Here is a 72,089-nt window from a genome sequence, read left to right on the forward strand (position 1 = left end):
TGTTTGCGTGGGCAGCGCGAGTGTGCATAAGCGAGCAGCTAATCTTGTTGGCGTGATGGTGATGTCAGCAGCGAAAAGACGATGGTAGATAAGCGCGTCGGAAGCAAGGCGCGAGGCTTTTCGTCCCGCCGGGGAGGCCAGCCCGGGGCTGCCTGCGAGCGTCACGGGACATCGGGGTGTGCACGGACGACGGAAAGAAGACCGGCGACACGAAGATGGAAGGAGTGCCTGCAGAAACTTCCTAGGCGTATTCGCGTGAGTGGCTGCCACGCGAGGAGCAATATCTGTTGTGCCGCAGCTAGTGCATTGGCCATGTCGCTCGCCCTGTTCGCGCCACAATGTGTGTTTGCCGCGGTGGAGCCCTGACCCTCTTAGGTTTTATCCTTGTCAGTGTATTGTCGTGCACGTCGACAGCATGTCTCTAGCGCAGTGGCGTTTCTTTTGTTTGATGTCCCTTTTATTGAATGTTTTTGCATTTATCCGGAAATTATACGGTGTTCTTTTAAAAGAGACTGGAATTATTCGTCACTCGTCGGGCAAGACCACGGCTCACGAACCGCTTTCTGAAGGCGAGGCCTTCAAGTTGAAAACACAAGTTCAAAACATCAACCATGTCCAAGAAGAAAGTTCACAACACGGACAGGTTGCTTCTCTTAGCAAAGCTAATGACAGATGCGGGTACCGGTGAAAAATGAGCGTTACAATTTCTTCGAAAAATCTGCTGTTTATAGAGTTTATATTGCAGCTGCTTAGGCTGAATAAATTAGCTGTACTGTGAAGAAGAAGATGACCCCTTGTTGCTGGACGCTGATGAAGACGAAGCAGTCTGTGGAATTGTGTTTGCGCAGATCATCGTGCTGGTTTGATCATCGTGCGCTTCCTTTCCGACCTCGACGCCACCCTCGACGTATAAATTAAACATTCTCTTAGAGTACATTGGAAACAAACTACAGGAGACCGTTAATTTTGTTAATGTAAGGAACTTTGACGGCGTACATTTGTTTGGGCAGAATATTGTCGTATATACAATGAATCATCTTCTATGTTAGTAAGGTAATTGCAAGAGAAGTCATGCGTTAATATTTTTACTTAGCTGTGTTCGAGGATGAAGCAGGCTCCGAGAAGATGACGGCTGAGTGTTGTGAAAACGGCGCTCATCATCAACGTTAGTTGGGCGGACACCTTTCGGACTGTGGATCTTCCACGTAACATATCTTGATGCAGGTGAATCTATTCAATCCCCTGTCACAAGCTGGATCTCCGCAGCGGCCGCCACATCGGAACTACCACAATGACTACACATGCCTCTACCTCTACAGCCACCGCCCCTGTTGTTGTCATGGCCCACCCCGGTGACCCCGGAACCTTCTGCGGGTCCGACGACGTCGACGTAGACGACTGGCTAGCCCTATACGAGTACGTGAGCAAGCACGACAGGTGGGATCCCACACTCATGCTCGCGAATGTAATCTTTTACTTGGCTGGGACCGCGCGGGTGTGGTTTGAAACCCACGAAGACGACATAACATCTTGGGATATCTGCAAACAGAAGATCCACAACCTGTTCGGAAAGCTTATTCGCCGCCACATTGCCGCCGAGAAAGCGGTCGCCTCTCGCGCCCGATCGTCTACGAAGTCTTATCTCACTTACATCCAAGACGTCCTGTCTCTATGCCGCAAAGTCGATCAAGGCATGCCTGAGGAGGATAAAGTCGGCCATATAGTAAAAGGCATTGCCGATGAGGCCTTCAACCTCCCGTTGTGCATGGATTGCTCCACCGTGGACTCTGTGCTGCAGGTGTGCCAACGCTTCGAGCAGGCGAAACAGAGGCGCATATCTCACCGTTTCGACCGGCTGCCGAACACGGCTGCTAGCTCCTCCTGTATCGATCTCCCGACTCCTCGATAGCCTGCTAACTACAGCACTTTGACACGCATTGTCCGCCAAGAGCTTGAGGCAATGACTCCCGCTGCCTCGCTGTCGTGTATACCCGACAACACCCTGGCTACTATATCACTTTTAAGGCGGTTGTTCGCCAAGAGGTTGCGAATATATGCCTCCCTTCTGCCAGCGCCACCGACACCGTGGATTCAGGACCTGCCCCTCCAGTGATTGCTGCTGCCTCATCCACGCCGGTTTCTTGCCCCGATATCGGTACCGCAACCCAAATGATTGGCGTACCCATGACAATCGCCTCATCTGTTTTACTTGTTCTCGCGTTGGCCACATTTCCCGCCACTGCCGTAGCCGCTGGTACACGCCATCTCGTCAGTTCACCTACGTCGACCGCCGCGGAGACTATGCCCCTCGCTATTCCTCACCTCGCTGCATTTATGACCCATAAAGGGTCATAAATGCAGCGCTCCCGATGGGACGCTGCATTTATGACCCGGACCGAAAAACCTCTTCTGACCCCTGCCCTACAAAATAACCGTATCGGCATCCTTGTGGATGGTGTTCCCGCTTCAACTCTAATTGATACAGGCGCCCAACTGTCCGTTCTCAACTCCTCATTTCGCCGTCGCCTCAAGAACGTCCTTACTCCAGCCGTCTCGTCCACAGTTCGCATCACCAATGGTAGCCCTGCTGCCGTGGTTGGCATGTGTACGGCGCGAGTTACAATTGCTAACCGTCATGCTCCAGTGTTGTTCACCGTCCTACATGAATGCCCCCACGACGTTATCCTTGGCGTTGGCTTTTTAACAGCCCACTCTGCCCTTATTGAGTGCTCCACCGGTCTACTTCGCTGGGACCTTCCGCTCTGCTCTGAAGACCCCTCCTGCTCCCCGCCTTCGATCAGCACAGTTTAGCCGCCTTCCTCCTGAAACTGCCGTTCACATCCCTATGTCGCTATTTTCACCCATCCCAGTGGCGACTATCTCGCTTGTCTCATTTCTGATGTCACGCTGCAGTGGCACGCATCCCTTCCTCATCTAATTGTGCACATCTCCCAGAATCGCACCACTCTCCCTGTCCTTAACTTCAGTTTTTCAACTCAAGATCTGCTCGAGGGAATTTCATTACCTGCGCTGTCCCCGATCACCGATTGAGCCATTTCAGCTCTATCTACAGATCATCCAACTGCCATCCCTGCCAACACCCCCTGGTCGTCCACATCGCGCCCTGATCCGCTTGACAGCATGATTGCAGCTGATCTCCAACCTGAATTCGCCTCTGAGTTACACAAGCTTGTTTACCTACAGTGACCTTTTTGACTTCGGTACCCGCCCACTGGGTCAAACTACAGTTGTCAACCACCGCATTGACACCGGGGACGCCAGTCCTATTCACAGGCGGCCCTATCGTGTTTCGCTTGCCGAGCGACGCGTCATTCAAACGGAAGTCAAAACGATGTTAGCGAACGACGTAATCGAGCCTTCCAGTAGCCCCTGGGCATCCCCTGTCATGTTGGTCAAGAAGGATAACAGTTGCAGATTCTGCATTGACTACCGTCATTTGAATAAGATAGCCAAAAAAGATGTATATCCTCTTCCACGAATCGACGATGCGCTTGATAGCTTGCACGAAGCCAGCTACTTTTCATCCATCGACCTTCGTTCCGGCTACTGGCAGATTTTTGTCTACGAAAGAGACCGTGAAGAAACAGCGTTCATCACCCCTGACGGCCTCTATGAATTTAAAATCATGCCTTTTGCCCTTTGCAATGCCTCAGCAACCTTCAAACGCATGATGGACTCTTTGCTCAAAGGCTTGAAGTCAACCACTTGTTTGTGTTATCTTGACGACGTAATTGGTTTCTCCCTACATTTGACAGTCATCTCATTCGCCTTTCTACAATCCTTTCGCTTTTTCGCCGCGCTGGACTTCAACTAAATTCCAAGAAGTGCAGCTTCAGTCACCAAGAAATGAAAGTTCTTGGTCACTTCGTTAATGCTTCCGGCGTTCAGCCTGACCTTGACAAGATTCGGGCTGTCAAAGATTTTCCTACTCCGCGTTCATCCAGCAATGTTCGAAGTTTTATTAGCCTATGTTCACATTTCCGGCGATTTTTCGCCGCCCTTGCTCGTCCTCTCACACACCTCCTCAAGAAAGACATTTCATTCTCTTGGCGGCCTGAACAAGTTGCAGCTTTCTCGAAGCTTATTGCTGCCCTTACTACTCCACCCATCGTGGCCCATTTCAAACCATCCGCCAATACTGAACTCCGCACCGACGCAAGTGGCCATGGCATAGGAGCTATACTCGCTCATCGACAACATGGCCGTGCAAGGGGGATTACGTATGCCAGCCGCCTCCTCTGAACAGCCGAACAAAATTATTCTATCACAGAGCGAGAGTGTCTGGCACTTGTCTGGGTTATTACAAAATCCCACCCTTATTTGTTTGGCCGCCCTTTTACTGTGATAACAGACCATCATGCCTTGTGTTGGCTTTCCTCTTTCTAAGATACTACTGGCCGTTTGGGGCGCTGGGCGCTACGATTACAAGAATATACCTTTTCCGTCGTCTACAAGTCCGGCTGGCTTCACCAAGATGCAGACTGTCCCGTCATCCCGTCGACTCCCCTAGTCCTACATACTCTGACGATGACGCATGTGTCTTGTCTGTCTCGGCCTTTTCTAACATTGCCGACGAACAGCACTTAGATCCTTCTCTGCATTCCATTATCATCCGTCTTACCTCCGACCGCCCTGATCCATATCTCGCCTTATTTGTGATCCACGAGAACACCCTATACCGACGTAACATGCGACCAGACGGCACAGACCTTTTGCTCGTCGTTCTCACACATCTGCGTTCCACCATCATTGAACAGTTCCATGATGCTCCCACGGCTGGCTACCTGGTTGTCTCTCGCACATACGACAGCCTGCGCCGACGTTTCTACTGGCTGGGGCTCTACCGCTCTGTCCAGCAGTACATTGTCGTATGTGAACTGTCAGCGTCGGAAGAAGCCCACAATTTTGCCTTCATGTAATATGCAGCTGATACCCACACAGACTGACCCGTTTTCCCCTATAGGTGATGACCGCCTTGGCCCCTTTCCAGTTTCCGCCTCGGGGAACAAATGGATCGCCGTCGCAACCGATTACGCTACTCGGTACGTTATTACCCGAGCCATCCTGACCAGCTGCGCCACAGACGTCGCTGACTTCCTTCTAGGAAACGTGATTCTTCATCATGGTGCTCCCCGTGAACTACTAACTGACCTTGGCCGCTGTTTCCTGTCGCGAGTGGTTGACGAAATTTTTCGTTCATGCTCCGTCCGCCACAATTTCACCCCCGCCTATCACCCCCAGACCAACGGCCTCACGGAACGTCTAAACCGTACCCTTACAGATATGCTGGCCATGTATGTGTCTGACGACGATCGGGGTTGGGACTTTCATCTCTCCTTTGTGACATTCGCCTACAATTCATCTGTTCATTCTACCACTGGATACTCCCCATTTTATTTATTATTTGGTCGACACTCGTTACTGACCTTCGACACCTCCCTACCCGCGGCAGACGCCACCAGTACTTACGCCAGTGATGCCGTCGCCCGCGCTCATGATGCCCGCCGGATAGCTCATGCCAGGCTCTCTGCATCCCAAGACTCCCAAAAGTTCCGGTACGACAGTCGCCACCATGATTACACTACGCTCCTCGATCTTTCGTCTTGCTGTGCCTCCCGTGCCGTCGACTGGGCTTGTGTGAAAAACTTTTGCCCCGTAACACAGGCCATTACCATGTTTTGCGTCCCGTGACCGATGTCACCTCCGAAGTTGAATCTGTGTTTCCGAAGTCCCCGTCCACAGTGCCAACCTCCGAAATAGTACATGTGTCCCGTCTGAAGCCCTATTATCAACGTTCAATTTCGCTAAAGTAGACCGCACCGGGACTGTGCTTTTCCCGCGGGGGGGGGGGGGGGGGCGTGTTATTTAGCTGCATGCGCTGTTCGTGATGAGGATGAAGAAGTGCTACAGACTCCGAGAAGACGACGACGCTGAGGGTTGTGAAATCGGTGCTCTCATCAACGTTAGTTGGGCGGACAGCTTTCGCACTGTAGATCTTCCACGTAACAATATTGCAAAACAAAAGCGTAAATTTCATTTTGTTACTTACGGTTTAACAGTACGCCATGAAGCAAAAAACGATCGTTTTTGTAGCTGCTTCTAAAAACCCACACTGCGAAGATCAAGGGGATACAACATTGCCGCGGTGATTACATTAATTGAAAACGAAAAATTATGTCGTCACATTATGGCTGAAAAAGTGGGAATTTATCTGGCGGTCGAGGAACATAATAAACTTTTTACGCATATTTAAAAAGAAAGATGGTGAACATCATTTTCAAATGTTCACTGCCTCCTTGAATCTTGCGCTAAAGCGGTTAGTAAAGAAAAACATCTTGCCCCTGCTTTTAGATGATAAACCTGGATGGTAACGATACGTCTTGAATTTTCATAACGGAGAGCCCATTCAACGAGAGAAGGAAAAATAACTGGTGTAAAATAAATATACACAGCCAAGTGAGAGTAGTTAGTGAAGAAAACATGAGTTACTCATGTCGTAAAGCAAGAATACTAAATTAATGTGGTTAGAGCATGCCATGCGAAAGGAAACTCTTCGTTGTTACCTTGAGGCAATTTAATTTAATCAGAGACAACGCAAAAGTGGCCGCGGGCGGCAGAGACTAAGCGGAGAGGGGGCAGTGATTGGGATATCATGGGGGAGATCTGGCGGCCGTGGGGATATAAGGCCTGCGTCTTGCACAACAAGGAAATTATTGGAGCTCAATCGACGAGGCATTTCTATTCCAGTAAAAGTAAGCAGGCTTATGGCGGCGAGGATGATGGTGGTGGTGATGAAAGGCGCATAATTTTGTTCTCAATTCAAAGGCACGAAAAGTGGCGCCACGCTGCGGGAACACATATCTACATCAACAGAACATATTCGCCTGACAAGTCTCCAAACTCTTCCAAGACAACGTGTGCCCCAACAGCTTATCACACCACACAAACAGGCGGGATAAAGAACAGGTTGCTGGTGTGTTGTCTCTGTGTGACAGTTTTGGGCATGAAAATCCTGAAGGTAACACTGTAGTATCGTGTGAAGGAAGTGCAGCACAGATTGTGTTCTTCTGTAACCCAGCTTTGGGCAGTTTATCGAAATGAGACATACGTTTGTCATTTAATAAATTACTGCTTTTCTTCTTTGCCAACACGACTACAGTGCCGTTTTGCGGAGCGACGTCTCCTCGGCGCTGTGCTGCTACTCAGCTGTTATGAATGGCTGAACGTGTCGCTATAGAGGTGCTTTACAATCGAGAAAAGCCTTTACTCGGGGAATACTGTCCGAGTTAGCGCTTTAAAACTAAACGACAAACAGCGTTTTTCAATGCGATTTGTCCAGTCTGACCGGGCGATTGTTCTGCCGACAACCAAAGCACTCAGTCTGCAGTCACTGACTGCACTTCTGTGCATTTTGCGGTGCAATATTTGTTTCTTTTTCACAATATTTTATTTCAAATAATCGTCCCCGGTGCAGCGTCTTGCAGGCGGCGCATGCAGGGGGCCGCTTTCGCGGCTATTGTCATCCGTCCTTTTGGCGAGGGCATGAGCAGTCAGTTGGAGCTGTTAGCGCTGCGCGTGGAAATGACTCGTCGCGCTCATTGTGCCTGTCCATTCTAAAGTGCCAAATATTTGCCCCTAAATAATTTTATGCAAATGTGCATACGGCGACCACTCACATTAGACGAAACAGCCTAATTTCGTACCCCCAATTGTGATGCAAGAAATCGTCAATATTCTTTCACTCTACTCAAAACTATATTCTTTTACAATTTTCATTGGCTGAAGCTAATAGATTTTGTTTCATTACCAGATTTGTAAACACGAAAGCGGTGCCCCCAACAATGGAAACTAAAACCTGTGAGCATTTCCTCGTCCCCTTTCATAGTCATAATAATAGTAGAGCGCAAAAAAACAACCACACAGATATTTCTGAGCGATTGTGTTGTCTGTCGGTACTGTCTCTGTGTGTTTTTTGGGGGGCGCTCTTATTTATGTACAATATGCACCAACTCGCCCAGGAAGACGTTTCACGTTCATAGTCAATTGATATATTGTAAAACTTTTATTTCTTAGCTCAGAGCAGCTTGAAGGTGAGGCGTGCTAGGTTTCCGCCAGCCCGTGGCTGGCGGCGACCTCTATGGCCCGCTGGATGGCCCGTACTTGAATCTTCGGGTCCTAGCTGATCCGCACAGCCTCCTACTGCTCAGGAGGAGGAGCTGTAATAATTTCTATGTTGGTGATGATTTGCGCAGCTCTAGTTAATGTGACAGTACATGGCTCTTTCGCCGCATTTATTGCAGTTTGGGTTTTACTGGCTAGGGTACATAGGGCGAGCACTGCCGGATTCGGAAGGAAGCGCGTTGCATTCGGCGCCAGGTGAACTGCTGCGCTTTCGTTAAGGCCTGAAGTGATGGGTGATATCATAATATAAAAGCAACCCGTCCCTCGTTAAATTTGAGTCGGAGGGTGCGCTCAGTGCCCCGCTAGACAAACCCTTGGGCTTGCGCGTGAGCCGCCTCGTTTCCCGTATTAGACGAGTGGTCAGGGATCGAGATGAATTTTACTTACCTTATTAGAAGAGGGTTGTGTTTGAGGATGCGAAGGCAGGCAGATGCAATGCGGCCTCTCGCAAAAATGCGAATTGCTGTTTTAAAACTGGTCAATATAATATCAGCTGGCGTGTTTGCTACAGCTAAGGCTATGGCCTCTTCATAAAACATCTCCGAGGAGCTGGTTTTGATCGATGCGGCCGCCAACGGGGGCCGTTCCCATCCGCCACGACCAGTGCAAATGCTTGTTTCGGGGTTTGACGATATTCTGCGGTGTCCACGTACGCTGTGTTGATGTGTCAACCGTACTTGGCATGCAGGGCGAAAGCCTTCGCCATGCGCCGACCTTCGTGAGGAGCGTGCTGCATATTCTTGGTTAAGCATTTAATAAAGCGAGCTGTCCTAATGTGTGTAGTGTGTGTAGTTACTTGTGTTTTCACGTCCCTGTATGGAAGTTGCTCGCACATGTGTAGTCTTTATAGGATGGCCCTTCTCGCGTTCGTGCGATTGAGTCGTCTGAGCAGGGAAATAAGGTGCGCGTCACACAGCTCGGAGAGCGTGTTGTGAACCCCAAGGGAAAACATCCTTTCTGTGGAGGTGCAGTGAGGGGGGCCAAGGGGTGCCTTGTAGACTTCCGGACTAGGCCCTCGACGTTGATTCTCTCCGCGAACTGCAGTTTCAGGTACGAGAGGGAGCAGCCGATCCTGCTCAGCACAAATGCCTGAACGAGTCCGACTGAGGTCTTTCTCTTTCATGCCTCGTTATTTGTGGGCAATTTGTCTGATGAGCTGTACAGTCTGAGTGACCGTGGCTGTGAGTATGCATATTGTTTGGGTGCTTTTGCGATTGCTTTCTATGTACAGGCCCAGAATGCATATGGTTTGGATCTCCGTGATCTGAAGTCCTCTCGCATATACATTAGCGGAATCGGCGTATCTGGTTTGCGTTTCTGCCGCGCGGCTTGGTCCTGAAAAAGTAACTTCAGATTACAGGAAAGCCTTTCGCATTATTAACGTTTCCTCAGCCCTGTGTGTACGTAACAATTTGAGCGAAACTTAAGCAAAGCGAGCGACTCCTGACATTGGTTAAGACAGAACAACCAATTTCCGGGATGTGGCAGGATGTGGCAACTTGCCCATCTGCCAGAGGGCAGGTTGCCCATATCTAATGGCGGGCGACAACGAATTGTTTTGTAACAGGTCGTTTTGACGCGATGCGACAAGATCACCAACACGGCGCTATTATTATGGTGGCGAAGGCCGTTGACTCACTTTTTCCAAAATGTGACACCGTCTTACGCAATACATTCGCCAACAGCTCCGTTTCTCTTTGTAGTGGAAGTCTGCGGTGATGTGATTAACAATAATTTGGAGTACGGCAAACCGATGAACAGAGGACGATATTCCTGATGCTATGAAATGATATAAAGGGACATTAAAGAAAAATAGCAAACTGAATAACATGAATTGATTATTGCTCGGAAACATCAAATTCTACCCGCGTTTTTTGTGGTTTGTTTTTGGTAAATGATGGCTGAGAAATAAACAATTGATGGTATGCTTAATTCAAGCTTTTTCTTCTTTAGTATTTATGTATATATAACTGAAGCAACATTCTTTTCTTTACTGTAATATGCTCGACTCTTTCCTTGCATTAGATAGCTGTTTCTTAAAGCATATGTTTTTGAACGAATAAACTCAAGGAATAATGTAGCTGTTTTCTTTTTTTCTTCGTAGAGCGGCAATGATGCGGCTGAACGCACGCACAAGTACCGAGCAGGCTTCCCGCTATATATATATATATATATATATATATATATATATATATATATATATATATATATATATATATATATATATATATATATATATATATATATATATATATATATATATATATATATATATTATGACCCCTCCACGGATCTTCTTTCTTTTCTAGATACCATCGTCATCATCCCGCGACGCCGGCTCCGGCACGCGCCTGGGTTCTCCATCGGATTACACGCTGACACGGCATAGTAGCCTGCCTTGCCGCCACTACTCTGCCCTCTCGACCTGGCCTTCTTTCATAATATATATATATATATATATATATATATATATATATATATATATATATATATATATATATATATATATATATATATATATATATATATAGGATGCCATAATATTTAACGTACTTGGCCGCCTAAAAATTATAGAGCGAAGTGTACACTTCATTTAAAGCAACATTTTATTGGACTCGACGTTTCGACCAGAAGCTGGCCTTCATCAGAAGTGCGAATGCATGCGATGCGGGTAAGTTTTATAGGCGAGGAGTGGAAAGAGAAACAGGTGGCGCAGAATCTCCAACCTCCTCCTCAGTGCACAATGGCATGCATGGCCCCATGGAAAGACCAACTGCGAACCTCGGATAAGACCCACCAACCCATCATGAATCACAGCACCCGAATAGCTGCCAGCTGTTTTGAGGTCACATCCCAAAACAATGAAGATGCTAGTCCACCCGCAATACCAGATTTCCCAACCATTGAGGAAGCAGAGCATCTGATCGACCGAGGACGGACATCTGGGTTGAAATGCCGCCGTACCACGCATAACCTACCACAAAGTGGTTCAGGCTACACCACACTCACGAAGACAACTACACCCCCTCGCCAAGCTCTGCTGCCAACTCCAAGATCACCACATTTCACTGCGCTCCAGCCGCCGCCAAACCATCCAGAACAACAGGATATCCCACACCGAATAACCACACCTGCTCATCATCAAACCGCCCGTCCCTACTACCGACGCCCGCGGTGCAAGGCGGTACATCCCCGGTCTCCACTTCGAGGAGGCCCCGATCACGGATGGGTCCAGTCTCAGCTGCAACACTTCGATTCCAGCAAGCTTCATCCACCATGCAGGACATCGAAAATGACGTCAGCACGCCCACTCCAAGAGACACCACAGGACACCAACAGCCTCCTCCCAATGAAAACGACCGTCCAGAGAGCGCCGCTACACCGAAACAAAGGTATGACCTCAGGCGACGCTGTGGCTCAGCCCAGCCGATTAAGCGGGACTGACGGGCTGACAGAGCTCGCCCGCCTACTGCTCCCTTCTCAGATGATGCCAAGCACTTCAAGCACTTCTTGAATGCAAGAAACATTTTAGAGAAACGAATCAGGCACCAGCTCCATGTAAAAGCCCTTAAAATGTATCTCCAGTCGAATATGGTACCGAAAGGCTTTTCTGTAGATTTAATTCCGTCACTGAACCTTTCGAATGCCCATAAATTGGCTTGGAGCCAAGAACTCCACAATGCATCACTTAACCTTCTGAAAATAACCATAAATCACTGCGAGGAGACGTTGGCATCACTGAGTCGGGAGGAGGGGCGGGTTCATCACAACATGACACTATCAAAAACTGAAGGCAACGAGCTTCAGGTCTTCCAGTGTTGGAGATCTACAGAAATTTGGACTAAGAAGTGTAAAAAATTTCAGAGATAACGTCCCTTCTTATATAAACCTTGAGCATGGCGCGACACCACAACCGAGTAATTTTTTTAAATCAGTCTAATCATAAAGCAAACGATTGAAGAACCAAACACCGGACAGACCACACTTTCAGCAGAACATTCTCAACTTCTCAAACGCGACACTTACCCCGGAAGAAACAGCACTCCTATCCCGTGGATTGAAATTCTGCCCAAATATGGGACGATATGACGAATACTTAAGGACAAATTACTTAAGGATCTAGACAATTTTTCACGAACTCTAAGACTACAGGAATATTTTTTAGAAAAACATAACAGTAATTCTGCCTCACTTCCCCGGTCTCAGAAACAGTGGACCCCTAGATCTGGGAGAGAAAAACAACTGGACTTATACATAAAATCTGTACAACGGGACATCCTTCGCGCTTTCGAGACCTACAAGCCCGGACCCTCTAACAGTTTGAAAAAAGAACGTAACGCCTTAACATCACCTAGCCAGAGAACGGAAATCGGCATCAAACCTGCCGATAAAGGAGGTGGTATAGTAATTTAAACAAAGACGATTACATTAACGAGGGATATCGCCAACTTAACAACTCAAATTTCTATAAATTACTCCCATGAGATCCCACTGCCGAACACCAGGAAATTATAACACAAACTCTAAAGAAACTCACCTAGAAAGGGGATATACTACCGCGAGTACGTAAGGCACTAGAGGCAATAGATCCGTCCCCAGGGCGTTTCTACATGCTCCCGAAAGGGCACAAAAAAAATCATCCAGGTCGACCAATCGTATCCGGCATTGGCACGCGCACAGAACCAATATCTAACTACATCGATTCCATCATCAAACATATCCCTCCCAAACGTACATCTTACATACGCAACACTAATCACTTGCCGAAAGAGTTATCTAAATTTGCTGTCCCCAAAGGTGCCCTTTTAGTGACCCTTGACGTGGTGTCCCTTTACACGAACATTCCGCACGAGGACGGGATCCAAGCTCTGATCACATCATATGAAAAACACAAAGCCCCAAATTCCCCTAGCCCAACCGCCATCGCGTCACTCGCTTTTCTAATTCTAAAACTCAATTTTTTTTAAGTCGATATTTATTGCCTCAGGGCATCAGTAGGTTATGAGATGAAGGATGAATAAATGATTAAATGAATGGAAAAAGGTCGGCTGATTTTATGAAGTCCAGAAGTGAGCGATGATGAGGTCCCTGCGTCCAAGTGACGTATGAGGCAGGATTGGTTGCTGAAAGGCCAGCTATTCTCAGGTGCCGGATTCGTGTTGGCTTGAGTGCTGGGCAGTCCCACAGCAAGTGGTGGATGTCGGCCTCGACATCTTCGTTGTTACAGATCGGGCATCCTGGGCGAGGATATAAGTGTTGGAAGTATGACCACGTCCTGGTTACTGCTGGTGTAAGGGCAACACCGACCCGGATCCTCCTAAGCGCAACCTCCTCTGCACGGGTGAGACCACGGGGAAGGGATATCGCACACGGAGGGATAAGTGCACGTGTGCGGCGCCGGAGGTGCTCCTTTCTTGACAAAAGGAGGGTAGCGTCGTCGACTTCGAGAAGCCGTGGGATTGATGCGTCTTGGTTCACGAGGCGGGTTGCAAAATCAGCTTGACTTTGGGAAGGCAGCAGATCCCGTGGAACCCACTCAATGCGTATTGACTGTGGGATGCGCGCCGCAAGCTGGTGGATGTCCTGGCAAATTTTAGGGCAGCGGCTGACACGTCGGAGCTGACGTACTGCTTGTAGTGCGTCAGTGCGGATGACAATGTGGGCTGTAGGGAGCATGGTTATAGAAGTCACGGAGCAGAGTGCCTCTTGAACTGCCACAAGCTCAACGCAGAAAGATGTAAGTGGTTCTGAAAGCTGAAACGGAGTTGTCTGATTCAGGCTAGGTCTCCGTGGACAGTGGATTGCCGTTTTGGCTTCACAGCCTTGCAGGCTTCCATCTACGTACACTACTATGGAATCTTGAGGCAGGTTAGTATCTTGCTCTTCAAATCTCTGGCGTAGCAACGATGCAGAGTTGGCAGACGTCGGTCTGCGGATGTCAGTTGGCTTGTTGTCTCCTAACTGTATAAATTTCCAGGGAGGGAGAACTGGCGCAGGTGGCTGAAGAATAATGTGTGACGTTGCATACGCCCTCAGTGCTTGCGTTGAATGTGACAAAGTGGCCTTGAGTCTGCGAGCATCTCGGCGCTGCTGCACCAGTTCATTGATGGTGTTGAGCTGCGCATTCTCCTGTAAAGCTACGACCGGCGTGATTCGTGGAAGGCATGTTATGGTCCTCATAGCTTCTCGATTTACGGCTTCAAGGCGATCCCATTGTGCCCTTGTAAGATGCTGGAACTGGGCCTGATAGACAATACGGGGCTGCAGAACCGCCCTCACTAACTGGCGTGCAACAGACGAGCCAGCGCCACCCGTTTTAGGTGCAATTCTTCTTATTAAACTTATAGTTTGAAGTGCTTGCTTTTTTGCCTGAGAGAGCCAAGCAGTCGCTGATCCTGATTGGTGAATTGTTAAGCCCAGAATTTTCAGACTCGAACTTTCTTGTATTGGGGTGCCTGATAGAGAGAGACGAATTGGATTTGAGGCAAGTTTACGGCGTCCCCAGCGGTTGGCGACTGACGTGTAGGAAGTTTTACACACAGAAAGTTGAAGGCCAATGGAGGATGCGTAATCAGAGGTTACGTCTAATGCTGACTGAAGGGCGGCCTCTTGAGTGAGAAGATCATGGTGAGTGCTCCATACCGTGATATCATCTGCGTACTGCAAAAACTTGATTTCAGGGATATCATGTAAGCGCCACGCCAATGGGATGAAAGTAATATTGAATAACGTCGGAGACAATACTGATCCCCGGGGCACGCCACGTAGTGAAACGAATGAACCAACAGTGTCACCGCTGAGGCGTATTGCAAATTTTCGTCCGTCGAAAAATGATGCGACAAAAGTGCGTACTCTCGGAGGGAGATGGAGCATGTCAATGGCATTCAGGATTGCAGCATGACTGATGTTGTCATATGCCTTTTCAACATCCATTGCTAATATGGTACGTACATCGCGGCTGCGGGTAGATGACAGAACTGCTGAGGCCAAGACAGCCAACCCGTCCTCTGTACCTATGTATGGACGAAATCCAATTTGAGCAGGGTGATAAAAACCGGGCTGTTCAAGCCACCAAGAAAGTCGTGTGGCTAGCATTTTCTCTGCGAGCTTGCAAAGCGTTGATGTTAAGGAGATTGGTCGCAAGTTGGCGAGGTCCGTTGGAGGCTTCCCAGGTTTGGGAATAGGGATCACGACAGCGGTTTTCCAGCTCTCGGGTACGACACCATCAAGCCACACTTTGTTTATGGTGTCTAGTAGTTGAGGAAGTGCAGCAGTACTGAGGTTGTTGTAAACCTCATACTGAATTTTGTCCAGGCCGGGCGCTGTTTTCCGTTTCGCATCGTCAATTGCAGCCAGCAGCTCCCACATCGAAAAGGGGCTCGCAATTCCATCTGCGTCGGCAGCAGATGGTAATTTCCATGCGTCTGCAGGGATACCTGCCAAATTAAGGTTTACAGCTGAAGGAGGCAGTATATCGTATTTTGGGAAAAATTTTCGAGCAGCTTCTTTGGCGAAATCACCCGGCGACAGATTAGCCGCAAAGCATGCTGTTGCTGCTGCGTCAGTAGAACGACGGCCATGTTCCATTGCACGAAACGTTCGCCATAGTGAGGCATTCGATGATTTATCAGAAAACTGTTCACACCATGCATGCCACTGGCGTCGCGATAGATCGCGTTCATATCTCCGAGCTTTCGCGGTAAGATAATTCAGTCGTGTACGTGCCTGCCCCGAAGTAGGGTCTCGCGTAGCAGCCAGCTCAGCTTGACGGCGGGCTGCCCACAAGTTAAGCAGGCCGAGATCTGGTGCCGGTCGACCTACATCAATCCAGGTAGTAGTCGTAGCGCTGTTTAGTGCTCTCTGTATACGGTCAACAAGGAGTGACGGCGAATCTGAAGACATACTGTCGAGACATGAGCGAAAGCTTTCCCAGTTTATCACAGAACATTTGCGGCGTAAAGGGCGGAGGCGGGAGGGATGGAGACCGATGAGGATAGGGTGGTGATCACTTCCCCATCAGTCCGGCTCCATGTGCCATGAGGGAGTTCCTGCGCCCAACCACCACGTCAAGTCTGGAGCATAGGCAGCACTATGTATGTGACGCACAGGCCGTGTTGCTGTCCCAGGGTGATTAAGCAGAACAAACAGGGCATCAGTGAAGGCGTCCCGCACACGCCTACCACGAGGGCTTACAGTCGGATACCCCCAATCTGGGTGAGGGGCGTTAAAGTCGCCTCCGACTAAAATTGGACACCCGGGGTATTGCCAACGAACACTTAATAACCAGCCAAGATTAATACGGGAAGAGGCGCCTACAGCTGGTCTAACGTAATAAGAAACAAGAACAACGGTTCCTTTCAGAAATTTCGCAGCAACTGCTACTACCTCTTGGTATGATGTGCACCAGTTTTCGAGAGAAAGGCGTACATGAGGAATACTCGTTTCAACATATATCGCCGCCTTTCCCGGGGGAGAAGCAGTCTGCACGCGACGGTCGGTCATTGAAGGAGACACGTAGCCGCTGAAGCCAGGAATAGATGGTAAGGCGTTCGTTTCCTGAAGTAACATAGCCCACACCCGAACCTTGTTAAATCGCAGTCGGGTCCTGAGCTCGGCAACCTTCGTGGAAATGCCTCTACAGTTCCACTGTAGTACACCAGGACGACCGGATTTCGCCATTTTTGTGTGCTAGTCCAAGCGCTGTAGTATCACAGATGTCAGGTTGGATAACTGGTTGACCATATAGCGGAGCAGCGATGTTGCAGAGTTATCATTGGGCGTTGTGGTACACTGGGGAGAGGCAGCAAATGGCCCTGTTGTGCGGAATGAAGGCGGTTGTGTTGGGCAATTACTAGATTTGGCGGTTACTTCTGCAACTCGCCGACGTCGAGCAAGCATTTCGCGGTGTTGTCGGAGCTTTGAGACCTCTGCTAAGAGACGATTGATTTGCTCATCCACTACAGCCATATCGTCGTCTGGTAGATCAGTACACTGCTGTATTGGCTGTTGTCGACGGCGTTTCTTGAGCACCGTATCATTAGACTTTGTCTTAGCTGGAGGTGCATTCGAAGCGGGCTCAGGAAGCTCTGGCCACTCGTCATCATTCCACTGAAGAGCTGCAAAGCGATTGGATGTCTGCACCGGTGTCATGTCCTCTATTGGCCAACGCTTAGTGTTCCGAAGACGAGCCTTCTGCGTTGCCTTTTGCTTTGTCGGACAACTTGGAGATGTTATCTCGTGGTCGTCCGATTTGCAGAGGCCGCATCGGTACGTAACTTTTCCTTCAGACGCACCTTCATCGGCAGTAGCAAAGGGGCAAGATTTGCGCATGTGCCCTGCCCGAAAACAGTTATAACAGTAAACCACACTCGGTTTATACGGCCGTGGCCTTAATATGCAGCCGTAGTAGTACAGACAAGCTGGGAGTGTCAGAGGGCCTTGCAAGGTGATCATGCAGGAACGCCCCTTTCCTATGTGTCGGGCCTGTATGACTCGGTGCGTTGGGCAGTACAGCTCACGTTGAAGGGTGGTTTGATCTTCGTTTATGTCGACGTTGTAAACAACGCAACGCTGCAAGTCGGAGCCTTCAACTAGATACACTTGCACAGGCACTGAGATCTCACTTGTGACTGAAATATAACTAAGCGTTTGGACACGTTCCACCGCAGTAAGTGTCGGGAGCCACACAGCTATAGTGTTTGACTTCTTCCTTGCCGTGAAGCCCCGAAAACCTCTGGTTCCGAGACACGCGTCCAAGTTGGCCTGGATGATCCTGTTTGGTATGTCGGTGAGGCTTTTGTTGGCTAGAGATTTAATCGCCACTTTATAAGATGACGATCCCGGTGTAGGTGCAACCTGGTTTTCGATAGTTAAACAGGAGCGCTTTCCTTGATAGCCACCACTTGCTGAGGACGAGTTCGGTTGATTATCTTCCGAAGGACGCTTGTGAGGCGCACGGGTGCTCGTTGATACGGATGGTGGAGCCGATAGGTCCATAGAAGAGCTTATCTCCTCAGGACGCACTGTTGGATGTGCATCTCGTCGTGTTAGCTGAGTGGCCATAGCCGTGCTCCGCCCAGAGAACAGTTCACTTACGGGCTGTTGTCCATTTTGGGAAGGCTGAATGGGCGCTGGTGCTGAAGAACCGGGAGCCCCAAGCTGGACCTGAGGCCGATGGTCAGGTCGAGGTGTCGACGGCAGGGCAGGAGTTGCAGCGAGCAACTCCGGCGAAGCTGCCTCTGCCAGCGTGGCAGCGGCAGCACTAGGCCTAGCCTCCGTGCCGGCCTGAGCTGCAATCATGCATGAGTAGCATGCGCCGGAGGTCTCGCAACCTGACGCGGAGAGGACGTCTGGAGCTTCCTCGGAAATAGAAGATCCACTTCTCTGGAGACAGGACAGGTGCTTACAGGAACGGCAAGAATTTTCAGAGGAGCGATGAAGCCACCTTAGCAGGAAGATACTTCTTCTTTCTCCGCAGCCCAATTCCTTCCTTCGAATTCAAGAAATCGTATTACCTACAAACCAGTGGTACAGCCATGGTAACGGAAATGGCGCCAAACTATGCCAACATATTCATCGATCACATTGAATCTGACTTCTTACGCTCGTACCCCCCCCCCCCCCCCCCAAAAAAAAAAGACAGCTTTTTATAAACGCTTCCTAGACGATATATTTATCATATGGACAGAAAACGAGCATGAACACATCCAATTCATTACCTCATTTAACAACATACATCCCAACATCGCATTCACCATTACCTACTCCTCCACTCAAATTAACTTCCTGGGCGTATTAATTCAATTTGAAGACGGGGCACTAATCACCAATGTCTACAGAAAGCCCACGGACAGACAACAATACCTTCATTTTAAAAGCACCCACCCGCGCCACTGCAAAACATCAATTCCATTCTCTCAGGCAATAAGATTCAAACGAATCTGCTCACGCTCAGAATATTTTGAGGAAACTTCCAACCGCATGCGGGAGGTTCTGAAGCACCAGCACTATCCGCCAACTATTATTGATGATGCCATCCGAAAAGCGGGATTAATTGATTGCAGGAAACATTTGGGGAAGGCCGGCCGGGAGCACAAAATGAACACCGCTCAAATCTGATCTTAACTTTCGCAAACAACCTTCCGAACATTAACCAAATACTAACAAAGCACTTTAACATAATCGAACAAAGTGATCGCCTCTCCAAAATTTTTTTCTGTGGTTCCGAGGGTTACATACAGACGACAAATAAATTTACACAATTATGTAGTACACTCTACTGTCGATAAAGCAGGTCTTGTTGGTTGTATGCCGTGCGGAATGTATAGATGACAAGTTTGCAAACATATGCAAACAACGACCACGGCAATGACCACACACTCTGATTTGAAACACTCCATCCGCGGAAATTTCAATTGTGACTCCAGGAACGTGGTATATATGCTCGAGTGTGGCGAGTGCAAAATGCAATACGTAGGGCAGGCCGAGAACCCCTTCCAAATTCGATTCAACAACCATCGCGCGCTCACCAAATCTCTCCCCCACCTTCCCCTGTCCAAACACCTGCCACAAAAAAGTCACGAATTCGACAAACTTAAAGTTTTCCTGCTCCAGAGCGGCTTTAATAGCAATCGCGAACGGGAACAACGAGAATCGTACTTTAAATTTAATGCCCTGCGGGCCGGTATAAATGAGAGCCCTGGTATTCTTTCTCCACTTCAAAGTTCAGTTACCCCCTGAATTTCTGCCGCAAACTCACCCAAACTGCCAAGTCAAGCTTACTGCCAGTAGACCGAAAGAATGTCAGACTCCCCCACCATACACACAATGAAGGTCACACAATTCCGGCTTTCGTCGCCTGTGGTCATACCTATTACTGTGCTTCCTTACTTGTGCCCTCATTATTATATTTTCTCGCATTCCCCACCTGCACTTTTTTTCCTCCCCTCCTGCACCTGCTTTTTGCCCAACCCACCATTACAATGCCTGTTCCTTTTTCCACTCTTCCCCTATATAACCTACCTGCATCGCTTGCATTCGCACTCCTGATGAAGGCCAGCTTCCGGTCGGAACGTCGAGTCCAATAAAATGTTTCTTTAAATGAAGCGTACACTTCGCTCTCTCTATATATATATATATATAGGCTACCAACCTGGTTTTATTGCATGTATTTCCTCTATGCAGAGCTTTTCTATACTTGGAGGTTTGAGTACGCTAATGCTTCCACATATTGCACTTTGTCATTATTTCTATACTTACTTTTGCCTCTTTTCCTTTTTTATTATTGTGTTTTAAAACTATGAGTAGCTTATTGTTAGTTGCCGCGTACTACTTTTGAAATAATAAAAAGATAACATATCTGTGCGGCGCTCCTGTGTTCCTGACCCGACTCCTACCAGGTCACCATCGTTTAGCTCCACAGTCGCAATGTTGTTAGCCACGTTCCTGACCGTTTCCATTTGTGTTGCTCCGATTCAACCCTGCACTTTCTGCACTTCGTCCTGCGTTCATATCGGCTATTTTTTCTTGCCTAGCTTTCATGCATTCGCGATCCATTCCTAAAGTAACTCCGTATGCTCATTTCGTGCTGCTTATTTCACACTTTGATATGTGTCATATTTTTCTTAGCTGCATCTTCTTAGTCAAAGTTTTTTAACGAATGTGTTTTTGAATGTTTTTTTTTTCGATTCTGCCCTGATTTTATGGAAAACGTGTCTTTGTAAATCGCGGTTTACACCAAACTTTACTTCCAACATTACCGAATTAGTTCGGGGCCTTGGTATTCCCAGATATTGCTTCTACTCCACGGCTTTCTCGCAGTGAAAATCAGGAATAAAATACACTTATTAATGTATTAAACCATTCCAGACACCTGCTTCTTCCTTTTTGTTACACCTCCAAGGTTCTAATCTCGGCCGCGTTGTCGACAAGCCGCAGGGAGGGAAATTTCCCTCCTCCTGAAATTTTAAAACGAGGCATGTAGTCTAGTGTACCTTAGCCTCGCCTTGTACAATATTTAATTCTCACTTTTTATTACCTGCGTTGTTATGAGCGCGGCCCCGGGCGGCATTTCCCTCTTATCGGAGTATTGTCTTCTATGTAGCCCGTAGTAACCGACAGAATTTGGATTCATTCTTGTTACCCGGAATTCCACGTTCATCCTTTCCTTTCAAGATCCTGATGAGCGTAAAATGATCCTCTGCTCAGGCACTTCCTCCGTCCACTCAAGGATTGAAAGCCATGGACACCCCAACGTAGCGCGAAGGTATTGCTCGAGAATTCCCTGACACTGCCACCCAAAAATAACAAATTAAAACAGCACTGAAGGGACGAGCAGTGCGAAATAGTTTTGTCTGTCTCTTTTGTCCTTTTGTCTTCTTTGTGTCACACCAACTCAGAAAGTGCAACTTTGCAGCGACAGGCAAACGCAAACGGAATGACCCTCAACAGTTCAGCCAGCGTCCTCTTATTGTAAGAGTTGTTTCCGTCGGTGTCACGCCTTGTTAACCGATTTCCTTTTTATTCCTGCACGCCTTTTATATAACACGAGACACTTTTAGTTGGACGTAAGCAGTGACGATGCGCATGCAGCCAAGATGCGAGTAACGAATGCGCATACGCAGATTTTTGCGTAATGAGGCCTGTCTTGCTGGCGCACGTACGCATGGAATCTCCGCGTACGCCTTTTGCTGCGTGTGCTGCGGGATGCGTTGACAACATGGCGGCGCGCTTGCCACCCGCTTCGTAACGAATACACCTCGCCACGCCTTCTTCCGACGTGATAGCTTATTCTAAATTGTGGCTTTCTCCTCTATTAAACTCACTTTCGCCCATGCGACAACGTATAAGCTACAAATATCCCCGATTTTCTAGATAACTCCGCTATTTTCAAGCTGCGAAGCCTATCTGTAAGTCGTGTATGTGGTTGTTATAGCAACGACATCCATTCTCAAGCTTGGCTTGTGTCTTTCATTTTCTTCAATATGTTTAGTTTTTCTCCTTGTAGTATAAAAGGTTGATAGTGCGACTATTCTTCACATAAGCAAATACAGTCGAAAGGTTTTTCTCTTTTGCTTTCACACCAGTACACATGCGATTTGAATAATGTCACTAGATGGCGTCACCATGCTCACCGCTTGTGGCGGACGCTGCGGCAGGGCCAACTAAAGGTGTAGTTTTCGTGACGTTTCAGCGCACGCAACGCAGTGAGCGATACGTACGCACGTTTACTACGTACTTCCAACTGAAAGTGCCTACTTCCACTACTTTTTAGGGTCCGGAGGATCTAGAGAGCCTGTAGTCCCAGAGTCGGGCATCGAGTTTTCAGCAGCTCGCCCATTCAGCCACGCCACCGGGTGTCCGAATTCATTGGTCGGTTGCAGCGCGGGCCCTATAACACTCGCGCGTAACTTGGAAAGTAACAGAAAAAAGTTGGAAACCTCAAATACGAATTTCCAAACACTAATGTACCCCCCACTAAGCCTTCCTTTGATGCCCGCTCCACTGTTCACATCTTGGCTTTCTCTTTAAAGAAAAGTACGCGTGTCGCCCTTTTCCCCATGTACTATCCCCTCCATCATAACTTAACGAGATTGGAGGAGGTTTCTCTTAGAAGGCTAAAGGCAGGGGCGGCCCTTACCCCGTCGGTAACATGACGATAGGAATCTGAAGAATACATTGGACCCACCACATGCCCGAAGTGTTCCACACCAGCTGCAGATGTGGATGTTCGCCACCTTCTGCGGACTTGTGCAGGGACAAGGGCATCTAAGAGACACATTCAGCAGGAAGTTGGAATACTCGCAACAAGGGAAGAGGACTTCAAATGGCTCACCGACAACGATAAAACCAGGAAAATAGTTTACATGGGGTTTTACAATATGCCTTATGGCAAACTTCCGTAAAGAAAGAAAAACATCTCTGCACGTGTTTGCTCTCTGAGTATTTGAGTGCTTATCCTGTGCATTTGGGACTTTTTTGTTTAGTGCATGGCAGTGAGCGGCCTTTAGAAAAATCATAGCAGCAGCACCAGGAGACTGTGGACCATCAGAAAGGGACCGATAACACCGAAATAAAATATAAACTGAATAAAGAAACCGAGGTATTTTGTTATACTGTATATACGGAGAGTTTGCATTTATTCAAAACATATTTTCTTTATATATCTGAAAGGTGCACCGGTAATATTGTTCGTTTCAGACGCATGTTACGTCGACGCGGACATATTTTGTTTTATTTTACTTTTACTGCCCTATTTTATCTTTTGTTTTAGTTTTAAGGCGAATTAATATATTGTTGTGCTGAAAGTCGTAAACACAAAAGAAGTGTCCTATTTCTATATATAATTATTCGATATTGTGGTTCGAAATATAGGATCACTAATATGCATCAGAAAGCTCGTTCACTTGGTTCTCACCCATTGTTCATTTGTAAGATAGCGTCGCTCTGCATGGTGCTGCCGTCAAACTCATTGTGAAGTCTTTTTGTTTAATTAAATACAAAAACAACGACAATATTGGAAGCATAAAAAAGGAATAAGACGCCATTTTATGAATTAATTTTGAACCTTCATTTGCCAACCTACCTTTTTAGGCCTTTTTTTTTTTAGCACATAGATATTTGGAGCCACTTTGGCTAGTAAGAAAATTTGTTGACGGTCTTTCATTTGCAAGACAAATTGGTCTCTAAAGTGAAGATTGTTTTAAAGAGTTGACAGGTAGTTGTTTTGGAAATTAGATGTCTAACCATTAGGCTCTATACTGTACATTATGTGCGCTTTGCTAGTTTACCACCTTGAATGAACTGCGCTGAAGTATTCCGCACTGTTTCGGAGAGAGAAATCCGTATCGAATAATGTGAAAATCCCGGAATGCGGGAAATTAAACATACGGGGGAAATGTATGTGTGTCATACTGCCGCCCTTCCCCGGTCAATAAGGATTACGTGCCAACTGAATGCCGTTCGCTGAGATGTCAGGGCGAATGCTTAAAACTCAGATGCTACAGTAGAAGATTAGAAAGTAGGTCGCTCGATAGGAAAGGTGAGAGGGCTATTGTTTTAACTTTCGATGCTTTTTAGGAGAGAAAATAGAATGAGGGATGAGAGGAACCTCAGTTGTCCAACCAACGTTTCGACAAGTTTACTTGCCTTCGTCTGGGCAGCGCGATCATCACTGGCAAAGTGTACATACACTTTTGTCTCTGAATAAGAAAAGCAGAGAAAAGGGCGGGGGGAGGGGCGCAACTATTGAAATGAAGGAATGTTTCCTTTTGGCTGGATGCCTCTCAAAATGAAGTCGATGGTCCCATAACCGAAATAGAAAGGAAAATGATGCCAGCTGAATGGAAGTGGTCAGAGGAAATGACAATGCCACTACAATGAGTCATTAAAGAAGCCGGTTCAATGTTGGCATGTGTTTTTTTTTTAAGGAGGCAGGCATTTCAAATGGATCTGGTAAGCAATACACTTGCCGCGAAATGCTTGTCAAGAGCTCTTTAGATTTGGTTAAATGTTTTAGGCTAACTACGTTAGGCTAACAAGGTTTAAGCTAGCAATGGTAACCTAAAGAAGGAGGAGGGTAGAAGAATCGGAGAAAAAATGTTAAGCAATTATAATTGAGCGTACGTCTTACCCCCTTTTCAATGCCGGTCCTTTGCAAACAAACATGCGCCAACATCGAAACTACTTTTTGTACAGGCTTACCATGCATCTCGCATTGTACTCTCATCTGTTTCTGCTGCCGTTATTTTTTTTTTCATGTTACGAGACAACTGGCTCCAAATTCGTAAATCAATCCCCAGGTAAACATTTTTTATTCCTTGCCTTGTTATTCTTAATTTCTCCCCTCACCCGCTTTTCTTCTTCGGAAGCAAAAGTGCATATAATCCCTGCCAGCGAAGATTGCGCTGCCTAAAATCAAGTCCTTTTGTCGAAACGACGGCTTGCAAACTGAGGCCACATCTGAAGGCCCGGTTCTCTCTTACACTGAGTAACCACTTACAAAATTAGTGTAACCATCTTCCACTCATTCTGCACTATCTTCTAGGGACACTTATGGCTATAGTATTCTGCAAAGACTATCTTCCAGGTCTGTAGCAAGCGCGGCGATTGTATGTATAAAATGCCTGTATCGTCCGGAAAAATAATCCAGCGAATTTAATTTATTAATAAATGGTTACACAAAAGTTACTACCCCACTGTCTCCCCTACGGCACCCAGAGTTGCTTCTCTGTTTTATGGGCACCGCTAGCTGGTTTAGGTGCTAAACAGCATCATAATGTTCAAAACCACTCTTGCTTTACAGGGAAGGCAACACTTGCGAACAGTTTGCCACACGGCTGGTGTTGGGCTTGATTGAGTCACATACCTTTCTATTGCTTCAGTTTTTCATTCTGTCCTGGTGTACATTTTTGTCGGAAATTTGTTTTGTAGTAGAATGGAGAAATTCGAATAACTTTTGTTGTTGAGAGGACAGCGCCTGCGAATTCTAAAATTCATTACAGATACCTCTACCTATCTACTCTAGAAGATTTTCAATTATGGTTCCGTGATGAATATCTTGGCGCCACAGGGGTGTTTCTAGAAACTTGTGCCACTATGAGCGGCAACATGTTTTCTCTAACCAGACAATCATCATGACCCAGTAACTGAACTGTGGTGGCGCCAGTCTCTCCACTGCAGTGAGCATAAAAAACAAGTGGCTTTTCCTAAAGCGTTTTGGCGAGGAGGATGGGGAACTACATCGATGTATAATAAGATGTTATAGTGAAAAACGAAACGAGTACAGCCTTCAAAGGATTGATATAGATTTCAGCAGACAATTAGCAAATGTGGCTCTATTTCACGCGGGATTTCGCATCAGTATTGCATTATTCAAACGAGATAGGAGATATTTATCAGCCTATTTTCGAACAAACTATTTCATCTCGAGCTTAGTATATTTAACTATACTTATCGCCTATACTTGTCCGTGGTCTGGCTATTGTTAGTGACAAGTGACAAAGAAGTATTTTCCGCCTCAGGTAAAAAATTTACTTCCTCGAGGAAGCATATCTGGCACGTCAGTTATTAAACTGCGTGACAGCCATGCGGGAAACAGCAGCGCTGGCAGACCACGGGCGAAGAAAATGAGGAATTGTTACCCTCAATGTAAAGCACACGTGCGCACTGTGATGGGAGTAGACACTCAGTTCAGTTCAGTCGTTCAGTCGTGTCCGACTCTTCGTGACCCTATGGACCATGTCACGCCACGCCTTCCGGTCTCTCACTATCTTCCTAACATCACATAACTTCATCTGCAGTGCTTCGAGGATGCCATCTAACCATCGCGTTCGCTGCCTACCCCTTCTCCGGCGACCCTCAACCTTTCCCAACATCAAATGTTTCTCCAGCGACTCCTCTCTTCTCACCAGATGACCAAAGTAGCTGAGCTTTAACTTTAGAATTTGACCCTCCAATGAGCAGTCAGCAGGAGTAGACACTACTTCTCTGAATAATGGTAACCTACAATCTCGCCCCGCACGAAACTTGCTCTGTGTCATTGCTTTCATGTAATGCTACTTGTTTCTCTTTAAAAAGTTTTTAAAAGTTCCATTCTTGTTTCAAGAAAAATTCCAGGTATTCCAGTCTACCCGGTTGATAGCATAGGTACAGTCATTTCTTTGGCCCTGGCAGGGCTTAGTCACAATCCGCGTGTCTACCAAAACAGCGCCAAAACGTTTAAGAAAAGTTAGTTACAAAATATTGCGATGCCATGGTGAAATGTTCAGTGCAAGTGCCTTATACGTAGCATATTCTTTATTATCGGTGGCGTGGGTCCTACTGCATGATGCAACACCACATTATTATTTGACAAGGCATTGAACACATTTTGCACTGAAACATAATTTATTTATTTATGATGTAGACCTAGTATCAACCTCAGAGAGTAGTGGCTGATGCATGTGCTACTCGCCCTTTATCCTCACTGGGTGGGATATTGATGGGAGTCACACCGTTTCATTTTTACAACACAACCGCTATCCAACAGCCTCACTAGCCAGACCAAGGCTGGCCGTAGCCGAAGCCATACGTCGAACCACTCGTGTAGGCCGTGCTGCGATGCGAAGCGGCACCAAGATAACGCTGTCCTGCCGGCAGCGGGTTCGAGTTGTACACAGCGTCAGCACTGGCTCCGGACTCGGTTCCCGGTTCATTGGTGTCAACCTTGGCGCGGTATCCACCAGCGTCGGCAATGTACTTGACGCGGCGGAAGACGCCACTCGCATCGGAGTAGCCGTATGTTCCCGTCTTTGTGTTCGAGGCGTCGCCCTGCTCCTTGTGGAAGGATTTTGTCCCGTACTCGTCCACGTTGTCATATCCAAAACTGTATGGGGACGGTGGCTGCGTTTCAGGAATGGGGCATGCGCCAGTTAGTTCACTGGTGAAACCTTCATGGGTGTTCGTGATCAAAAGGGCGCACGCATATTTGAAAGTGAAGATAAGAGAAATGGTAAACTACGGCAAAATGGCAGAGAGACAAGGTATATATGCAAAACCGAAGGTTTTACTGCCTCTTCTGTTTGGGCTGTGTTGACAAACCTCTTTCACACCGTACCATGCATGGGCTTGCCAAACCGAAGAACGTGTGCAATGTCAGAGGTTAACTTACAGGGATTACATAATCAAACTGTCATTGTTTTGAATTTTGAAAAAGCACAGCCTTGTCATATTTGCAAAAACAAATGACTCACGTAATACTGTTCTTGCCGGGCAAACGACTGTGTGGCGGCGGCGAATGAGGGGCCGAATCCCTGGAACCCGCCACCGAATCCTAATTGGCCCCCAGCCAAGGCCACAGGAAGGACAGAGATCACGAGTGCCTGTGGCAACGACACGGCATCTGACTGTAAGACGATTGCAGACAAGCTGGCATTGCCATTTTATCTAGTTAGAGAACTCAGTTGCAACATGTTGTAATCATACATAATTGCGATTCAATGAGAAAAAACAAGCTTGCTTCGACTCATGTGAATTCTTTTACAAGAATTGCAGTTTTCACGTACTGTACAGGCTATTTCAGTAGATCGACATGAACTTAGGCACGATGCCGTGATTAAGATGTATGATATGCGAAGCATAATCTGGTGTCTTTTTCTGTCCGGCTGTGCCTGTGGTAACGTGTTGAAATAGTTTCTCTGCTTCCAGTTAAAGTAAACATAACGGAAAAAATCAGCGCTGCAAAATTCCAGAATCTCTAGTCGGGTTAAAAAACGCTCCCACAACTGTCGTCTACTGCTCTGTAATCACAAATAAGGAAGTACAAAGCTCACACTAAACGATCCATCAGCAAAACATGATTCTATTTCCGCGCTTGAATTCTTCAGCGAATTTCAAAAAAGTCTAAGTGAAAATGAATACTAACTGAAAAATTGAAAATGTGTGCCAATCCTGTCCTTGATGATTAACTGACTCACATGCTTATTTTTTTTTTACCGGCTATGTGTTGTTAAAACTAAATATCAGACGTATTTGCATGTTGACTGTCGATTGCCTTTTAGTTTCTTTTCTGCTGCTTTCATCTTCTGCCGGCTACTTCCAAATAAGCCAAAAATGCGGTTAAACTTTTCAGTAACACAGTTTTTGCGCTTAAAAGATAATTCATTGAGACATTACAGTTTGAGCATCCTTACGGAAGAGAACGCAGAGGTATTTTTATAGACGCACATTTAAAGCGACTACTATGAGGATTGCACGTTTTTTTATCATTACGTTCATTACGAGTTCAATCGATAGTGTAGCAACACGGTACTCACCTTTACGAACATCGCCGTTGTGGTGTCCATGGTTGGTTGGTGTAAACCGTTCGTACAGAGTCTTCCAAACGTGGAAACAGCTGCGGCTTCTAGCACTGGCAGTGATGGCTGTTAAACCTGGACCTGCGTGGAGACTTGGACTCGGCTGGATGGCGACTGTGCCGACTGAGGTTGAGGGGAGATGTTTTATAATGTGACGCGTTTGCGGCAAGGAGGCAAGTGACGTGCTCGTGACCCAGCTTGACCCAGCAGTTTGACCAAGTAGCGGTGCTCGCATTTTTGCTGGTGTAGCAGCTGTCGCCACCGGAGCCGCTCTTTCGCCGTTCTCGATTCTGCGCGCCTTCATTCGCGCGGCAGAAACAACAAGTAAACAACAGCATGCGCGAAAGCGCGAGCCCGGCAGGCTTCCCGGTCATCGCGTCGCTTTCACGCAAACTTTCACATTGAGGCACGACCTAGGCTTCTCCCTCCCACCTCGCCACCGAACGTCTTTTCCACGCATTTCGCCCTCGGCGCGAAAAGCATTTAGTTCCTTTGCCTTCCGTCTTGTTCGCACGTGCGTAATAGTTTGTGGCGACCTAAGTGGAAAGAAACGACTCCATTTTCCAAGCTCGCAGGGTGGGTTAGTAGGTTATATATTGCTGGGCTCAATTCGTAAAAGCCGAACCAATGTAGATCGCTCACTTAATTTGCAGTTGCGGTTTTGGTAGCTGTGAACCTAAACACATTCCCGGTGGCAACAGTTTAAACCGGCGCAGTGCCAAATGTTCCTTCAGCGAAACATGACCGCATTCTGATCCTTGCTTCGGGACACGCATTTTGCATCCCAAGCAGGTGGTTCTTCATCATCGCAGTTTTAATTACAACACGTTGTCATCAATAGCGAATGCCCTTAATTTGGGCAATGGGGAATAAACCTATTCTTATCTGTTAATTCCAGAGTGCCAGTTTGGCGAGAATAAGAAGCTTTTCTATTTTGTGAAACTAGCTAACGCTGTGTCTAATTTGCGTGGGTCAACCTGAACTTTGTGACAATGATATAGTTGTGACTTTCAAGCTCAATGTAACTACGCTGAAGTGTATGGTTGTTAGAGGATACGCTGATCTGTTTTTAAGCACAGTCCCGAATATCTTATTCGTCCCTTTGGTACATTGTGGACTCGTGTCAGAGCCGCATACAGTGCGAGGGCGTGGACACGCGGGAGGCAACCCCAGTAGAAAACAGGTAGGTTTGGTTTGGTTTGTGAGGTGTAACGTCCCAAAGCAACTCAGGCTATGAGAGACGCCGTAGTGGAGGACTCCGAATATTTCGACCACCTGGGGTTCCTTAACGTGCACTGACATCGCACAGAATACGGGCGCCTTGCCTTTCGCCTCCATCAAAAAGCCTGCGGAAGTCTACCGTCAGTGACCTGAACCTCGAGCTTTGTGAGCCGGTTGTTGCCACTCTGCAAAAAAAAAAAAAAAGTGTAGAGGTCATCTCCCTACTGCAAGCGGGAGCATAGCGAGTGCCGCGCTGTGCTGGGCTTTCCTCAAGCTAGCGGTGAAGGAGGGGGCTGCCACCTTTCAGTGTCGCCTGAAAAGAAAGAAACCTATGAATATTATAGCTGCAAAGACCGACAAGTTTTCTTTTAGAATTCCCTGTCTCTGCTTCTTTTCACACAGAGTGCCTTTTTTAACATTGCGCTCGGCGTGAAGCATGACGAGAAACCAGTAATAAGTACACAATAGAGGTAGCGGAAAATACAAATACGATTGTAAGGGTACCGATCGCATTTGTATATGTTACATAACAGATATTTTGCAGTGATAATGAAACACTCATTGGATATGACCTCCGTAAACCCTTTAACACTGTTCACTCAAATGTATAGGTGCGGACATGAGTAAACGGAGCACGCTTTTTTAGTCAAGTTAAAATAACGCCCTCCACACTGCAGATTAGCAAACAATATCTTTCCAAGTGACAGGGCACTTCCGTCTACTACCGGTTCAAACATATCACGACTACCAGTTTCAATTATGCACCGCGTGAAAAATGAGAGAAGAAAAAAGCGTGCTCCATTTACTTTTGTCCTCACTGGTACATTAAACGAAGCTTGAACATTCTTTAGCTACCTCACGTGGGCCGCACCACAACAAACTGTTGGTTAGGTTATATCTTTCTACATTCTCTATACACCTCTCTACTGGAATTTATATACATCCATTCATTATCCCTTCATCTTTACAGTGCGCATGGAATGCTTAGCATGCAGCCTGTACATATTTCAGGAGCATTTTTATAACCAGTGTTCGTGTGCGAATTTCTGTACTGCTATAGGTAGTTAGTGCACGTTGTTTCGCCTAAATAAATATATATTCTCCCTTGCTGTTTTGTCAACCAGCTTCACTTTTACTGGAACAATAGTTACAACTCCGCTGAGAGACTATGTCAGTCAAAAAAATAAACAAGACCTTCAAATAAAACCTGATAAATGTGCATGTCTTGTACCTGTCTTAGCTCTTGTACATGTATTTGTACAGTGTTTTTTTTTAATTTCAAATTTCCTGCCGATTCGGTTGATAACATTATCCACAATGCTATGTCTTGCAAGGGCAGTGCAGTACTACTGGCACTAGTGCACCATAATTACCGGTTCAAGCTTGTCAGGATGGGTTCACCAGGCGGTGATCTGCGCTGAAAATACATGCGTGGAGAGCACTGGTTTTATTGTCCACGAACAATCATCAGTGCAACAGGAGTGCAAACACTGATAATTTGTGATCAGGCATTTCCATTAACATTAAACTTAATCAAGCCATAGAGTCACAAAGCCAACATTGCCGAGGATATGAGGGCATTTAATTTCCACTTCTCTAAGTCAGAGTGGGGAGTTGAAAACTTTCTAGGAAGGGTGAAAACCTGCTTCCGCTTTGTCATAAAGTGAATTTTAGTTCATGTGCCACTTACTTTGTGTGCTTGCTACACTTTGAACAATACTTTTGAGCACATGAATGAGCCCGTCGTGCTGCGTTAAGCTCCTGATGTTAAAAGAATCAGTGCTTTGTACGGAAAATGCCAGCACCACCAACGAATAATTTCAGCTAGATCGGCCATGCATGAAGCCATTGTTCGGCAGTTTAATAGGAGGCTTCAGCAACAAAAGCGCATATTTGTAGACATCATTTTATCGTTTTTTCATTCATTCACGTGGCTTCTTCTGCACCTGGTAATACAGCAAAGCTTTTCAGTGGGACCAATAGCTGTCTCTGCGTTATGGCGAGCTCGTTTCCAGTGTCTTTTTAAGGGTGTCCCTTATGAGCCTGTGCTTGGTCAAGAGCGGTTGTTTGCATTTTGAAACACCTCCCTTTCTGTGGGGGGCTGACAGCTTCTTTAAAATTATTGCAAGAATTTCAGCGGTATGTAATGAAAATAAAGAATGGTAGATTAAGAATATGATTTTAGGTGGAAGGCATGTTCATTGGACTGGAACTAAATTGATGTGGAACAGCTGATAAATAAACAGGTAAGAGGCGTGCACAATCCTGCTGCTTGCCGTACAACGTACGCTGTAAATATAATAAATATGTCATTCGGCTCATTAATAATTGAAACAGCTGGACACGAAGAAAAAGGACAAGATAAAAGGAAGCCACAAGCAGTACAAGCGCTTGTACTGTGGCTTCCTTTTATCTTTTCCTATGTCTTCGTGTTCGTGCTGTTTAAATTAATAATGAATATGTACCAACAGGCCCAACAAGGTGTCTTGGTATATTTATTGAAGTAATCTTTTGTACCTGGACCCTCAGGTAGAGGCCTTTCTTGTTGCATATTTTTATATGCTTTCTTTCTCAATGACTGACTGCTTCCGCAGCTTGAATGCGCCTTTCCCAAACGTCAATTAACTGCTGCTTGTAGGTAGATGCCTAGCGTATTAAGCACATCCATGCATTCGAAAAGATAAGCTGTCAGTGGGCCAGCTTCTTGAACTTTGTTGCTATCGGCATTATTGCTGTCACTAGGCTGTCGAACTGCAGTACTAGAAGCAAAGACAAATGTCAGAGTCAACAAAGTCAGCTCTAATAACGGTTAAACTCCTTTTTCGTGCCAAACTTATAGAACAGGTATAAAAATAATTTGTGAAAAATGATGGTTTGTTTGGTTGGTTTGTTGGGTTTAACGTACCAGAGCAACTCAGGCTATGAGAGACGCGGTAGTGGAGGACTCCGGAAATTTCGACCAACTGGGGTTCTTTACCGTGCACTGACATCGCACAGCACACGGATACCTTGCTTTTCGCCTCCATTGAAGAGCGGCCACCGAGGCCGGGATTCGATCCCGCATTCTTGGGAACAGTAGTCGAGCGCCGTAACCCCTGCGCCACCCCGGCGGAGCGTGAAGAATGACATGATGGTGCTGCTACATTTAAGATTATTTGAACGGCTACTTTCTAACCCCTTATTCAAACCTTTTGTTTGAAATTAAAATAAGCGGGTTCATTTTGAAACCTTAATGGAAATCTCAAATCTTTACAGATATATATACGATAAATTTGTATGATAATTTCACATACAAAATCTAAATAAGGACACTTTCTCGAAACGAACTGCTCACTGGATGAATTTCAAATTGTTTCACACAGAGCTGTGCAGCACAAGACTTTTCACTCATTTCTTCCTTGTGCGCTTTACCAATAGGATACTTCCTCATGCACATTGTAACAGTTAGTAATAGCTGGCATTGCTACCTTTTGTTTATTAAAACTTTACAGCTGTAACCAGCCACAGTTCCCTGCCTTGAACTAGTTCAGAATGCAATCTTTATCAGGGTCGGATGTGATGTTCGAGTACTTGTACTTTCCTCTTCTTCAAAGCTCATGTCTTGGACGACCATAGCATTATATATGACTAGGCTGCCTAAACCTATACCGATACAGAGAAAAGACAGTCATATTAACGCACCAGACCTTCTGCTATTGTGTTCGTTGCGTGAACACTTCAAAAGTTGGGGATTTCTGCTACTTGAGCATGTGCGATATATTGCAATACCGTTGACACAGCCGCCCAAACACGACTGGTACGCAGCGTGAACGATGAAAACCCATAAAATGCTGCTCAAGGAGTTACAAAGAAACGGACATACAGCACGAGAAGTGAATATGCATAAAAAACAATGGGTCAAAAGTACAGTCACCAAACGTCAATGTGTGCCAGATTGCCGTTACTAAAAGGATCTACGGGGACATTACTGCATCGTAAACTACAAAGCATTGAAGCGAATCGACCGCTAGCTGCAATATATATAAATATATACAAACATTGCAAAAGACAACAAGAAGTAACTCTTCCATAATGCTCTCTTATATTCCCTATTGTATGCCCACTTGCAGGCTGGTGCTGTCAAGGCTAGAAGCTCTGTGTGCGGGTTTGTTTTCTCAAAGACTAAGACTAAGATCTGCCAGCCCGTCGCCAAAAGGTCAATCAACAGAAATGTCTCTCATTTTGTCCGGAGCTGTGGCAATGGACAAGAGGTTGCCCCGTTTCCAACCATGGAGTTCTCGCACATGCTAGTACAACCGTAAAATGCGCAACTCAGTAGACGAGGCGGAGCGAGACAATTTGCACATGCGATCATGGCCTTTCGTCATGAAGTAAAAAACAAAATTGCTTGTTAATGCAGTGTAAAGAAACGAAGTTCTTAAAACAAAATTTTTTTTTTATTCCTCAGAAAATTTTCGCGTTATTCTGGCCTACCTGTGGCAAGAGCGAAGATGCTTTCAAAGGACATAAAGATTTCATTGGTATTCACGAAAAAAATCAAGTGAGTGAAGCCCCATTGAAATCAGCAATAATCTAAAATTGGCATGTGGCGCCTGCCGATCATTGATTTTAATGACCATTGACTGAATTGGTATTAAAGCAGCCCGTTTGACGGTGGTATTATTCTATCAAATTCCTGTATTAGAGATTCGGGGTTGAGGTTACTAATTGATATATTGTACGAATAACTACACCGCCAGTAAGCTTAGCCTGAATGCGGTTTTCATTAACACTGTTCTACAATTTAAGCGTTCGTCATAATTCTTAGCTTAAGGTTTTAGAGAGTGGGGCTACTGCACCCCAGAAGGAATGGTGGAGGGTACCGCAAGATTATCTTCTTCGTTCTTCAGTGTTTGTATGCCACTGGAGTCCCATAAAGAAGCAGCCTTGCCATCGCACGATTTTACAATTTTCCAGTTATAGCCGAGGCTTGGGGTATGGTTATCCTCAAAAATATCACTGGAACTGCTGTTATTTATGGTAGACAACATCCTATCCTTAAACGAAGGCTTCCTTTCGACGCCCACTATGAAAGTTTGCTGCTCCTGGGATGCTGTGCGTCCTGAGCACATTTTCTATGTGGAAATATGGAAAGAAATTTAAAAGTAGCTCCCTTACTTTTCCAAAGAAATTTTTTTGTCATTATTTTGAAAACACAGGTAGCATTTAAAAGGTATTCTTCGCAAATGTTTTTTAAGTAGCAATAATACCCAGTTGTATAACATATACCTTTATGTATTGACTGAAGCCAGCTCAAGATTCGCCTGTAATATGTAGCTGGAACTTTGGCGAGATACATTTATTTCCTAGTAGCGACACTTACCTTATTTCCTCTAGTGCCGCAGTCATTGAAGTTTGCAATTGGCTACCGAAGTCACTTTATTTACTGCCCAGAGGACTCAGACGTCGCTTCCATAATTATGAATAAATAGTGAAGGAAGGCATCATTTGAGAGTCATTAAATTCTCTTCTTTTGAGCATACTCTGTCTAATTGCCTACCCTGTATTTTTAACTTAATACGACTATTAGGGGGCTCATCTAGACCAGATGAGGGGGTGCTGCGAAGTAAGTAAAGTGAAATAGTAGAGTACCTTCTCATTTGAAGCCAAGTTGCATAGATGTCTATCGCTCATAGGCATGTGCGGTTTCTCTTTAGTTCAACCCATGTATATGACACATTACTCGCTTGATAATTTATTCTTAAGTTTCAGGAAGAAGAGCTGGAGAAATGAGAACAAGATAAATAAGTTGGACGAGGGGTCTAAATAATAATGCAAACAATGCCAAAGCAATATTCAACAGCTTTGGAACGGAATAGTAGCTCATGATAGCGAGCCAAGACTTGTAAGCAGTAATAGAATATACCTACTTTTTTACGTATGACTCCGCAGTCGTACAACAAGACAGATATTTGAACGAATAATAATAATAGAAAGAAAAAGCTGTGCACTTGAAAAGCACGTGGCCAGGTGATGAACACGAACTTACCAATTATACCTGTAGAGCAGAGTATTGTCACGCAGTCGTGACCATGCCGAGGACAGCAACCGACGATACTGGTGTTGCACTTAAATTAACTCTTTACTAGCTCGACTTGCACCTTCAAAAGAATTAAGCAATACGGCTGCGTCGAAAGTGGCAGTTTCGCTTGTCGGTCATCGTACTACGAATTCCCGTTGCGTTCGGAAGTGCTCAATTTAAAGTCAGGCACAGAAACAAAGATAAACCACCTAAAGAATATACTTATCGCTGGAATAATACTGAAGCAGTTGGGCTTGCCAGCAATGATTTGATTCTAACCTCGTCGCATCTCACGCTAAAAAGAAAGTGACCAAGCCACGTTCCGTGACACCAAGCATGAACATACAAAGAGCACAGGATGGTTCCGTGCGCTACAGTCCCATATATAAGGCTGCATGTCTGCGGCTGTTGAAAACAACCAAATAATGATTTGAAAGGTTCACCGCGTTATTGCCTTCTTAAAACTTCAGAGGTTGCTCAGTTTTTGACTTTAAACGTTCAACGCGAGAACATCATCGGGCCCCGTTCGCGTCGCATTTATTTATTTATTTATTTCAAAATACTGCAGGCCTTATGGCCCAAGCAGGAGGGGCATACCAGGTAACAATCACACACCGAAAAACTAAAATTACAATACACACTACAATTCGGCGAGAAGAAAGGAATCATAATAGTAAAGATAATTATTAAAAATTTCACAGTCTAACAAATTAAAATAGACAATAACAGACAGCGCAATTCGGTATGAACAAAGGAAACAGATGAGCAGCCTAAAACTTTGAGCAGCCTAACTAAACAAATGACCTTCCAGTGCCTTGTTAAAATTACTGCTTTGGAAAAGAAATTCTGGAAGCAAATTCCAATCCGAGATGGTCCGGGCGAAAAAACTGTACCTAAATGAATTTGTCCATGTCCTCTTCTTGTCCGTGTCTTTTTTAGCGCAATTCCCTTTTTTAAACACAATTTTTGTTTACTTCAGGGCTTCCGGAGTGTTTACAGTAACAGCACCCTGTAGGCCATTACATACCTTACAAGCAACTTGTTCTCTCAATCTAGTCGCGCCTCTTAATTGGAATTTCGGCTACATTCTACTACGTTTTTTGGTCGAACAACACGCCCAGGACCCGCACGCCCGGTACGTGGACGCAGTGGAATACAAGCGAGAAGGATTCGTGGCAGTGGCCGTTGCGGCGGCTACCGGCATCAAGACAACGGCAGGAGTGTGCGGTGCCAACACCCTCTAGACTAGCTGAGGCCTCTCCATATCCTCCTCTCCTTCGTGTCTACGTCATCACACTACGACGGACCGGCCCTCCGCGCTTTCGTGGAGCAGCCGTCGTGCTGTGCTATGTCGTGCCCCCTCCTGCTTGGCGCTACTGCGCATGTGCGGAGAAGAACAAGCCGAAGTATCGAATCTAAGAAACCATTTCGATATCTTTATTACTGCTTTATTGCAAAAATAAAATATATTATTTTGTAAAAATTCATGTTTTTTGTTGAGCAGCGTATTTTGTGAGCTAATATTGTTTTGTGCACGTGATTTTTCTTTCTTTTTCATCTTCATACACAGTGCTCGCCTGGAAAATGCGTTCTCACTACGATAAACATCACTCGTTCGTTTTTCGATGGTGGTCGCAAGCGGTTGCACGTGGGTCTCACGTTTTCACCGTTCTGCGTTATTTTTTTTTTTTTTTTGTGCAGCTTGTATCGCGAAACTGTCAACGCTGCGTTAGGAGTGAGCACCAGTACAGTAACAACAACGTAAGTGCATCGTTGCTCGAAGGTGCGTGTGAAGTTTGCAGGCTGTGATAATGCGTGGGCATTGTTGCGTACCGCGGTGTCGCGGGAACTACGATGGCGGTGAACGTGTGCGTGTCTTCCCCTTCCCTTCGGACAGAGTGAGGAGTGCTCAATGGATTAAAGCTATCCACCGTGCGGACTTCACTCCAGGAAAACGGTCGGTTTTAAGGAAAGCATTCTTCCAACTGTCCATTTTGAAACAGCGCAACAAAGACAGGACGAGGTAACAGAAGTAAAGACGAACACCTCTGTTACCTCGTCCTTCCTTTGTTGCGCTGTTTCAAAATGAATACGTACCAACTTGCTCAAATTTCTGTTTTACTTCTTACTGTCTTTGTTGCACCTCCTTCAGTTGTATTGAAAACGCTGTGGGCAGCATGTTGCGAGATAATGCCGTAGTGCTGCCTCTTTTGGACCTGCTAATATGTCATACATATGCTAAGTAGTAACGACATAGTATTGCTGACATTCAGTTCGCACGACGTTTATACGATATTCCCCGCCTTGTACTGCTGCGCTCCTGATGTCTCGTTTGTAAACTTAGGTTCTAAAGCTTTTATTGTCTGTGTTTTTTGTTATCCCAGGTCTGCGAGCGCCACTTTAAACCATCCGACATGGTAACCACAACAAGTTACACGGATACGAAAACCGGAAAAGTAATTGAAGTCACGCTGAAGCTCGTACGGTTACGACCTGATGCTGTTCCAAGCATACTTTCTGACTGCCCGGCATATCTTTCTGCCCCAAATGCAAACACCTCTCGGGGGGCCCCAGATGAGAAGAGGACGCGCCGAGAGGCAGCTGCTTTACAAGATGCCATCAGCAAGTCTATTGAGACACACCAGGTGGAAGAAGACAAAAACAAAATTTATAATTTTCAGGCACTGTTGCAGTGCCTGCCATGCATCAAGGTTTCCAAATGCTGGACTGTTGTTGCACAGCATGACTGTCTACTATTCCTCAGTCTGACTACTATTCCTCAGAATGTGAAAGTGGTCACAGCCCTCATTTGGTTATTCATCACATTCTGAGCGCAGCAACAAACATTCTCCTGAAAAATTATTGCAAAGATAGGAACGACAGTCCTGTGCAAGCGAAAGTTGCTCAGAAGCGGAAGCTTTCAACTTTGAAACACTGACTGCTTGGACATTTTGTGTGTTGGTTGTTTTGACTTTTTGTGTGCAACACCTGTAAAGTTTTCTGAATACTTGTACTCTGTAATAAACATATCCTTTGTACGTTACACAGCTTGTTTTATTACTGTTAAATTGAAAGACAACTGCTCAACTCAGATGTCACGGTAGAGCTATAAGCTATTATGAGAGCTATTACTTATGGCAGTGTTTTCATTTGCGGAAGCAGGGTAAGTGTTGTGATTGAAGAGCATATGAGTAGTAGCAAGTAGTAGCCAGATTTCTGTTAAACAGTGCCCGGTCTGTGATAGACCACAGGGTTAAATTTTTGCCCCCGAAAATAATTATTCAGTCCGCGCCAGGCAACGAGCTATTAAAAAAATAAAGATGTATGTGAAGACACAGCGGAAAATCAATACCCCCCCCCATGACACAATAAAAAAAGCAAATTTGCGGACTTTCGGGCAATATTAGGTGATAGTAAAAAATACTGAATAGCCAACATATATTCATAATCCGAAAACTGCTAATTATCAGTTTTCAAACATATTGCCCGCGAACTGTATACCGGAAATTATATTATACATATGCGTCACCATTAAACCATGTGGCCAAAATTTTCAGAGAATGATTTCACGTAGGGCTGCAGATACACGGGAACGAACGAGCGCGCAGCAGCCTTCATGAAAAACCCCAGCTCCTGCGCCCGTCGTAGTGTGATGACGTCAGGGAGGAGCGGAGAGGCCTTAGCTAGTCTAGAGGGTGTTGGCGGTGCACGGACGCCACAGACGTCGAGGAGGTTGCCATTGTACTGGCGATCTCGGAGGCCGGGTGTCGCATCGTGCTCAGCGACTAGAGGAACGCTGTGCGCAACTTTGCCAAGGGGCGAGTGTGCGCGCCGGAGGCCACCATCATCAGTAAGCTCCAGCTCCAAGACCGCGGCAACACTATCCGCATCAAGTGGTTCCCGGCGCACGTGGGAGATTGTGCATCCTCACCGAATCACAACGAGACGGCCCATTCCTCGGTGGCAGCGCTTACCTTCCGCGCCTCCGAGAGGGACCGTTCTGGGCGGTGGTTCGAAACAAAGGCCAAATGACCAGTTACGAAGAAGTGACTAACTGTTACCGCCTAGCTCGACGGACAATGCCGCCGCCTCACCCGGCACTTAGTCGGGAGGAGGCGGTCATCCTAAGGCAAATACAAACCGGGTCACTCCTCGCACCGGCAGTGCTACACGTCCTCCATCCACACACCTACACGAGTGATATGTGCAGTGTATGTCAAGTGAATCCGGCGGACCGATGGCACATCATGTGGGACTGTGCCAGGTTCCCGACCGAAGCTGCATCCAAGACATACCCGCCGGAACTTCAAAGTGCTGTGCAAAGTACAGACAGGGACAGTCCAGCAGGCCCAGGATGCACTCGAAAAGCAGAAGCCTCACAACCCACCACAAGCGGGCCAAAATGAGGCAATGCAGAGTAGGGCCTAACCCCGGGTAGACGCTAGGCCAGCGTCACGTCGCTTTAAACCGTCGTTTGCGGGCATCTTAATAAAGTTATACTGCTTAACTTACTGACTTTCGTCCCGCAGAATCGATAGCACTAGCGAACTGTCGCCTTTATATTCACAACTTGATACATATTATGTCAAGGTACCTTCAGTACACACATTTTAACCAAGATGTATTTACCTTGGGTCGTCAAATACACTGGTATGATGAAAGAAGGCTAACGTATTTTGCACAGGCAGGATGTCTATATGTGGATAACCAGGAGCGCAGAGCAATTCGTTTGTCAGGATGGTCGTTAGCCACAATTTATTCATTAATCATTGTTATACAGTGTGCGCAAACCTACACTCATTTCTCTCCTCTCTATAGAAGGCTGTGCGGCCTTCAGTTTATTTCCTGGCGTTCTGGCTGCGGCATGTTTACGCTCAAGTGGACACTGGTACAGCGCGATTGTCGCAACATTTTCCTTTAGGCTGTTACTAGTCAGCATTTTAAATCATCCGAGTACCCGTCCAAGGCGCTGACACTAATTTTTTTATCAATAGCAATGACCCCGGTCGCGAGTCAGTGAAGAATAATCTACTATTCCGACGGTTCTTTATGAAAAATTGAAGATAAGCTTAGTTGTTTATTTTTTCTCAAGTCAGCACGATATTCCGACAGGTGTCACACTTGATATCCACATAGATTACGAACAGTGTTATTGTACACATGTAGCTTTAATATGTGATTTGTAAGCATGATGTAGCCAAAACTGGCCACACCAGCTGTTCTGGTAATGTGTGCTCACTGACCTGGATGTGCACATTTACTGAGAGTGTGCTGTACCTAGCTGAAGGTCTTTTTTTTTTTTTCGGGTTAACTTCGGTACGTTTTTACTCAAAAACAGTGTGGAAGTATTGCTCCAAAATCACAAGTACAACTGCACTTTTTGCAGTGTAACACAGTAGAAGCGGTGCCGAGCGTTACAAACGGTCCCTTGCGTTATGGAAATGCTTCACGTACCACACGAGTTGAACCCATGCGGTGAAGCATCCTCAAACCGCAACGGTTCAGCGTACTCAAGGAATGGAGGAAGCACGTGGATGTAAGGGAGAAAACTATGAGTAGGCATTAGAACGGCGAGATGCCACCTCAAAAAAAAAAAAAGACTAATTAAAATGCCAGTGACGCGCGCTGCTGTGGCTGAAACTTCGTGACTTGCTAAATGACAGCAGCGGAAAGTTGTCCCTGAGTTTGATACATTTTTGCGGATTTAGGGTCATTTTGGCACAGCGTGGCACAAATTTAGCAAATTCCATGGTTATGGCGCAGCTTGGCGCAGAAATACACAGCTATATAAGAATTGCGCTATTGGCTCAGCCATTGCACTCCTGCAGTAAGTTTAATACCCGTCATTCTAAGTTAATATGTCAGCGTAAGAGATATGAATGCAATGCTGCGCAATCATATGCACGAAAATCAAAATTCCATTTCTTGGCCTGCAGCCAATCCCGAGGGATACAAAAGAGCCACTGAACACTTACTTAGAGCTTTAAATATTTTATTTTCTTCTAGACAGCCATTACTATCACACCTCGCTGATGACCTTGGCTCTGCGTCTTCGAAACCTGTTCCTGCCGTTCTGGAACATTGCTCGAAACGCCGCTGCATTCACTCACAATCGCGTCACGGTGTCAAAGGTCTGCCTAGCCGGCCCACGGATGCTGGCGGCCGTACCCAAATCCGTACGTGGAGGCACTGGTGTAGGCGGCCGAATGATGCGACGAGGCCCCGATGGGGCGGTATTGGGGACCGGCGGGAAGTGGGTTCGAGTTGTACACAGCGTCGGCACTGGCTCCAGACTCGGTTCCCGGCTCGTTGGTGTCGATCTTGGCGCGGAATCCACCCGCGTCGGCAATGTACTTGACGCGACGGAAGATGCCGTTGGCGTCCGAGTATCCGTAAGTTCCCGTCTTCGCATTGGCCGCGTCCCCTTGCTCTTTGTGGAAGGACTTGGTGCCGTACTCGTCAACGTTGTCGTAGCCAAAGCTGTATGGTTGCGGTGGCTGCGCACGAATGTAAGTGCCGAATGTCAGGAAACTCACTAAAGAGAAGTATACATATATAACATTACCCCACATTTTAAACAAAGTAACTTTGTCTTGTTTAACAATTTCGAGGGATTAAGTGCTTTGCCATAAGAGTTCACGATGGTGAGTACAAATACTTCCTGAAGATCTAGAACACAACAGTTTGTGTAAATCTTGGTTACCAAAAACCTCGCTTCGCTTAAGAGAAGAATAGATATCAAAGGCTATATAAGAGCAATGTGCTCACCACTAAATAAATTTCCTTCCTGCCTATACCTGTGGCTCCCATCTAATCTCATTTTGTCAGCCTCGCTTTATTATATAGCGATAATTCTAGAGAGCCACAAAGATAATTCTAGATAATTCCATGTCATCAGAGGGTACACTTGCCAGTGGGATAACCAATGGTGGACATTACTCACGTAATATTGTTCTTGCCGAGCAAACGTCGCGGCGAAGGAGGGACCAAAAGTGCCAAATCCACCGCCGAATCCGCCACCAATGCCGCCGGCGAGGGTGACAGGTACTATGGAAATCAGAAATGCCTGCGAACAAAGATAGGCACCTAATTTAGGGAACAATGTACCGCTCTAAGCTTCACGCACGCCTCCTTAACAGAAGAAACAAAATATATAATTTCATAGCCTAGCCCCTAGTAAGGTGTCATGGTCGTAAGCGAAACGCATTTAATACAGACAGGCCCTTTATACAGATAATTTTGTCCTATTGAGGGATAATAGTGGCTGTGGAATTTCCCGGTCAAAAGATTAAAAGAATATTTTCAGGCCTATATTTTTGCAGAAACCTGGCTTTAAGCATATTGCGAAACTTCCATGGTGCGCAGGTTAAAGACCCTGGACTATAAATAATCCCTTACCATGAAAACGGATATTATTCATGGTACTTTACCATTATCGTTTCTAAATACATTGAACAAGCATATAATGATTCCTTTAAAGTGTGAAATATTAGAGAATATCCTCTCATTCGATACGGTGCGGTCTTTTGTGGCGTACGAATAGTAATTTTATGGCGGGTAATTTCGACGTATAGGAACTCACCTGAGCAAGTGCAACTGCTGTCGAACGCATAGTGACGCGGTCTAAACCTTTCGGAGGAAGAGGAGTGACACTGAAACCTGCACACACTGGTCTGCTAGCTCTTGCTGCCAAGAGGTGCTGCCGTTTGCCCTTCTCTGTTTCGAAGGCTTGCGGAGGACTAGAAGGCAGTGGCGGTTGTGAGTGACAAACAGTGGCCAAGTCAACTATTTTATACTGCCACCTTTCGGCCACAAGAGGGCAGCCACTGTCATGCAGTTTATCGCGCCGCGACCTGGAACTCCGGTGTTCGCGTTTGTTTTGCTGCTTTCGCAGTGGCTGCCCCTCGCCACAACAGTGCATACCTCCATGCATACCTCTTCTCTTTCCTTGGGAAAGGAATTAGCAGAAAAGAGTGCACCTGGCAAAAAAATAAAATTTTTTGCGGATGTGTGGGCCCACCTCTTCCCGATTACCGCGTCACTTTCACACCTAGCTTCTCGCCTAGGCCAGACCTCGAGGCCCCGTTCTTTCTCTGCTTCATTCCTTCTTGCAGCGCGTGCCGGGTTTCACGCAGCGTTTACACGGCGCTGTCGTTCTGCAGCACAAAGACTACTCCGCCGCGGCGCGTTGCACGGCGCGGGGCTTACTCGCTTAGTCGGATTGCCAAATAGCGAGCGCTAACTGAACGCACCAGGCGTGCGCTCGAGTTGCGTTCGCCATCCCTTAAGTCGTTAGCGTGACGCGTTTGCATGCGTATAATACTGAGAAACTGTCATTTTCAATTTTTTGCGGCGTGTTCATTTTTGTTGTCTTCTGCCAGTTTTCAACGCCTGCGGAACGTGCGACCACAGCCGGCGTGCACAGCGGCGGACATTGTAACGTTTCAATTGTGTTGCACGATTTCCACGCTACGTCATGGGTGGCCGGAGTGACAGCGTATTCAGGATGAAATATGGCAAAGGGGTTTTTTCCCGTCTTGCATTGCTGTGCGCCATACGCATGGTATATGTCCAGAGCGCCGATTGTAATACCTTTGGAACCTTGCTATGACCCTTTCACAGATCACATAAAAGATTGAAGGTTGTGCAGTCTACAATGATTATGATTCACACAAAACCAGTGGCAAGATCTTTTTATATGAAGCTCTGTCATTTTCAAATTGTTTGTATGGAAAATAATATTTCATTTATATTCTTTGCGAAAAACAGAAGTGTTTTCCGATACCTTGGTCTTCATTTTCACCATTTTACTGAATGTACATCCGAATAATGTTTAATAAGATTTCAAATGTTTTGATCATAGCTTTTCAATCTCAACTAAACTGGTATATAATATGTTCCTGAATGGCATATTTTAATTATCTCAATTTCCTTTCATTTATTCATTTTAAAGTAATACAGTATTAGCGCGTCAAGACTAAAGGAGACTACTGGTCTCCTGACTAGGTCTCCTCATCGCCTGGAAGAGCAGAAACATCGGCATTTTTCATCACTTCGCCACATTATACATACATCCTAACCACGTTAGAAACAGGTGCTTCATACGAATAATGGTTGTACATGAAAAACAAAGAACATTGCAAGGAGCATCAAGTCGAAAGGTGCTTGTCACCTTTGTTTAAAGATAAAGAACAGGGATCGATACACCTAATATTCACCTGCTCCCATCTTGTGAAACGAAAAATAAGGGCTACTGCTTGGGACGAGGAGAAGCTCAAAAAGCATTACATAATTATATGTTTTATTTCTTCAGTTTAGAATAAAGGCAGATTGATATCTACGTATATTTTCTTCACTATTTACTTGCTGATATTTCTAAAAAAGGTGCACCCGGCATTTGGAACAAGATAGTTTTTGATGTTAGACAGCCTATAATAAAGGTCTGTTGTATAGCGCCTTGTCTCTTTTTAACAATGGTAACAGCGGAATGCTGTATACCCTGGAGTACATCGGGGTCCAACATGGTGGGCAAACACTAAAGGCTCCCTCACTTGTGATCGGCATCGTACCTGGAAACGATACCGTCACTTGACTGGAGCCGAAAATATAGACCGGAATAGAAAGCAAGCCGCCACATGAGGAAAGGAAAGCCAATAGAACTTAAAGGCTGGACTTGACTAAATATTAGGCAGATTTTAGCTTTCCTGGACAATGCGTTAATGCACTTACGGCAACGTTTTATTTCGCTCGAAAGTACCCTTCCTTTTTGTTTTTCAAATTCTTGTACTGGCTTATTTTTATATATCTAGCTCAGCAAGGAATCGAAGTAGTTATAATCGAGAAAAAACATCCTTATAACGTAAATGATGCTCAGGTATTCCTACTCGGTTCTAGAATGGTTTGGCTCGGCCTATACGAAAAACATCGAGCGTTCGCGATAATTTTCTCCAGTCTTCGTTCTCGTTTTTTCTTCTTTTTCATCAAGAATGCGTAGGCTGCACCTACGCCAGAGAGCTTGAGCGGATATGAGTTTCAGTCTCACCGTTTTATTCATAGTGCCCTTGGATGTAAGTGTAAACACCGCTTATGTTTCTTAAAGACTTCCGGTTATTGCTCAACCACTACAAAAATAGCAGCTCGAAACGTATGGCACGTTGTAACAAGTTTGTCTTCTTGGAACTAATGGGAAAAAAAGAAAAGACACTTGAAGGCGCACACGAGTAACGCTTACTAACAATAAGGACGTTTATTCTACCGCTCTGTTTAAATACGGCTCAAGAAAAACATGGATCAGAACTAAGGAACAAGATCAGAAACATAATCAAAGATTTGCTAACACCAACGTGGAAAAGAAATATATTTCTGCATCAGCGGGTGGGCCGGTACACTGAAACAGTGTTCTCTCTTGGCAATGTAGTAGGCTCCATTATCTGCGGAGGTTATTGATTGTTCAGGATAAAACTTATCAGTTTCTATCAGTGTCCGGATGTTTCGGACATGACGTATGAGGGGAGCGCCTGTGCCTTTTTAAATCTCTTCGAGTTCAGTGACTCGCGTAGTGATGCAGCGGCCGGTTTGCCCGATGTATGTACGACGTACCATATGACAACATCGTCTTTTTTTAACATTATCTTCTTTTAAATATATCGAGCAAGGATGTTGAAATATCTTTCATATGTCATTATTTACAAAATATTATAATCATTCCATACAATCAAAACAAAAAACTATGACAATGAGGACAATCGCAAAAAGTGAGAAAAATAATAAATCATTGTGCGGTTTAACTTCAAAGCGTTGTATTATCAGAATAAATCGATTCTTGAATCGTTTTAGTACGTCTAACACCTTAGTACATCTACTAGGCGGCAGTTGCAAATGTTCTTCAAAGTAAAAACGATGCAATCATTGACAACCCTTAGTGTCTTCAGCGCCATTCCACTTATATCAAGGTTTATAATTCGTTCAGCCCCAGATAAGATGTCGTTTATTACCGGAGCGGAACACTGAGCGATGCAACGCACCAGAAAGGCGTTTATACGCATTTTCTTCCCACTCCAAATGCGTTCAACACAGGTATAATTCGATAACTTCGTCATTATCGGTGATGTTTATTCGAACAGTGAGTCCATCATCTCAGGATAAAGGAGCCAGCAAAACAAAACTTCAGAGTCAATGATTGATGGCGCTTGTTCAATAAATATTCAATAAATAATTAACAGGCATACAGTAAGAGTCGTAAAGAGGCAACGACGGCAGATGCTTGGGCAAGTAAGACGAGACCAGTTTGAGCCATTCATTTGATTCAGTTGCAATGCTGCAGAATGACACGTCCGCTTTATGTGTACTGGCGGAAATGAACACTGGCATTGCTTCTTTTGATGTTATTTCCATATAATAATAGAGACGGGTCGGGTTGAGGTCACTCAAATGTGGTAAGGATTAAATATTCCCTTTATTCAGTTGAACTGACACCTTTTTAATGTTATTTTTAATCCCCCAGCGGGTTTTGCTGAAGTGTTCCTTTCTCAAAAGCACACAGAAACCTTCTTTAGCAACCTGCAAACCCCAAAATTGTTAGAAAGCCGTTTATTGACTCGAGGCATGGGGTCTTTTGACAAAGCTTCATCGCGCCCACACACATCAATGCACAGCGAGTGCGGACTTATTCATCGACGTATAAACATTTCCAGAAGCAGTGTTTCTGGCGCACTCAGGGACGGCCGGTAGAAAAACATTGCATCTCGCTTTAGTATATCTTACACGGACAGTCCGTGACGGATCGCATCCCAGAGTCAAAAGTTTCTTTCTGCTGACAGCAATTTTTTTCTTTACGGAACGAAATGCAGTTACCTGCTCGTTTGTAGTGCACAGCTCCTGACCGTTCTTCAGTGATTACGATGATTTCCCGCTACCACGAAAGCGGGTAGATAGGAGGCAGAAATGCAGGTAACGCACTTGGCGCCACCAACCTGAACGCATCAGACGACATAGCCCTCGCGAAAGGCCACACTATAGCCTGAATGGTCGGCATATTGTTTCGGGGTTCGAAGGGTAGATTTCAATCCTATCATGCCAGGACGCTTATATGGCCATAGACGGCAATCAAACAGCTGAATACAGCAGCTTTGTAGAAGTCGAAGTAGGAAAATATAATATAACCAGGCATCATTGAAATGCCAGGTAAAAACAAAGAAAAGTTAGGTACATTATTAGCATTTCACTTAAATAGGAGTACAGTGCGAAAAAGGACGACATGTGAAGGCATACACAGCGATTGCGTACTAATAAAAAGCGGCGTGCATTCAAATAATCGGTTTAAAGAAGGTGCGAGATAAACAAGAAAATAACTAAGCAACTAAATAAAGATTTGCCATTACAAACTAGAATGGATATGTTTCTTCCTCAGTGCGAGGGATGACACAGTGATCTGTCATAACTATGCAGTAGCCTTTCACTATTAGCCGAGTCTTTTGGTCCCAACAAGTAAAGGTGACCGATGCCCGCTCCAGCTTGATTGGACGCTCCCGCTGTTTTTCTATATGACATGTGAGCTAGCACCTCTGCAGCATTTCTATCTTCGGGGTGTTCAAAAAGTCACTTATTTATACAACGACCGATTTGGTCGGTGTTCTTTGTCTTCATTTTCTTCCTCCCCATTCACACTCGGAGTTTCAATGCCTTTGTCGTTAGTAAGGGCTCACACCGTCAATTATCCGGGCCGCCTTTTGCGCTTTCCTGTCAACAAAATAAACTGAAATATTAAGTCTATTTTTCCACGTCGGGTCATGTTTTCAGTGATCCTAAAACGGTTTTCGAAAAAATTGACGATAACACCGCACAGTCCAAAAACCTGCTCACTGCTTTCTTGTCAGTTGACCGCGGAGAATGTACAGTGGCAGCTGTTTTTTTTTTTCGGATCTGGGCCAAGATTTAAGGTGTGTAGCTTGGAACACAGCAAGGGCGACGCGCTAGACGCAAGTGACCAGATAAATTACCCGCCTCGCTCCTCCGAAGCTCGGCGCTGATCGCAGCGTCAGCGTCGTTGTAGCACTGAAGCTTTCCCGGTCAAAAAAAAAAAAAAAAAGAGGCCAAAGTCGATATGCGTTGAAACGCAAATATCTGATCAGTGGTTAGGACACTGACTACTGAACCGGAGTACCCTGGTGGAATTCCGATCGCGGTGGCCGCATTTCTATGTCAGTGCACGTTCAATATACCCAGGTGGCCGAAACTATTCCGCAGCCACCACTAAGCACCTCTCTCTTTCTTCTTTGGCTCACATCTCCTTCACTTTCCTTACAGTGCGATTCAGGCGTCCAAAATACAAGTGTCACAGATACATACGCCTTTCCGTTCCTGTAAACCAATTTAACAGTTTATAGCCATGGCCCCCGGAGGTTGCACCCTCGTTACGTTTCAATGACAAGAAATCGTCGGTAGGATCGTCTCCCTCATATATTTTAAATATGGACTGTACGAAAAATTTTTATGCGTTAAGCAAACGAACGTGTAACACCAGTATGAAACGCAAGTTACCAGTGATTAGAGCACAATTTTTAACCAAAATTGTCCCCACTCTCTGCAACACTGGACCACGCGTGCGTTGATGCAAGCTCCAACAGTGGTTATACGACACATGCTAGTATTCGAGAGGCGGACGGGAGAGAGAACAAAGCTTTATATAGGTTAATTTGCAGGAGGCAGATGATCGGCTCCCCTATTACACGGCTCCGCTGGCGGCAGCTGATGTACGGGGTAGCTGGATGATCGAGGCTTGAATGTCGAGGTTCGCTTATCAGGGCTGCCTCCCACCCGTGTGTCCGGAGTGGCCCTATTAACTTTCGGTCAGATTTGTCCTAGCTTTCCGGCGAGAAAATGCATAGACAATTCTCAAAATGGTCACCGTAATTCGTGATGCCACATTTCAGCAAAGCTATGTGAGCACTTTTGCGGTATATTGAGGCAACTAATTTGAGAGATGCTGGTATGTATCAGAAACAGAATATTTTTTTTTATGATGCAATGTGAATTTCTCCCGAGAAAAAACGAAACCACGAACAAGATATGCAGAGTCTGTTGCTCTTCATTTTATTCTTCTGAGAAATACTCTGGCTCGTCACTCTTTCTTGGCTCGTGACCCGTGACTCTCTTTCGCTCGGTTACATCGTCAGTGGCACCAATGGCGACGCAGGTCAACCGCCGAATGGGCGCAATAGAGCTGCGCTCTCGAAACCTCGAGGAGGCAAGCAGATCTCTTGCCACTCTAACCAACTAAGTCTCCAGAAGGATAAGCAGGATAACAAACAAAGGAAGGGAAATCAAAGAACAAGACGCGATACAGATAGTGACAGCGCTCGTAATCCCGCGCCTCTCCTAGTCTCCCATATCATAAACAACAGGCGGAAAGGAACAAGATCAACGCACTAATCAGGAAGGTATACAAACGGGCTCTGAGATTGCCACTATACGTCATATACCGCAGATTTGACGATCTGGGAATGCACTGCACCTTCGAAGAACATAACGAATCTATGCTCGAATCACAGATCAGAAGACTTAAACAGACCAAGGCGGAACGGGCTTTCCTTACAAAACTCGAATATCCTCTTACAGATGACAGTAGCGCACAAATCACAAGCATCGCACCAGAAACCGAGGACATTTTCACGGTCTGAACGTTGCCCGAAAATATGGACCCAGCAAACCATATTGACAGTAGGAGTGCCAGAGTCAAATCCCTTGACAAACACCTGAAAAGAAAACATTTTATGACGTACGCCGACGCAGCGAGGTACAAAGACTGAGAGGCGACCGCAGCCGCGGCCACGGTTATTGACTCGCAAGGCAAGCTCATATTCGGAACAACTGTAAGAACCGGATTCATTCGCATGAAGGAAGAGGTGGCAATAGCTCTAGCAAACTCGGAAGCAACAGAAGGCAATACAGTTAGTGGATAGTCTCGGACTCACAAGCCACCTGCCGGGCCTTCCAAAACAAAAGGATGAGTCGCACAGTAAACAAGTTCTTGGCCTGCCGGCCGGTAAGAACAGACCCAGATAGGCAACACACGATTGTTTAGGCTCCCGAAGCTGGGGTGGAGGGCAACACCAGAATAGATTTCATGCGAGATTTCACTAGCCGGGTGGTGGAGGAATTGGTACAGCCTTTCATAACACCAGAAACATGATGGAAAACAATACGGGGCGTGTAGGGAGAGGTGTAGAAGGTACTCACTTCCATTTGACACACTAAACTGAGAGCAAGCCATTACAGTAAGGGGCCTACAAACACGTATCCAAACATACCCCTGTACTATAAGATGTGGCCAACACGATACAAAAGCGAATGTGCCCGGTGCGGAGAAACTGTTACACTGTAACAAGGGAATGTAGGGCGAGCCCCATGATGCTTAAAATAGATACCCTAGTCTTGAGCAGTGGGGGGACCTTCTAACCAACTCGGAGCCGCAACACCAGCTCATGCCTGTGCAGCGAGCCAGAGCCGCAGCTATGACAACGGACTCCTGAAACAAGGGCTGCCGACCATTGCTCCCTCACCAATTCTTTCTTATCCCCCATTTTCCCAAATAAAGTTTATCAATCAGTCAATCAATGAATCAAATCAATCGAAACTTGAGGGGGGGGGCATTCTTAACGTGTTATTTAATCAAAGATATTAGACAGCACCACTCTATCTCCTATGTATAAAACTTTTTTTTAACAAATATTCGGTGGAAAATGAATTTACCCATAATTTCCCGCATCATGCACCTCACTCGATTATATTCGACATTCTGCGCATGTTATATATGAACCATCAGTGTATATATGAAACATCCTCGTTCAGCAATGTTCGACTGCTCTGCATTGTATCTTAGCATTCTGCATTATATTTATTACGCTCTCGATCCCCGTCATTTCACCCACGAATAAATTTTGGAGCTCAGACTGTCGCTGGCAATGTTCACATTTCGCGGCGCTGCCTCGTCACCTTATTACGCCACGATCCTCTCGACCTTTCAGATAATTTCGTTCAATTTTCTAAGATCATTTTTTACCGACAAAAACCTCAATTCGATCGCATGCATTGAAAGCAAATGAATGAGAGGACTAATCGCAAACATGCAAACCACCAAGTGAATGAACGAGTAAGCAAGCGAACGAAAGTACGAACGAGTGGTGTGTACGAAGACTGGAACAAAGGCTACGGTGATTGAAAGAATAAAGTGACAAGCAAAGCACGGAACACACGAGCGAATGTGGAGCGGGCGCACGAGTAGGCTGGAAATCTACCTCACGAACCAAATAGAAAACGCCAGAGAACAAACGAAACGAGAAATGGCAACTGGTATGGCTTCGACCAGATAGAGGATGTTTTATGAGGCCAGCGCGGGACGCTCTGTTCCCGCTCACACATCTTGCACTGTGACCCGAGGGACACTTTCCTTGCTTACGATGTAACTCCAATGAGCTCGCTCCGCGTAGGCGAAGTTGCACATCTTTGGTTTTATTGGAGCCCTGAGGACGTTTTTGTTAAGCGGTCTTGGAAGCTCTTTCGAGTAATTTGAAAGAGGAAATGACAGTTCCGTATAAGCTGTTAGATATTTTTAACACCAGATACCAATCAATATCGCATCCATTACTTGCTGGAGTGTCATTTGTGCGAAGCAGAGACCAAATTTCAGAACATTGAACTAAACATGGCAAGCCGGCTTGATGAATATGCGAATATGGTCTTCACATGCATTCTTCAATCGGCTTCACTTTATCTGCAGTTGCTGTTGTCTGTCGATGAGAATACATTGGCGTTACAGAGCCATTCCATTGTGCTGTTATTGGGGTAAGTGGATTCACACCCATCTTCTAACCTTCTTCAAGCGGCGGTAATCCGCGCAGACCGTACGTGGGCCGTCGCGTTTCTTCCAGGACAAGAGGTGCCTCCCAGCAGCTCTTAAAATAGCAGGAAATACGTCCTTTCGAAGCATTTCTACCACTTTATCTTGGATGGTTCGGTGTTCTAGTGGTGGTGGTGGGGAACGGTGAGTTAGGGCGTATTCATGAGCTGCAATGCGGGGCTTAGGAATCCGCGTCTATCAGTTCTTTGCAATCACCTAAAGCAATTGGCGCCACTTTAAAGAACGGTGCGGAATATCGTTTTCTCTATTTTGGGGCTGCGCTGGGTACGTCGAGCCTGGTGTTGGGGTCACTGCTACCTTTATCCTCTGTGAATATTTATGTGATACTTGGGCTTTAAGTAATTTGAGGGTCAAGTTCAAGTTATTTTATTGCCGTCGATGTAGAGACCCCCCCTCTCCCCCCACCCTGTTTTCTCAGTAAAACCCTAGGAGCCTTCAAGACAGATGGAGCCTCGCAGCGGGACATCTTTCGCAAAGCTTCCCGTGCTAGAGTGATTGCTTGATCTTGTTGCTCCGGAGCCCGGCTCCGGAGGAGAACGTCCCAGGTTTCTTTCTCTTGATGCCATCAATATTCCAGGGATAATCGGGGCATTTCCAAGCGAGATGATCCTGATTAGCTGTTGTATTCCTTATTTGGTGTAGAACTTTGGAGGTTTTCTTCCCTCCCTATTTAGATAAGAGGGAAAGAATAGGCTTGTTTGTAATCTTCTCCATTCTATGCAGTCCTTGGGTATTAGAGACCGATCTTAAGGTTGGTGGTCTAGTCTTTCATTTCTGCGTTCAGCCATGATTTTCATGCATTTCCAGTACCGACTGTCCAAGTATCTCAACCGCTTCTTTCGAAGTTATCCCTTTATTAACGCTTTTTAATGCTATCTTGCTGCCGCAAATTATGAATCTGACCATGGTGGTCCTGCAGCCTAACACCAGAGTGGCCTCTTCCGTTATTGCAAGTTTCTAGTGTTGAGGGATCCTGTGATCACCGTCTTGTAGTGGCCATCCATTAATTCGACAATACCAGTTGTTGGGCGAGTTCAGCGCTCTGTGTTGTCGTCCTTTCGTTCACGTCCCGTCTGTCGCGCTGTTGTTATGGATCATCAATTACTACCATTCCCACCACCCCATCAAGGCCGCATGGCAGTATCCTATCAAGGCGAAAGCCTTCTTGGCTCATCGTTGTCGTCAGCAAGAGTCACGCTTTTGCGGCCGCTCTGAGTGGCTGAGCTCAGGTATCGACCAATCACAGGGCACCCCCACAGTATGCGCGAATGCCTGCTTTATATAGCCATATGCCAAACATTTATTATTTAATAATAGTGACTAGTTCAATTATAGGATAAATAATGACTAATTATCGAGTATCAATGCATTATTACAAATTAAGAATTATTGAATAATAATTTCACGAGATGTCAAATTAATGATATAATCATCAAGCATCAGTGACTAATTATTTATTACTAATATTTGACTACTTATTGATCTAAGGACTAAGTGATGTCTTATTATCAATTATCATTTACTAATGTTCAATTAGTAATTTTATGACCAATAATTATTTATTAATGATCTAAACATAGATGTTACTAGACGTTGTGTAGACAATGCTTGGAACATTTCCGAAACTCGTCACCACTTTGCAGCTCAATGCACTAGCAGAATGGCAAATAGTAGTCGCTCAATTTACTCGTAGCACAATGTATCGCTACATGTGCAACAGTTGCGTATGCGCCTTCCACTCCTTGTTGGTTGTTGGGTGCATATTCTTCGGAATTGAGATCTTCAGTCTCTTTTGAATCTGAATCGGAATCATATATGGCAAAATTACTTTTGAAAAGAAAGTGAATTACATTACAAATTAGGTAGCAGAAAATTGCACAAATTTAATTAAACTACGTTACTAATTACTGCTCCGAAAACACAATACAAATACATTACAATTAATTTTGCTGAGTAATTCAATTACTTTTATACTACTTTCTAGTTTTCATCAATGCAAAAACTAAGTAAAGCGAGTAAACAAACCGAAAACTTTCCTCTGCACGAGACACACATTCTTTCGTCTTCCCGCCAAATTTTGTCCCCCATAACTATTCCCTACTTCCTTTCTACAGCACGTGTCAATACAAAAATAAAGACAACGGTAACAAAACAAGAGCAGAAGCATAGTGGAATGTGGCTAGCCCAGACTCTCTGTCTCCGCTGTTAGAAGTCCTCGAAGAGTTAGGTTACCTAATAATAATAATAAAAAACTAAGCAAAGGGAGTAAACAAACCGAAAACTTTCCTCCGCATGAGACACACATTATTTCGTCTTCCGCCAAATTTTGTCAACCACAACTAATCCCTACCTCCTTTCTACAGCACGTGCCAATACAAAAATAAGACAATGGCAACAAAACAAGACCAGAAGAATGGTGGAATGTCGCTAGCCCAGACCTGTCTGTCTCCGCTGTTTGAAGTCCTCGAGGAGCTAGGTTATTTACTGCTTCTGTGGTACCAAGAATCGAACTTAGGACCTTATGCTCAGCAATGCTCACCTCTGCCCCACCCCCCTCCCGTATTACCCCCTCTCGTCCCATGGTGACGAGTGTAACCAACCACCACTGTGCCCTAGCCGACATTACAGGGAATGCCACTGTGCGCTCCCAACAAGTTTTGAACTCGGGCCGTCTTGCACCATCTGTCCCTTCGGCAGCCTTACCTTCTGCTGCTTGGGGAATGGCTGCAACTACCCATAGAATAGCTGCAATAAGTGGTCCAGCTACACAGGACACATGAGGGCTCAGAAGCAGAGCTCTGCGTCTCCTTTCTCTTTCTTGTTTCCTTTCTCTGTTCTGTTTCCATTTGCGATCCGTTACGCTCGACCAGGTTTGCCGAACGCCATTTTTGCTTTCGCGCTACTCTAGAGTGTTGTCTTTTGAAAGAGAGGTGGTACACTTTAGTAAAAGTAATTTCGTAAGAAAAATAATTACTTTTTTCTGAAAAATTATTGTAAACAAGTAATTCATTACATACCAAATTACCAGGCACTGAAAATTTTGCATTACATCACATATTACCAGAAAGGTAAATAAATTAGAGCGATGTAATTACTGTTTTCAATAATTGCCATGTATCACGATTACATGAAGCATGTTCGTGCTGCTGCGTCCTACATTTGGCACTTTTTGGGTTTTGGCGGTGATGCGGAGGTAAACTCAGACCCAAGTTTGACCAAATCGCAAGAAGAAAAGGTTGACGCTATAGCTTTATCATTCACTGTTTTCAGACGAACAACACTATGCTTGATGAATCGATTAGTCAAGTCTTGAAACTGCATGTGCCCCTTATGAACAAACTGGTGAAGTTGACTAAAGAGTTAACATAAATAAAATCTGTGTCAAATGCTGATACCGCTAAAAAACACAGCAAAAGGTGGTTTACCTGGCAAATCTCTCAAGGCGGTCCAAAGTGCTGTTTTTGGCATTGATGAGCCTTGGGAAGATACAGAGTGGTACATAAAAGAGTTTTGCTCAGTGAAACTAGTCATTACTCTCACTTCCGTTGCAAGAGCTTACTGCCTAGGGCGTCTTTGGGCTGACAAGAAACATCCCATTACTGGCAAATTCTGTAATGAAAATGAAGTCGGATCTATCATTAGTCTTGGCTACAAACTAAAGAACACCAATTTTAGTATATCACGCGAATACTCTGAGGCTGTTCGGGATAAGCGCCATAAACTGTGGTTATTTTCCAAGACAATAAAAAAGGGGGCGAGCGCATTCGTCTGTATTTTATTTAGCTTCATGTAAACGGCAATGTTTATCTCTGGAGAGAGAGAGAGAGAGAGAAATAACATTTATTGCACCCGCCAAAAGGTTGGTGAGGATCCGAGGCGAAGCTCTGTCCCAACCATGTCCTCCCCCTCAGCTGTCGACCTGGATCCCTTGGATCTTAGCAGCGGCCAGGGCAAGACGGATGACTTCTCGTTGCCCTTTTTCGTCCTGCTTGAGAAGTAGTGCCGCCCAGGACTCATCTGTTCGGTCAGGTTCTCCAAATCTAGGACACGTCCATATCATATGGATCATGTCCGCTATGCCATCGCAACGTTTGCGCCTGGGGCTAAAAATTTCCGGGTGCCACTTGATGTAAAGCTGGGGGTTCGGGAATACTCCAGTCTGTAGCTTACGCCACATAACCTCCTCGCTTTTGGTGAATTGCTTACACGCTTTTGGTAGTACTGATCTGCCTAATTTGTAATGATTTAGGATATCTTGGTAGGTGTTAAGGTCATCGTCGAACTGCAGGGGCTCCTCATTGCGCAAGGGGTACGGGGTTGCGCATAAGTCGTAACTAGGATCCCGGAATGTAGCTAATTCTCGGGCCAGTACGTGCGCTTTCTCGTTCCCCCTCAACCCCTGGAGCGCCGGTGTCCAAATGAGCGAGACCTGCTCTGCCGGTGGTGAACCACTGGCCAACACTCTTGCTGCTATGGCCAAAATGCGGCCCGCGTCAAAGTTTCTAATCGCTGATTTCGAGTCTGTAACTATAATTTTGACCTGTTGTTGTGTTAGAGCTAGCGCGATGGCCACCTCTTCCGCCTCCGTTGTGGTCGAATTTCGGGTGCTGCAGCAAACTACCGAGCCCCCGTCTTCTCTAGTTGCTACTGAAACACGTCCCCTACCGTTCGCGCATTGTGCGGCATCTGTATATAAGACGTCCTGTCTTCTCTCAAAACGGGCTTGCAGCGCTGTTGCTCTATCACTCCTCCGGCTCTCATGGTAAATGGGGTGCATGTTTTTGGGGAGCGGACGTATTTTTAATTTGTCCCTAACCTGCCTAGGTACTTTTTCTGTACGTCTGGAGCATGCTTGCGGCTCATACCCCAGTTTTTCCAAAATGCTCCGACCAGTACGACTGCGCAACGGTCTCTGGTATTGTGAAGTCCTTGCAGCTTCAATCAGCTCTTCGAGGGTATTGGAGACCCCTAGTCTCATAATCTTGTTTGTCGATGTATTGGGTGGTAAACCTAGTGCCGTTTTTATCCCTTTACGAATGAGAACTTCAAGTTTCTCCTTTTCTGCCTTGTGAAGCCGTAAATACGGCGCCACGTAGACTATCCTACTGATTATAAAAGACTGGACTAGCCTAAGAAGGTTAGCTTCTTTCATTCCCGCATGTTTGTTTGCGATCCGCTTCAGGAGTCTACAGGTTTGACTGGTGCTAGCGTCTAGCCTCTGTATCGTTTCCGAGTTCCTGCCGTTGGCCTGAATTCGCAATCCCAGAACTCTAATGGTTGCCACCGTTGGTATAACGTTACCGTTGACCATGAGTGTTATTTTCGGGTTATCCTGCTTTATACGCCGACGATGGGGCGATCGCATTGACGTGAGAACGAGCGCTTCCGATTTCTCGGCCGAACATCTGAGCCCGATCGGTTCTAAGTATCTTTCTATAACTTCGATTGCCCGCTGGAGTGTCTGTTCAATTTCACCGTCACTGCGCCTGCACATCCACAGAGTGAGGTCTTCTGCATATAATGTATGGTGTAGCCCTTGGATTTCCTCTAGTTTTGCGGGGAGACCAATCATGGCGATATTAAACAGCGTCGGGAACAACACCGATCCCTGTGGTGTGGCTTTGTTTCCCAGTCGAATACCTTCTACTGTGTGTCCCCCTATACTGATAGTTGCCGTTCTATCGCTGAGGAAGTCGCGTATGTAGTTGTACGTGCGAACTCCAACATCTAATGCATTGAGATTCTGCAGAATAGCCGAGTGCTTCACGTTGTCAAAAGCTTTTGACACGTCTAGACCAACGATCACTCTGGTGTCTACTGTTGAATTGTGTATGATCTGTTCTTTTAGCTGCAGCATGACATCGCATGCGGCAAAATGCGGTCTAAATCCTATCATGGTGTTCGGATAGATATCGTTGTCCTCCAAAAACCGGTTCAGCCGGGCATGAACAACATGCTCCATTAGTTTCCCCACGCATGACGTGAGCGAGATCGGACGCAAGTGTTCGAAACCCGGCCGCTTCCCCGGATTCGGGAGGAATACGAGGTTCGCGTCCTTCCATGTCGCCGGCAGCCGACCGGCCTCCAAACACTCCTGCATGAATGCTGCGAGGTAGACTTTTGAATTTTATTTTTTGTGGGATTATCTCCATTAGTATATGGTCAACATTTGTTGTCCCGGTATTATGCTGCAGCACCGTTATATTCCTTTTGACAAGGGTGACCACTCGCGTGTTGTCATCTCGTCCCGCGTATGATTTGTAACTCGCTAGCTTAGCGTGCTTACTGCACTCCTGCAATGCGATTACTTCGGGTTTGTCAATGTTGGTCAAAAAAGTTTCCAGTACCGCGCGTTTGCGACTGAAGCCCCTACAGTTCCACTGCCAAATGGTATTTCTACGGTGATGCAGAGCCATTTTTAATGTTATGAATCTCTTGGTAAACCAACTGAATTCTCTCGTCTCTCCTAGCCATTTCGACCCGCATCTCTGCCATAGCACTGTTCAGGCGTTCTAACGCGGTCATAACTTGTTGGAAAATTTTGTCGTTTTCTCTTTTAGCGAATCGTTTTTCCAACCATTGGACGCGGGTTTCGAGATCCGGCTCGTGACCTCTTTTCTTTTTTGCTGCAGGAGGACTGTCCCTAGGGGTCTTTTCCTGTTCCTTCTGCGGTGCCTCCGCTACCGGCATTTCGGTCTTCACTGGTTGTGAAATTTTGCCTATTGCAATGATTTGTTCCTGCAGTGCCTTAACTTGCGCCTGTAACAACTGATTCTGTTTTTTTAGCGCCTGAACCTCAGCTAGAGTCCTGAGAGTCACTAATCACTCCTTTTGATGGTGTCTGCGGCGGTTTCTGCTGCTGCTGCTGCTGCGGCTGTTGCTTTGGTCGAGAGCCCTCCATTGCCTTGTACGACGGCGGCTGCAGTCGCGGGAAAGAAGAGGAACGGGTTCTTGTACGGCTCTGGGACCGGTTGTGGGACTCACTACGCCCATCGCGACGACTAAAGCGGACCTGTTGCAGCTTCTTGGCCTCCTCCTCGGCGGCTAGCTTCTTTTTGGCTGCCTCCTCGGCGGCTAATTTTGCTTCCTACTTTCTCTTCTTGATAACGTAGGGTGTACGGAAGAGTTCTTTGCAGCGTCTGCCTCCCGTTAGGTGACCCTTTCCACATAGGCGACATTGGGGAGTGCACTGGTGATCTTCGGGCGGCGATACCACCCCACAGCCACGGCACTTAGGTTTTTCACTATCGCACACATCTGAGCGATGACCAAGTTCCCCATATCTGAAGCAAACTTCATATCTTTTTTGAACAATCGACATGGCATAAGCATGCCTTCAATCCTGACAAATCTTGGGACTTCATGTTCCAAAAAGGTGAAAATAATAGTGGAAGTCTTCCCCATCCGCCGCATCCCAGCGACCGTTGGGTTCTGTGGATCCTTCCTCAATGCTCTGAACAACTGTTCTTCCGTGAATGTATCACAGATCCCATGGACAACTCCTTGGCCGCAATCCTCCGGTGCGATCAGATTGGCCACCACTTGATGCTCCTTGTCATCGAGTTTAAAGCAACGGATTGCGGCTACCTTCACGCCTCGACTAAAGTCCAAGGAATGAAAGAGCACCGTACCTTGCTTTCCGTTGACACACCATGAGTCCAGCTCCGACCAGCTGATTCCGGCAGCCATAGCGAGGGCCTGACTAAGCAGCGGGCCCGACGTGCGTTTAATGACGGCTAGACCTTCACGAGGCCTAATAATCACCTTGATACCTTCTTCCGGGAACCTCGGAAGATTCATTTGTATTGACCGTTCAGCCAATTTTCTTCTAGCTGCTTTAGCAGCGCCATGAGCGGCTTCCCCGTTTGGAACGCGGTGTTGCACCACCTTGTCCTCCCTGGAATCATTCACAAGCGTCCGCTTGCTTTTCGATTCAACCTTTTTCCTGAGCGTTTGTACCCAAGTGCTGTCGTAGTCTTCTGGATCGAGGTCAGTACCTTCTACGGACACGTGCATCGTCATTTTTGGTCCAGAAACGCGGCGGTAGACCGGCGGTGAAGGGGCCTCCGGGCCGGTCTCCTCGGCCGAAGCCGCGCTAGGCCAAACGGGCGCTTGCGTTTCGCAGGTGATCCGCACAAGACCGACAATAAAAACCCAACTGCTGCACTCACAGTCACAAATTGGGTGTCCACAAGATCACGACGCCTTCCAACGCACAATGGCACCACTGAAACCAAATTCCGATGAAAATTTCTGGCACATCGAAACAAAAAGTGTGGAGTTCAATTGGCTGTCGGGTTGTGCATCTATCTGACCCTTCTACTGATTCTGATCCTTCTACTGATTGACAAAATTCAAGTCATAATGGTGCTTCCGATCGAGCACCGCCACTAATGCCGGGGCAGAAGCGTTTAGATAACATTTGCTTTCGTTATACTAACATCAGAAGCGCTAGAGACAAAACTGATGCCTTCTCCTCTCTTATCGGCTCCTCTGGAACCTCGTTAATAGCGATAGCTGAAATGTGGCTAATCGATTATATCTAAGATGATGACTGCGAATGATGTTTTAATTTTTTATGTGCTATAGAAAGATCAGACGAGGAGGTTGTGTGCTTATTACGATTAAGCGAGAGTTGACTTCTGTACCAATTGTTACGTCTACTTTTCTCAAGTGTGCACGGGGCTCCTTTAAATGTGCTACTACAAGCATTATTGCTGGTGTGTTGTATTGTCCACCCGACTTGTATGATGGCTTTGGTGATGAATTTTGCCCCTTAGTGGGTGATGTGTAAACACGTTTTTCCAAATTTTGTCCTAATTATTTTTGGTGACTTTATTTCCCAGGTACCAATTAGAAAATGCTATCTGTTACTCAAAATGATAAGCATGCTGTCGTGTTAGCCCAGGCAGGGGGGTGGGGTGCCGCTGCACCCGCGCCGGAACGCTGCCCGAGAAAGCAGTCCAGACACCGCGCTCCCAAGCGACGAAAATGACCCCCGTTTATTATCACACTCCGCTTTTATGCACTTGCGCCACAGATCCACTATCGCAGTCGCAGCTGCCAGCCAAGCCAAGCCAAGCCGAAACAGATGATAACAGCACATCCCCCTTTTCAAGCACTATTAACTTTACATGCATACACTTCAAAATAACATTGGAACACACCCAAGAAAACAAGACAGAACACAGTCACTCCAAGCATCAGTCGTCCATGCCCAGCCTTATGGGTTTGCGAACAACTCTGCCAAATCTGGTCGTAGTTACAATTCTAGCTTGAGAATTGCCACCGTCAGTCTCCGTCTGAGTTAGAGGCACCAAAGCTTCCGGAGCTTCGTCAAATTGGTGTTCTACTCCAGTTACCAATCCGGCCCTGCTGGGCTGTTCCTGACTATCCGGAAATTTGTAGTTCCCGCTATCTAATCGGTCTTTTGGGAGACGGTTAAGCATTCTCCTGTTTCCACGGACTTCAACCCCGTTTTCCGTTTGAACACGGTATGAACGCGGCTGTGGTGCTGCTCCGAGCACTGTACCCATCACCTGCTTCCAGCTTTGGGAGATTTTTAGACCAGTGACGTCGGTCGAAGTGGCGGCTTTGCGCCTTTCTGACTTTACGGTCCTTGGCTGCCGCTTCTTGCTGACAGCATTGTCCCGGAGTGCGGTGCGAAGGCAGCATTGGGACTCTCGTCCTAAGCCTTCTACCCATCAGTATCGCCGCTGGGCTGACGTTCAAAACACCAGGCATTGCCCTATAAGCCAGCAAGGCTAAGTAAGGGTCGTCCGATTTTAGAATGAGTTTCTTAACCGTCTTTACCATACGTTCGACTTCCCCGTTTCCCTGGGGGTGCCTCGGACTCGAGGTGACATGACGGAAGCCATACAGTTTTGCAAATTTCTCGAACTCGGCACTGACAAATTCGGGACCATTGTCGGTCACCACACACTCGGGAATGCCATGTCTCGCAAAAATGCTTTTCATTTGGCTTATCACGGTAGCAGACTTTGTTGACGGAAGAATGGCAATATCTAGGTATCGCGAAAGATAGTCTACTACGACAAGATATTGCCGTCCCTGAATTTGAAGCAGATCGACCCCTACTCTCTCCCAAGGAAAAGAGAGCGTTGGCGATGCAATCATCGGTTCGATCTGTTCTGGCGCGTGCATCGCGCAAACGCTGCACTGTTTCACGAATGACGCTATCTCAGTGCTAAGTCCCGGCCACCAGACAGAACCTTTAGCCACACTGCGGCATCGCGAGATGCCTTGGTGAGCGTCATGCAGTTTGCTTAGCGCTTCCTTGCGAAGGGTCTGAGGAATGATAAGCCTAATACCTTTGAGCAGAAATCCGTTCACCAATGTAATGCATGCACGTTCCTGCCAGTATGGCAGAAGATAACAGGGAACATTTTGTTTCCTGGGCTACCCTTTTTTACACACTGTGCGCAAGCTTCGACACACTTCGTCTTTTGCCTGACCTTCTTTTACGCTTTTCAAGAAATCGTCGCCTGTTTCTAAACCCAGTAAACAAACTTTCGAGTAAGCGGTTACCTCTGAGACAGTTAAACAGCTTTCCACTTTCGTACGAGCTAACGGCGAACGTGAAAGAGTATCAGCAGTGGTTAGCGATTTGCCTGGTACATATAATACAGAAAAACTGTATCGCATCAGGCGCAGACGAAAACGTTGAATTCTTGGCGGCATAGCATCGATTGCCATGTGACCCAACAGCGACACCAAGGGCTTGTGGTCAGTTTCAAAAACAACTTCCAGACTACGTATATACTCATCAAACCTTTCCGCTGCCCACGTCAACGCCAGCGCCTCCTTTTCGATCTGGGAGTACCGTTGCTCGGTTTTGGTGAGCGAACGAGAAGCGAATGCAACTGGTCTACGTTGCCCGTCTTTTCGCTTTTGAAACAAAACTGCTCCCAGACCGAAAGACGATGCGTCAGCTGAAAGAGTGGTTTGTAGCGAAGCGTCGTACAAAGCCATGCATTGCGCTGAACAAATGAGCTCTGTGAGTTCTTGGAACGATTTTTCCTGATTGCTGTCCCAGGCCCAGTCCCTATCCTTGTGAAAAAGAACACGCATGGGAGCAGTCACTTGGGCTAAATGTGGCAGGAAGCGGCCCAAATGATTCGCCATGCCCAAAATGCTTCTAAGCTCGGTAACGTTTCTGGGTGCTCTCAAATCTTTTATAGCACTGACTTTCGCTGGATCAGGATGAATACCTTCTTCATTCAGAATGTGACCCAAAAAACGCACTTGCCTAACCCCGAATAAGCATTTCTCTTTGTTTAATGTCACATTTGCCCTTGCTAGGCGTGTGATCACGTTACTTAAGCGCTCATCGTGTTGAGCTTTGCTTTCGCCAAACACTAGGACATCATCCATGAGATTAACGACCCCCGGCAGGCCACCTAGTTTCTCAGACTTTCTCTTTTGGAAGTACTCCGGAGCGGAGGTAATTCCAAAGGGTAGTCGCGTGAAACAGTATCTACCGAAGGGTGTTAAGAACGTGGTTAGCTCTTCCGAGTCTTTACTGAGTTGCACCTGGTGGAAGCCTGAGTTGGCATCGAGCTTTGAAAACCATTTCGCTCCCAACAGTGACCCTAGAGCTTGATCCACAGTTGGTAACGTAAATCGCTCTCGAACTACGCATTTGTTCAATTTAGTGAGGTCTACGCAAACTCTCAGGTCTCCTGAGGGCTTCACTACCGGAACTATTCCGGCGCACCATTCGGTGGGCCCATTCACTTTCCTGATTATGCCTAAACGCTCCATTTTATCTATTTCGCGCTTCAGGGACTCCCTCAGGGGAATTGGTACCCTGCGTGGAGCGCTTATGGCATGCGAGATAGCGCCAGCTTGTAGCCTGATGGTGTACTGCCCTAGCATCGTACCTAGACCGCGGAACATTTCTGGAAAACGCGTCTCGTACTGCAGGTTTCCCGACTCGACCGCGTCTGCAAATTTCACGATACCTAAGACCTCAAGTGCAGGTAATACTAGAAGGACGTCGCGTAACGGACTGACAACGTAGCATGTTTGATACACTGTTTTCTCTTTCCATGCGATCTCTGCTACGAATTTGCCTAGTACGTTAAGCTTACTGCCTCCTGCACCTTGCAAGATTTCATCGGTTTTTACCAGTCGGGACGGTAATCCCGGAAACGTTGATGGTAATACTGACACTTCAGCACCTGAGTCAACCTTAGCAAAAATGGGCACAGAATTAATGCGCACCTGAACAAATCGCGCTTTTCTGCATGCATCTATTGATCCCACGAAAGTCTCTCCAGTTTCCTGGTTGACCGCTGAAACGCGTAGCTCTCCAGTTTCCTGGTTGACCGCTGAAACGCGTACCTTTCGTAGAGCGGAAGCCGTTGCTTTCCTCAAGCAGGCCTTTGCGAAATGTCCCTTCTTGCCACAGTGAAGACACTTGGCAGCTCTGGCTGGGCACATTGTCCTGGGGTGGGCGTCGCCACTGCAGAAAGGACACCGCACCTCCGGCGTTCGTTGCCCATTCTGCCGCACCTCTGGCGTTCGTTGCCCATGCAGACGTCCCTTGTGCCTCTGTTGAACCACCGCGTCCACATTAGGGTCTTGGTCACGAATTTTCGATGACTAATGGCTGTGTTGTCCTCGTAGAGTACTTTGCTGCTGTTGGACGCTTTCCTTTAAGCGAGCCTTCGATAGCGCCGAAGCCAGCGTGAGCTGAGAATCCAATTGCAAAGCTTCCGAGAGCTTTGCGTCGCGGAGCCCGACAACCAGTCTGTCTCGGATCATCCGTTCTTTAAGTTCACCGTAGTCGCAACGTTCCGCCAAGCCGTGTAGCGCAGTGACGAACTGGTCTACCGACTCTCCTGGCATTTGTACGCGTCTGTGAAAACATGCGCTTTCGTACACGATGTTCCTCTCTTTTACAAAGTGCCCGTCGAACTTTTTCTTTACGGTTTCATAGTTCTTGGCGTCTTCGTCAGATAGTGAAAACGTCTTGAATATGTCACGAGCTTGCCTCCCCATTGTGTACAACAGCGTGCGTACCTGAGCCTCCCCGGAGCATTCGTTGAGTCCCGTTGCATATCGGAAGTCGTCGAAATGTTCGATCCACGCCGCCCACTCTGACGTGCGGTCAAAGTCCAGCGGTGGCGGCTGCTGCAGTCCATGCAGCCGCATTGAAGGCATCTTCGACATCGTGGATGGAAGGTGCCTGGCTCAGTGGGAAGATTCTTGACCATCTGACATCATGTCGTAGACGGCCACTTCTGACACCATGTCGTGTTAGTCCAGGCAGGGGGGGGGGGGGGGGGGCGCCGCTGCACCTGCGCCGGAACGCTGCCCGAGAAAGCAGTCCAGACACCGCGCTCCCAAGCGACGAAAATGACCCCAGTTTATTCTCGCACTCCGCTTTTATACACTTGCGCCGCAGATCCACTATCGCAGTCGCAGCTGCCAGTCAAGCCAAGCCAAGCAGAAACAGATGATAACAGCACACATGCGGGCGCTTTCCTACAGAACTGTCTAGATTTTCACCTAACTCAGCTTATTAGGAAGTTCACGCGATCCGTAGACGCAACTGCAAACATTTTCAACTTGATTATAACCAATAACCCTGATGCTTGTTTTGAGATATTTTCCATTAACGGTCTTTCTCACCATGATATTGTTACTAGAAAGAAAAAATACCGCCAAGATGATCAGGTGCTATAAAGGATAATTTTGACCAATTGAATCTTGAATTAAACTCTTTTCCGGGCAGTTCTTGGTGAATGTTCCTGCAGTTCCATTGAGTAGAACTGGACATTGTTTAAAACTACCCGAATCAATCTCACTATAAAGAAAACATACCAGTTATAACAATTAGCGCATTTAAAGTGCACCCTGGTACAGTGATGGGCTGCGAAGAGCTAATAGAAAAAAAAAGAAGCGTTTATACAATGATGTGGTTGCTAAAAACCTACCAAACAGATTGGAAAAATACAGAAAAAGCGACAAAAATTAACAAAAAATAATTAAAATGACTTTCATCATCATCATCAAAACGTTTTATTTCCACCGAAATAAGACTCCTTTTTGGATCCCCGGCACGTAGGCGTAAGGGAGCCCTACTCAGGAGCCTCGCAAACTAAGGTCTGGTGAAGACACATTGTTGCTTCACGGCCTCAGCCGCCAGGCGGATGACTTATTGCTGTTGAGCGCAATTCTCGCTCGGCAGCAAGGTCTCCCAAGCTTCTCTATCTGTATTTTGCTCGGCGCCTGGGCTGCCAGCACATTCCCAAATTATGTGGTCTGGAGTGCCCATCTCCCCGCATGTTACGCAATATTGGTCCTCCTCCTCTTTAGAAATTGTCACGTATATCCAGAAGGGGCTTATATGATTTCCCCCTTGCAATCTTCTCCACGCAATTGCCTCCTCGTTTCCGACAGAACAGTCGCGCAAGTTTCATAATGACGTTTTGCCCACCGTGCTATCTTATAACTCCCGAATATTTTGTAGCGCGATTAACCCTTATTCGCGTCCTGATTCATTCTTGGCTAATTCTAGTGGTGACCATCTGGACGATGCCCATTCTGTTCAACACTTGAACAATGCTTTTTTATTTGTTTTCGTCCCGCCGGGGTGGCGCAGTGGTTACGGCGCTTGACTACTGTTCCCAAGGACGCGGGATCGAATCGCGGCCTCGCGGCAGCTTTTTGATGGAGGCGAAAAGCAAGGCGCCCGTGTGCTGTGAGGTGTCAGTGCACGTTAAAGAACCCCAGGTGGTCGAAATTTCCGGAGTCCTCCACTACGGAGTCGCTCATAGCCTGAGTTGCTTTGGGACGTTAAACCCTACAAACCAACCAACCAACCAAAAAGACATCACCACCTCTGCAGCTCTCAACTGATTCAATTATTATTCTTTTCCATCAATAACCATTAATGAAGATGGTATTCATTTTTCTGTTTACTAACCTTAAAACTACCATGAGCGCCGATCCACAGGGTTGCAGCACCAAAATACATAAAACGTATCTCACGGTAATTCTAAAATCCTGCCTGCACTCTTTTCTCAGTCTTTATCATCTGGCTCCATTCCCCACGACTGGCATGTGATCAAAGTAACAACAAATCGGGTATCGTATCTGATCCTCTGAAATTATATGCGCATTTCATTGACTTGCTTCTTCTCTACGCTCCTTGAGCTCGTTAGACACGCTCAGATCAATAATTATCTGGAAGATCATAACTTCTTACTTAAATATTAGCACGGATTTCGCAATGAAATTTCTTTTGATACTCAGCTCGCCGGATTTACTAATGACTTATTTACTGCTTTAGATGCAGGAATTCTAGTCGATGCTTTGCTTCTAGATTTTTCTGGGGCATTTGATCGGGTTCTCTACTACAGACTACTTATCAAGCTATCGCATCTCAATATTCAACCTCAGGTACTAGAATGAATCAATAACTTCCTTTCATCTCGTTTTCAGTTCACTTCTGTTAATAGTTCTAACTACCTTTGGCCCATGTCACACCTGGCATACCCCAAGGAGTATGCTTGGTCCGCTGGCATACCCCAGAGAGTATGCTTGGTCCGCTGCTCTTTCTAATATTCATTGATTGCTTACCAAATTGCATTCATTCCCAAATCAAACTTTGCTGACGACTGTGTTGTGTTTCGAACAATGTGAAATGACTGTGACCCTCAATTTTACAAGCTCACCTCGATTCTATCAGCAGTTGGTGCCAGTTGTGGCTAATGACCATAAACCCCTCCAAGACAAAGCACATCTCCTTTACTTAAAATGCTTATCGCATCCCAACCACATACCCTCTTAAGGATATAACAGTATAGAAAGTTTCATCTTATAAGTATTTAAAAGTGTACCTTCAGTCAGACTTGGCCTGAACTTATCATATTAAGTGATTCTAGCAGCTGCTAACCGTTCGCTTGGCCTTTTTAAAGCGTAACACTCTACATGCTTCGCCGTGTGTGCTTATACTTGATTGTATTACATGAATTCGACCTAAAATTTAGTGCTCTTTTGCCATATGGGACCCCGAACAAGTCTACATATGAGATATCATCCTATTTATTTATTGTACTGTGGAAAACCAGTTTCCTCCCCCTTCGCCGCGACCGACCACCACCACCCCAACGAGCTTCATGGCAGCGCCGGCTGGGAGAGGAGGTAAATACCTCCCCTTGGGGGAAGGAGACCAGCGATGGGTGCGCCACCAAGACGTCTACGCGGGTTCCCGCGAGAAGACGAGAGGAAGATTCTGGATCCAGCCGGCAACGAGAGCGGTCATCTCCCGCCGCCTCTCCCGGCAAATGCCGGGGGATAGCGGGCACGGAGTACGCTGCGCACACGGGAGGACCCGTCGTGCACGACCGCCCATCTTCTGGTTCCCAACGGCGAAGCGACCGGTAAATACCGCACGCTCTCGCCGCCTCCCGCGGCAAACGCCGTGGTATGGCTTCGTCCGAAGTAGTCCGAAGAATGCGGCGCGCACGGGAGATCCCGGCCGCCATATTCACGGCGCGTTCAAATGTCCGCCGCCGAAATCGCACCCCCCTTCCCCAGCCGGTGAGTCAAAAGTCCTTCTTACGTAGCCTTGCCCTTCCAAGGAAAACCTTGTTGATGTATAGCTAGCCGGCATGATCTGTATTATTTGCAAGTGCAATAAATAGCATTCGAGTATTAACTATGTGTCTTCCCCGTCCTTTGTCCCCTTTGTTCCCTCCGCGGGTCGCCAGCGAGGACGTTGCACCTGCGGAGTAGGAGCGGAGCGGAAGACCGTTCCCCCTTTAAACCACACAATGGCGCCTCAACGTGGTTCTCTCGTGCAGAAGCACTTGAGCTAGTTACCCCTCCCTAGGGACAAAGGACGATAGTCAGTTCGCGGCGTGGAGTGCCTGCCCGGACTTTTAACATTAGGCCTGACCCGACATCGCTATGCTAGCAAGGCTAATATGCTTTCTTGACGGCGAGGTGGGAGGAGTTGCAGCGAGAACAAATGGTCGTGCATGTATTTGTGTGTGTGTGGAGCATTTTTTTTATTCGGGTATGGGTGTGTGTGCGTGTGTTTGTGTGCCGATACCTTCGAGAGGTGCAGCCACGAGGTCCGTACATGGAGCGCGAGACTGAGCCGTCCACGGAGTACAGCACGCCGAAAGCGAGTGAGTGCCTCAGCCGGGACGGTGGCCCTACTTTTCTTGTACATAGCTGTAACTTGTAAATATTCCCTATTCTGTCTCTTTGGCTCTGGGAGCCAGGTGCCGCAATCGGCTGACTGGTATTGCAGCCGTGATTGCCGGAAAGCAACGGGGCGCTCCGACACCGCTAGACGCGGTGGGCGCCGTTCGCTCAGAAGTTGCCTTTGGATGGCAGCGAGCGAGTAGGGTAACCCTGGGTTCGTTGGCGGAGATGCACATCCTCGCGGCGCTGCGTTCTAGCTATTGTCCTTAGCGCTAGAGCGAATAGGCTTAAGGCTCTTTTTGGGAGCTGCCTGTCGCACGTCGGAGGACAGCCTAACCGTGGCATACAGCATGCGCAAATGCGTTTTGCTTGTTTTATATTGATCTCGCTGTAGCCGGACATCTCGCTGGATTAGAGAAAGCTAACTTCGTTCAAATGAACTTGGTATTTTTGGGCTGAGAAGGAAAATCGGAAATTTCGTGGAATCAGATTATTATGCCGGCAAACGAACCGCGGATGCCCGTGCTTCGTTCGGATTAACGGAACGCAGTGCGGTGCCGGATAAAATTGTTTGGCACTCGCATTGGCCCGCATTTTACCAAATGGTCATTTTGCTCAATTTATTCAAATTTTTTGGAGATCCAGAGGGTTGTGCAGATATCAAGTGAAGCCGCCTGGACCTGCTGGCATTGTTTACGTTCCTGCCTGCTGCCCTGCGGCCGTGAATCGCCGAAGCTCGGAGTCTCATGGAACCAGTCCGGCTTGACGGGAGAGGAGGCCAACCCCTACCTGCCAACAAAGGCGCCAGCGGGAACAACACCCTCCCGTCACGCTGGCTTCTGGGACCTGCCGATGGACAGCGGGGGTCCCTTTACCTTGCTGCTCGTCGGATGACACCAACGTTTGGATCGCCCTGCTAAGCCTTGTGTTTACCTCGCGGATGGCGTCCAAGGAGCAGCTCTCGACAACCATAGGTGAACATTTAAGGAGGGAGGGATGTGGAAAACCAGTTTCCTCCCCCTTCGCCGCGACCGACCACCACCACCCCAACGAGCTTCATGGCAGCGCCGGCTGGGAGAGGAGGTAAATACCTCCCCTTGGGGGAAGGAGACCAGCGATGGGTGCGCCACCAAGACGTCTACGCGGGATCCCGCGAGAAGACCAGAGGAAGATTCTGGATCCAGCCGGCAACGAGAGCGGTCATCTCCCGTCGCCTCTCCCGGCAAATGCCGGGGGATAGCGGGCACGGAGTAACGTGCGCACACGGGAGGACTCTTCGTGCACGACCGCCCATCTTCTGGTTCCCAACGGCGAAGCGACCGGTAAATACCGCACGCTCTCACCGCCTCCCGCGGCAAACGCCGTGGTATGGCTTCGTCCGAAGTAGTCCGAAGAATGCGGCGCGCACGGGAGATCCCGGCCGCCATATTCACGGCGCGTTCAAATGTCCGCCGCCGAAATCGCACCCCCATTCCCCAGCCGGTGAGTCAAAAGTCCTTCTTACGTAGCCTTGCCCTTCCAAGGAAAACCTTGTTGATGTATAGCTAGCCGGCATGATCTGTATTATTTGCAAGTGCAATAAATAGCATTCGAGTATTAACTATGTGTCTTCCCCGTCCTTTGTCCCGTTTGTTCCCTCCGCGGGTCGCCAGCGAGGACGTTGCAC

General features: G+C 46.5%; 2 protein-coding genes across 2 annotated transcripts; one reads left to right on the plus strand and one right to left on the minus strand.

The window, feature by feature from the left end:
- Positions 1–27,234: 27,234 nt before the first annotated feature.
- Positions 27,235–43,930, minus strand: LOC146200878 (uncharacterized). Its single transcript, XM_084592457.1, has 5 exons — positions 43,901–43,930; positions 43,262–43,384; positions 42,469–42,815; positions 30,362–30,442; positions 27,235–27,565 (listed from the first exon to the last, which is right to left on the minus strand). Exons 1-5 carry the CDS (start codon positions 43,928–43,930, stop codon positions 27,235–27,237), a joined length of 912 nt encoding a protein of 303 aa, XP_084448583.1.
- Positions 38,130–39,298, plus strand: LOC146200879 (uncharacterized). Its single transcript, XM_084592985.1, has 2 exons — positions 38,130–38,279; positions 38,703–39,298. Exons 1-2 carry the CDS (start codon positions 38,130–38,132, stop codon positions 39,147–39,149), a joined length of 597 nt encoding a protein of 198 aa, XP_084449111.1. The 3' UTR covers positions 39,150–39,298.
- Positions 43,931–72,089: the final 28,159 nt, after the last annotated feature.

This window comes from Amblyomma maculatum, chromosome 2, assembly GCF_055883805.1.
Source record: "Amblyomma maculatum isolate TAMU_Amacu chromosome 2, ASM5588380v1, whole genome shotgun sequence".
Lineage (NCBI taxonomy): Eukaryota > Metazoa > Arthropoda > Arachnida > Ixodida > Ixodidae > Amblyomma > Amblyomma maculatum.

Coding starts and splice junctions, on each gene's coding strand:
- LOC146200879 (XM_084592985.1), top strand. CDS start 38,130: ATGCGTGGGCATTGTTGCGTACCGCGGTGTCGCGGGAACTACGATGGC. Junction 38,280..38,702: donor TCACTCCAGGAAAACGGTCG/GTTTTAAGGAAA, acceptor TTGTTATCCCAG/GTCTGCGAGCGCCACTTTAA.
- LOC146200878 (XM_084592457.1), bottom strand. CDS start 43,930: ATGCGTTCGACAGCAGTTGCACTTGCTCAG. Junction 42,816..43,261: donor CTCGGCAAGAACAATATTAC/GTGAGTAATGTC, acceptor ATTCGTGCGCAG/CCACCGCAACCATACAGCTT. Junction 30,443..42,468: donor GGGTACGGCCGCCAGCATCC/GTGGGCCGGCTA, acceptor TTTTTTTTGCAG/AGTGGCAACAACCGGCTCAC.